Consider the following 72,089-nt stretch of genomic DNA (forward strand, 5'->3'; position numbering starts at 1 on the left):
CACGCCACCGTTGACCCTGGCCATTGACCGAGCAACCCAACGTTCCTACCAGCTCCCTTCGCAGGAATGTGTTTAACAGATTGTTGGGGCAGGTGCTGTTAGCGAACACCTATGACCGCCAGCACCGCATACGAGGAGGTGGGTGGCCAGCGCCTTGCCCGGTCGCCTTTGTCTCCCCTGTGGCGATGTTTACACACCACACCAGGTACTCATTTCAGGCTGAGTAGACCTAGCGGGGGGCCCAGGACCGGTTCATATAATCATCACCGGTGTTAGCCGTGAGCGGGAATCGAACTCGGGGACCGCCGGGGTTCGTAGCGCATCGAGCTCACGGCTACACCACCGCTCCCCATCCTCCCCCACACACACACGCACGCACACGACACGCATTCAAAACACGGGGAAACACGCAATGAAATCGGGCGCAACGTTGTCATTGGACGCAAACGCATTCGCGCCTGTGGCGTGCGATGTCGTCCTGATGGATCCGAATCGGACATAAACCACACGCGGCGACTCACGACGTCATAACACGCGGGAAATCGGCACGGGGCTAATGCTGGGGTGGGACTCCGTTGGTGCTGAATGCGGCGTTTCCACGACCACAGGGGAGCGAGCTCGGTTCCACCACGAACCGCGGCACAAACCGATTGAGTCTGAGTTCGATGCCGATCCTGACGAGGCCTGCTGCATATTTGGAGTTTGCACGTCTCTTTCCACGTGGTCGCGTGTTTATTTTTTTTTATCGGGGTCATCCGTCTTTTCACTCCACGTAAAATCAAAACCGTGCGTTTGGAGCAGTGGTTCTTCTTAACCTGGGGGTGCACCCACACACTGGGGGTGCGAGATGCCCTTTCTGGGGGTGCGAGACGTGTCCAGGTTTTTATAGAAGGTAAATAATCGAAACACAGACTAAGCACTACTACTTTGTTTCATCAAATCCAATATATTTGTTAAAATTATAAACGTTTTAACGATTGAAAAACAAAGGGGTGCTCGTGAGTTGAAGGGGTGGGCATACCTTCCAGAGAAAGACCCACAATAGCTGACAAATTGAAATATTTACAGTTATTTGTAATTAATGTGTATAATTGAATGGTCTTGGCGGTTAACATCGTTGCTGATTGTAAGCAGTTACATGAAGATGTCTCTGCAATGGCACAGTCCTCGAATTCATGGAGGCTGGCCCCGAGAGAATGTGGATTGCAGTCACGAACACACCACGCACACACCACACACACACCACACACACTACGCACTCAAACGACACAAACATCTTCCGTATGAGGCTGCTATAGTCATTATCGCGCTGCGCTACGAACCCGACGACGCGGGTTCGATTTCCGCTCACGGCCAACAGCAGTGACGATTATCTAAATCGGTCCTGTGCCTCGCCTAGGTCGACTCAGCATCAAATGAGTACCGGGTGCGATGTGTAAACATCGCCACTGGGGAGACAAAGGCGGCCGGACGTGTTTCTTACCACCCGCGTCCTCGTGTGCCGTGCCGGCACTCGTAGGTGCTACTCACTAACAGAGCATTTTCCTCTATATTCAAAAGACACACAAAGACAAAGATCAAAGATCTTCCATATAGCCTTAATGGACTGCTGTGGCAAGTGCTGTTAGCGAGCACCTATGAAGGCTAGTACGGCACACGAGGGGGTGGGGTGGCCAGCACCACGCCCGGCCGCCTTTGTTTCCCTAGTGGTGATGTTTTTACGCATCGCACCAGGTACTCATTTGAGGCTGAGTCGACCTAGCGGAGGCCCAGAACCGGTTCAGACAATCGTAACCGATTTCGGCCGTGAGCGGGAATCGATCCCGGGCCACCAGGTTAGTAGCGTAGCGCGCCAACCGCTACGCTTCCCCTCCACAAACACACACACGGAGGGAGACACGCGCGCGCACACACACACAGAGTGGCACGCGCGGCGATTGCGAGCAAGCAAGGGGCGAGAGATGGATTCGTGCGCTCCGGGTAGGGGACCCCTCGCGTGATGAAGAGTCGGCGGCGGCAAATTGCCACCGCACCTTGCCTCGTACGACGCCTCCCTAATGAGCGCGCGGCGCATTTGCATCGCCGAGCTCCGCGCAACTCACGAGCGGACGCTCCATCCACAGCCGGCAGAGAGAGAGAGAGCATCATTATCTCTCGCCAGCCCTAGTGTTGTGGGGGGGGGGGGTTCTGTATATCACCTGGTGAGCCAATGAACCCAGACTTATGAAGGCCCATATCACTCACAGTCGCGAGATCTCCTTGCGAGATTCTCCGCGACACGCGCGCGTCTCTCTGGCAAATGAGCTCGCGCGCAGAGGGCGCAAACTCAACCGAGTTGATTCCCACGCTCACCCAGCCGCGCGCTCACCCAGCCGCGCGCTCACCCAGCCGCGCGCTCACCCAGCCGCGCGCTCACCCAGCCGCGCGCTCACCCAGCCGCGCGCTCACCCAGCCGCGCGCTCACCCAGCCGCGCGCTCACCCAGCCGCGCGCTCACCCAGCCGCGCGCTCACCCAGCCGCGCGCTCACCCAGCCGCGCGCTCACCCAGCCGCGCGCTCACTCACTCACTCACGCACGCGCTCAGCCACATATTCACCGCCCCACCCGCTCACTCCGCCACTCTTCCACCCACGCATGTACTCACACACTCAGTCAGTGGAGGAGGATGAGATAGTGGTGATGGTGGAGGGATGGATAGGAGATGGTGGTGGTGGTGGTGGAAGAGGATGGATAGAGGATGGTGGTGGTAGTGGTTGTGGTGGAAGAAGATGGATAGGAGATGATGGTGGTGTTGGAAGAGGATGGATAGAGGATGGTGGTGGTGGAGGATGGATAGGAGATGATGGCGGTGTTGGAAGAGGATGGATGAGGATGCTGGTGGTAGTGGTTGTGGTGGAAGAAGATGGATAGGAGATGATGGTGGTGTTGGAAGAGGATGGATACAGGATGGTGGTGGTGGTAGTGGAGGAGGAATGAGACGGCCCCGCGCTGAGAAGAGCGCAGGGCGCGCGTCACGAGTCACGCTTCGGCGCTTTCGCAGGAGCGCGCCCGCGCGCGTGCGCGTTCACCTCCAATTACCACAGCCGCGCACCGCAGTGGCGCAGCTGTCGAGTGCGCAGGCGGTGCGACTGCGCTCGGAACCCACCGCTCCGTCGTAGAGGCCCGGGCGGGGGAGGAGGGGGGGGTGAGGATGTATATACCGTGTATGCCGAACTTCTTTTGCACCGTACGTGGCCAACCGTGCAAATCGGTAGGATAAATATTACAGGAGGGACCCTTGCGTTGCATTCCTTGCATCAGGAACCATGCCAACCACGACTACGCCGCTGGCTCCTTACGTGAGTTTGTGGGTAGGGGGGGGGCAGTCTCTACATGAGTCTGGGGGGCTCTTCGTGAATCTGACCCCCCACCCGCCATGCCCCTTCCAGTTTAGATATCGGTTTAGATCTCACTCGCCACTGATGTTGTTCCTCGGGTAGCTCTCAACGTTCGATGAGCTCCAAGTTCGCTTGGTTTTTTCACGCAGTGCGCTAACCACCCGCACCACCGCTCCTCTTCGCTGTATAGTACAGAGGCAAAGATCCCCCGTATAGGCTTTGTAACAGACTGGTTGGGCGCTAAGTGCCGTTAGCGAGCACCTATGAAGGCCGGCACGGCACACGAGGGCAGTGGGCGGCCAACAACCACGACCGGCAGCCTTCGTTTCTGCAGGTACTCATTTGAGGCCGAGTGGACCTACGGCAGGCTCAGCACCGGTTCGGAATCGAACTCGGGGACGGCGGGTTCGTAGCGCAGCGTAGCGCTACCGCTATTCACATCCGTGCAAGGTTAAGTCTTTGTACACATACACGCGTAGTCTTTGTACACATACATGGTTTGTCTTTGTATACATACGTGCATACGCACACATGCATATACATGAGCGCCCTACTCGGAGGTAATGCAATTAGGAGTGTCCCTGTCTCGTGGAACCCCCCGCGTCGCCGGGTGTTGGATGACCGCTCGGAGCCATCAATGAAATGAATGGCCCTGAAGGAGGCAAAGACTGCCACCCTCCTCGTTAATGACCACACGCGATCGTCTGGCCCTGCGTTTTATACATATATAAATAAATAATAAGTCTCATCTGCGTCTCCCATTAACATTTGCTTCACAGCATGGGACGCAGGAAGCTAAAAGTCAAGTCTTCTGCTCGGGCCTCCGTGTTTTTTTTTCTCTCCCTTCTCTCGCTCGCTCGCTCTCTCTCTCTCTTGCCCGCCCTTTGCATGTTAAATAGCTGCGTTCCATCACTCGCTGCCGCGGCGGCGGTGGTGGCGGGGTTAAGCCCATTGTGTTCTGTTGTTGTGCGACTGTTTCGTCTCGTGCGTGCTATGTGTTCACTTCACGCACTCACCGCGCCGCGGGTGAAAACTGCACGCACGCACACTCATTTACAGCAGTCGCTCACTCTGCCATCCATTCGCTCACTCACCCACCCACTTACTCACCCACTAATTAGCTCAGACATACACTCACCCACTCACTCAGTAATTCATTCACCCACTCATTCACTCACCCCCCCCACTCACCCATTTACGCACTCGCTCGCTCGCCCACCCACTCGCTCACTCACTCACCCACCCACTTACTCACCCACTAATTAACTCAGACATACACTCACCCACTCACTCACTAATTCATTCACCCACCCACGCATTCACTCACCCACCCACTCATCCACAAACTCACCCATTTACGCACTCGCTCGCTCGCCTATCCATTCGCTCGCTCACCCACCCACCCACCCACCCACTTACTCACCCACCCACCCACTTACTCACCCACCAATTAACTCAGACATACACTCACCCACTCATTCACGAATTCACTCACCCACCCACTCATTAACCCAACCACTCACCCACAAACTCACCCATTTACGCACTCGCTCGCCCACCCACTCGCTCGCTCACCCACCCATTTACTCACCCACTAATTAACTCATACATGCATTCACCCAATCATTAATTCACTGACCCAATGATTAATTCACTCATACACTCACCCTCTCATTCACTCACTAATTCACTCATTCACCCACCAATTCACTCGTTCACTCACTCACTCACCCACTCACTCACCCACGCACTTATCCACTCATCCACTAATTCACTAATGTACTCACCCACCCACAAATTCACTCACCCACTCATCCACCACTCATTCTCCCACCCACTCACTCTCCCACTAATTAACTAATGCACTCACCAACCCACTCACTCACCCTCTCATTCACCCACTCACTCACCCACTAATTCACTCACCCACCTATCAACTAATTCACTCACCCACTCACCGCGCTGCAGGTCACAGAAATACACTCATCCACTTACTTCCTCAACCACTCACTCACTCACCTACTAATGAACTCACCCAACCACTAATTCACTCGTCCGCTCACCCACCTACCCACTAATTTACTCACATATCAGCACGCTGCAGGTCACAACGCTGGGCGTCTTTCCCACACACTGCTGCTTTGCTGCTATCATTCTACCCATCGCTACCACCTCCATCTGTGACTGTTCCCATGAACTTCACTCGATTCATCCTCATCCATCCAAGTTAAGCACTCGGACGACCAGACTATCTCATCTCATCCACGCTATGTTCAACCACAACCACACTGCAGCTCACGTCAATAACACCGACTCACTCACTCGCTCACCCACTCGCTCACTCATTCACTTACCAAATCTACTCAATCGCTCACCCACTCACGCACCCACCCACACGCCCACAAATTCGCTCACCCACTCACTTACCCAGTCGCACACCCACCCATTCCCTCCCTCACTCACCCACTCAATCAATTATCAACTCGCTCACCCACTCATTCAACTTTCCCGCTCGCTCACCCACTCACACACGGACTCACCCACTCACCCACTCACTCACCCACTCACCACCCTGCAGGTCTCCTCACTTCTCACTTGGAAAATCATTACTCCCATCATCGTCAGCGTCATCGTGATCATCAACACCATCACCATCGTCTCTGTTTCGAAAGCCTTTTAAATAATAACATTGCTCAGTACAAGAAACGCGTTACACTTCACAAAATCTCTTACATACGTACACCAACTCAAAATATATATAAAAACGTGCTTTCCTGCTAAAGCGACATTCGCGGTATAGGTTTGCTTATCTGCTGCTCACAACCCCGCAGAGCCAGCGGTGGAAACTCCACATTATTATGGCGGGGAGGGGGTGGTTATTTATAGGACAACCACTGTTGATTTCTCCACAAAGTGGTACTCATTTTACTGACCCCGGAGGGATGATGGGCCGAGTCAACAGCTCTCAATCCGCTCGCTCTGCCGTTTAGCCAACCTAGATTTTGGATGAACATTTGTTACAAACACGTAAACATAGAATCCCCACGTGAACTTCACACTCTGGGAGGGGGAGTCTCTTTTACACTTCAGGGACACAATCTTCGTGTTATTAACTCCTGGAATGCATCGAGCTGATGTGGTTTTCCCCCCTCTTCTTCGAATTCTAAGAACGCGTGACAACTTCGGCGAGACTGACATAAACATCCCACGCAATGCGCATAACATCACCCTCCACTTTGCCGATTGGTTCTGCATCACGCTCACCGGACCACACCCACCCTGTCCAATATTACTAAACATTATCTTTCTCTCTCACTCACCCTTGCTCTCTCTCTCTCTCTCCTGTGTGTAAACATCAGCATTTCCTTGAAAAAAAGGCCAGTCGGCCGAAACGTCGCGTCGATGTCTCTCGCCTCGACGAAATGCCCGCCAGGTGCTTATGCCAAGCAGCGTTGTAACCCCATCACACCGCCGCTGTACACATTGCGAATTCTTTGTTCGGCACCTTTGTGAAGACCCCACATAAGTTACGATAGGATAGGAAGTGAGCCTCAGGCATGTGTCGTATATATGTGCAGGTTTCATTTGGTTTATGCGGATTCGGTTTGTGTTAATTCGCGCTGTATTTGAGGCTAACCGATTAAAACAAAAATTCGCCATGTGCAGTTTGAGTTCACTCGGCACGCATCTATGCGACCGGACGTGGGACAGCGACATTGCGAGTGTGTACTGCGTGTGTACTGCGTGTGTACTGTGTGTGTACTGCGTGTGTGTACTGCGTGTGTGTACTGCGTGTGTGTACTGCGTGTGTACTGTGTGTGTGTGCTGTGTGTGTACTGTGTGTGTGCTGTGTGTGCTGCGTGTGTGCTGTGTGTGTACTGCGTGTGTACTGCGTGTGTGTGCTGTGTGTGTACTGTGTGTGTGCTGCGTGTGTACTGTGTGTACTGTGTGTGTGTGTGTGCTGTGTGTGTGCTGTGTGTACTGTGTGTGTACTGTGTGTGCTGTGCATACTGCGTGTGTACTGTGTGTATATACTGCGTGTGTGCTGTGTGTACTGTATTTGTACTGTGTGTTTTGTGTGTGTGCTGTGTGCGTACTGCATGTGCTGTATGTGTATTGTGTGTGTGTGCCGTGTGTGCTGTGTGTGTACCGTGTGTTTACTGTGTGTGCGCTACTACGACCGCACGAAGCAAGGGACCACCTGCATACTGTGAACATCATCACTCGACACTGAGGTCGGCCGTGCTCAGGCATCCAACTCAGGTGGCCGGCTTAACCATATTAATCACGCAGTACCTGCAACAGCGCTGATTACTTCTGGCCGTTTCTTGTTTTTGTTTTGCTTTTGTGTCTTTGCTCAGCAAGAGTGTATGCGTTCTACAATTGCTCTAATCACTGCGCCACCGCTCCCCTGCGCGCAGAGGTTGTTGAAGCAATTGTTGCTGCCTGTTGTTGTTGTTGTGAGCGATCACCTCTTCACGCGTGGTCAACACCTCATCCCGAGTCGCTCCACGACTTCGTTATTTGCACACGGCTAACCGGTTTTAAGGCCGAGTGGACCTAGGTGGAGGCCCAGGACCGTTCGAAAAATTGTCAATGATGTTGGACCGCGATTCGTTTTGTATTCACGCGCTCACCACTGCGCCACCGCTCCCCAGAACGATTCCACGCGTTGCCCTCGAGCAGACTGCTGGGGCAAGTGCTGCTCGCGAGCTCCTGCACGGCGCACAAGGCGGTGGTGTGTCCTGACAAAAACAACCCACGCCCGGCCGCCTTCCTCGCAGCCAACGCTGTCTATTTAAACGCAACCGCGCGCCGGGTACCAATTCCTCACGGCTGAGTCGACCTAGGGGGCAGGGCCCAGGACTCGGGCGCGGTCATTCGCCACCGTCATTTAAGTCGTGAGCGCGAATAGAACCCAGTCTCGGCGGGAGAGGATGGAGGCAGGGGCGGAGAGCAAAGCAGCGCTAACCGACGGCGCCAGATCGCACCCCGCCGCACTGGATAGAGACACTCACGGACACAGACGCGCTGGGGAGGGTGGTGGGGGTGGCGTGAGAGCATAAGGGCCGCGTGGAGTGGCAGATGCTGCTTCTCGCCTCATCATTACCCCCGGTACCCCCCAAGTGTATCCGCGTCATTAACCCGCCCCCCCCCGCGCCAGCGTCCCGTGTTCTCGCGCCCTCCGCGAGTTCTAAGCGCCCCCTCTAAGCGTGATCTCTAAGCGCACGCCTCTTGCAGGGTGCATCGCTTGCCAACGACGTTAGACCTGGGCGGGAATTGAACTCGGCTCAGCGGTTGGAGGGAGCAGGCCCGCAAAACCGGCGGATTTTTTTTGCGAGGTCAAATTCCGGTCGGGGGTGAACTCAGCCCATCATGCATCCGGGGGTCGATACAGTATTATAAATGGCGAACCACTTTGTAAGGGAAGTCAACAGCGGTTGCCCTATGGATAGACTCGCCCCCGCCATATGAATATGGAATTCCCACCACTGGTTACAGCAGGGCTGTAATCAGTAAATGAGCAGGAAATCACTGACGATATTTTTTGGTTTGTTTAATTTGAAAGTTTTAAACGAAGACTCAACTGTCAGGCACGAGCAGGCCTTCGTCAAATCACTTCCCACACCGTGTCGGTCATGACGTTTGCTTCGCCATACTTCACCACGCTGGCCAGCGCGCGTTGGTGAACACGGGTTGGTTTGGGTGGGTGGGTGGGTGGTCGGAGGGCAGCAGGGCCGTGTTCAGATAATCGCTCGCCACGAAATCCTCGCCGCGGCTGTGAATGAAACTCGGGTCACCGCGTTCAGAGGACAGGGCACCAGGCGACGACGCGGCTATGGTGCTGTCGTGCGTGCGCTCATTCTGCAAGGTAATTTTAATTAACATCAAAGGTCTACCCCGTCTCGAAAGGGCTTGATGGGCAGTGAACCCCACCGCTCAAAGAAAGGAAAATGTGTTAACTCGCAACCTTGCAATTGCGAGCCGCTCGCTTCCTCTGAGCGCCGAGCCACCTGGACCCGTCCAGAACAAAATTGGGGGGCGGAGTTGGAGGAAGGGGAGGAGGAGGGGGGGAGGATTGAGGGGGGGGTAGCAGTAAAGGTCTCAACCACGCCTTATGCACGGGGCTCCTGTTCCTAACATCGGCTGTCAAAACTGGCGGCAGGTCCCATTCATCAGGGCTTCCCCTCTCCCGCAAAGGATGTCCGTATCAGAAATCTAATATTGATCCCTTGAAAGTACGGCTATAATTTATGTTGGCGTGCAGAGTGGGACGGCGGGACGCACGTGGGACACGCGATGCGCAGCCGTCTTTGTTTCTCCTTCCTAACCCTCCCCCCCCCACCGCCCCCACCCACCCTCTCCTCCTCGTCCCCCCCCACCCCGCCAGCCTATCTCGTTCTCCCAACACCCTGCATCTCCTTCCCCGCACCTTCACTCCCCCCCGAACCACTCTAACATAGATTGTGCGTGCATAGCCCTCCTCGTTACATCCACTGCTGAACGAGGAGGGCCTCCCAATCTCCGTGGCAGTTGACTGACCATACTTCACCACCAAGTGCACGCTGATGAATGGGCGTGCGAGCGTAGAAGTACAGTGCAACGACGACTAGCCCTGTCTCGTTAGCTGGCGTGGTGGGATACCACTGATTCGTTGACTTATGCCGATTATTGAGGCTCGCGTGATCTTTGCATCCAATCACGTTTCGGAACCGTCTGTCTAAATCAGCTCAAGCCTCCCGTATATCACGTGACTTTTGTGCGTGGTCACCCCCCCCCACCCAATTCTGGATCCGTCCCCTCTCATCTATGCATCTCTATCTCTCGAACTAATGAACTGAAACCTCCCGTAAACCACGTGACGTATGTTCGTGGTCACGCCCACTCTAAGCCCCTCCCCTCTCCCCGCCCACTGTGAAAACAGACGCCGCGACACCTCCGTGTAGCAGCAGCAGCAGGGCGGAGGCCCTGGACGCAGCCTCTCCCGTCTCTCCTCGGCTCCTCTGACCCGCCGTGCTCCCGCTTCGCTGCTCCGTCTCCATCATTCGCCTCTCATCTCCCATTCCCTCTCATCTTCTTATCTCTCTCTCTCTCCCCTCTCGCCTTCCACTATCTTTCCCTTCACGCCAACAAGTGAGCAGAGTCCTCGTTTCTGTCTCTACAGTGGAAAGAGAGGCTCATCGTCGTCACCGTCTGCCAATGGGCTATCAACTGTTTGACGACGGACTTCACGCGCAATAACCATCGGTGCCACAATCCATTACTTGACGTCTCCAATATGAACACACAATCTCTCTTGCGCGTGTTGAAACTCAGCACGGCGACGGCAACACGCGATCTCCTCGCGGTGGTTAACGTCTATATTACAAGGAAATACATCGCGTTAACGGTAACCGCACGAAGACTAAAAAAAAACCGGTTCGCGGTCAGCCTCACACGTGAACACCGTCGACGTAGCTGAGCCACGAGGGCAAACGTCATCGTACCGCGCTGTGACGTAGGCCGCAGTTGCGTCATTCTGCGCGAGTGTGCTGCCAGCCAATCGGCGACTCGGCACGTGGCTGGGTTACCGTGTACCGGTTATTGACTTTCGGAAGTCGTTTTTGTCGTTGTTTTAGGGGGGTAGTGGGGTAGTATTTTGAAAACGGTTACCGGTTTATCGTTGAAGAAATCATTATTTCCCGCCACGGTCGGGGGTCGTGCGTTTCGGGCAAAAGGTGTGAGCGCCGAAATGTCACCTCCGTTCACACCTTCGCCACCTGATCCTGTCGCGTGCACGCAACGCGAAGCAATGCGAGGGCAAAGATCCCCCGGTGTGTGTAGCCTTCGGCGGGATGTTGGGGCAAGTGCCCGAAGGGGCGCAGCGTGGCAAGAACTACGCCCGACCGCCGCCTTTGTGTCTCCGACAACGCGGACGACGTTTAACACACTCCGCATTTTATAAGGCTGAGTGGACCTAGGGGCGCTCCAGGAACGGTTCAAATATTGGCCACCGTTAATCGATCGTGAGCGCGAGTCGAACTCGGATGGCCGGGATTTGTAGCACGCCGCACGCTAACCACCAACACCACCGCTCCCCACACCCCAACAACAACAACGGCCGCCGTTGAGACGTCACCACGGCGCTTGTGCCAGGCTAGGTGCGCCTCCGAGGCTATCGCGTGAAGTGTCGGAGATCTCGCTGACGCTCACCACCAACACGCACACGCTCGCGCATTACCAGCGTGACCGCATTACAGACTTTTTAAAATAGATTATTATTAATAATAATTATTATAAATAAATATACTCACCTCGTGTTCGTATGCGAAATCAAGGCACGTGTTGTTGCTGTTGTTGTGTGCAATAACGCCAAGCAGCAGGCTACCGAATGAAGTGCCCGGTACTAAGGTGGCTATTGATCAGAGCGAGCAGCAGCAGAAGCAGCGGCGTCCAAACGTTTGAGTTTAATTAGCGGATGACACGAGCAGGCGAGTGAGTGGGGATGAGAAGCGACCCCTGAATGCCGCTACTGGATGCTGCTGCTGCTGGTCCGGTCTGCCACCGTGTGGAGGAAACAGGAGGTGGGCTTTGCTGAGTGGCTGTGAGTGACTGTCTCTGTGTGTGTCTGTGAGTGTGCCTGTGTGTGTCTGTGTGTGTGTGTGGGGAGCGGTAATGTAGTGGTTAACGCGCTGGGCTTTGAACCCGGCGACCCGGGTTCGATTCCCGCTCACGGCCAACACCAGTGACGATTATCTGAACCGGTCCTGGGCTTCCCCTAGGTCGACTCAGCCTCAAATGAGTATCTGGTGCGATGTGTAAACATCGCCAAGATGGAGACAAAGGCGGCCGGGCGTGGTACTGGCCACCCACCCCCTCGTGTGTCGTGTCGGCCTTCGCAGGTGCTTGCTAACAGCACTTGCCCCTACAGTTTGTTAAGGCTTTACGGGGGATCTTTGTTTTTGTTGTTGTTTTTGTGTGAGGAGCGGTTAGCGCTATGCTGCGCTACGAATCCAATAACCCGAGTTTGATTCCTGCTCAAGACCAATACCGGTGACGATTATCTGAACCCTCGGTCGACTCAACAGTGCGCGCACGTGTGTGTGTGTGTGTACGTACATTTGTTTGTTGTGTCTGTCTGTATCTGATGTGCAAGTCTGCGTGTGTCTCTCTGTGGCGGGAGTGGAAGTAGAGGAACGACGTTCTAATCAACGAGCGGATCTCGGTGGCGGCTACAACGAAGCAATTTGACACAGTAAAGAGGGCGGGTGGTGCATCTGCCAGTCAGTCATCTCAGTCAGTCATCTCAGTCAGTCGTCTCAGTCAGTCGTCTCAGTCAGTCGTCTCAGTCAGTCATCTCAGTCAGTCATCTCAGTCAGTCAACACATGGCACCTGTGTCTTCTTGCCAGCAGCTAGCCTTCCCAAACTTGCCTCAAAGTGCACCTAGCCTGGTACAAGCGCCGTGTTGACGTCACCGCCACGTCGTGGCCGCTGTGAGTGAGTCGTGTGTCCGGAGGAACGCTGCCGATGAACGACGCGAACGTCCAGAATGTCCTCCTCATTCGAGACGCACGCATCATCACACCTCCTCCTGGCTTCCATAATCCTCATTCTCCTCCTCCTCGAAGATACGGCTGGTGTGACCGTCAACCGCGTCATCAGAACAACATCAGCGGCAGGCCGATACGCGCATCGCCTTTCCAAATGTTAAAGCCGCAAGGGCTTTGCGACTGTGGCGCATGCAACCCGAATTACGGATCGCGTAGTAAACCAACTGCGTTCTGCGCTCCTTCAACAGAGAAACAGCGAAACTCCACGAACTCTTTCGATTTAAAGCTTTCGTGACTGCAGGGATTCATGTTCTTGGTTCTTTCGGTAAAGTCACGTAAAATGGAAATAATAAAATAATAATGAAAAACATAATAAAATAATTCTCACGATGTTTCGGCCACAACGCAAGCAGCCGTCCTCAGGTGAAGAACAGGTCTGTCGACAGAGTCAGACTCTGTCTTCTCGAAAAACGCCGTGATATTACTTTATTATGTTTTATTTTTATTATTTTATTATTTCCATTCTACGTGACTTTACCGAAATAACCAAGAAGATGAATCCACGAACTCTCTCTCTCTCGACATTGGCATCCACGCAGCTCCTGAACAATATTGGCGCCATAGGCAAGAGTTGAATAGTACAGTACAACAAGCGATAGTTCTCGAGTGTTCTCTGTTGCCCGAACGACGCTAGCCCGACTCAGTGAATGTGCACGGGGCTGTTTGCTGGTGTGATCAAGCGAAGCGTGCGGATTCTCTCTGCTCCGACGCACCGCGAAGCCGAGCACAGGTAACGTGAAGTGTGATTAATTTAGCGCGTGTGCGGAACGCTAATTGCTAATTACCCGCCGCTTCGAGCGCTACATAGAAGGTTGTGGGTTCGATCCCGACTCGGACGCCTGTTGTATATTTGGAACTTTGTATGTCTCTCTCCCAGTGGTCGGGCGGATTGTTGTTTTGCTCCGGGTCCTCCGGGTTTTCTCTCCACATTTAGAATGAACGTCCGTTCATATTATTCGGCTGCTGCTATAAATGTCCACGTGATAAGCCACTTCGTTGAGCTATCATCTGTTGCCAGGTCGCTTCTGAAAAATAGCTATACAGCCCAGTGAGTCTTACCAATTAAAACAAAAATAGTTTTAGTCTGAAACAGAGACAGTTGCGACTGAACAACCACAACCCCGCGACCCCTGTAACGGATACAAAGGCAAATGTTCCCCGTATAGCCTTCAGCAGAATGTTGGGGCAAGGGCTGTTAGCGAGCACCTATTTGTGAAATCAGGAACGGTGCACCTGCGGGTGGGCGTGGGGTGGCCAGGACCATGCACGGCCGCCTTTGTCTTTAGCTAAATACTGACAATTAATACACGACGCGCACCCGGCACTCATTTATTTAAGGCTGCGTCGATCTAGGTGAGGCCCAGGTGCGGTTCAGATAATCGTCACTGGTATTGGCCGTGAGCGGGAATCGAACTCGGGTCGCCAGAATCGTAGCGCATTACGTTAACCGCGACTACACGACCACTCCCCCTCACATTGTCCATTCTCGCCAGCATTACGAGCGACGCGGAGACAGAGAGATATAGATAGAGGGATGGGGAGATACAAAGACGGACGATGAATGGGCGCCGCGTGGCTGAAGCTCCGCTTGAACACAAAGCCGCAGTTGACGAAGAAGTCTGTGAAGATTTCGAGTCTGCTCATGATGACGATGTTAATGATCTCCCTGTTCCCGCCCCCTCCACCCATCCCTGTCCCTCCCCTGCCCTTCTAGTGACCCCGCGAGTAGCCTTCAAGCGCTGTCGCTCATCCTTCCGTACTCGTGTCACGCCCCCGTCAACTCCAACATTCCTTTCTGCGTCGCCGTTTTCTAAGCTTTATAAATATAGAATTATATTGGATCACGGATAATTACGCTACGTTTTTGCTTTTTTTTTTCATTCAACCAGGTAAGGCCCACTGAGCTGTATAGCTTCTCTTTCAGAAGCGACGTGGCTATCACAAATGACAGCACAACGAAGAGGCTTATCATCGTGTGGAAATGTATAGTAGCCAAATACTCTGAACGCGTGATGTTGCTTCGAAATGTGTAGGCAAAAAACCGGACGACCCGGAGAAAAATCCACGCGACCACGGGGAGACAGGAGATACAAACTCCAAATATAGAGCAGGCGTCAGGGTCGGGATCGAACCGACGATCTCCTGCATGCCGAGAGAGAGAGAGACAAAGAGGGACGAGGAGCCGCAATGAATGGGCGAGGGGCGATGGTGGTGGGCAAGGTTGGCACGAGCGAGGCAGGGCGTGCCGTCACAGCGACAGAGAGAGAGGGAGAGACACTCGAGCCGAGTCAGCACGAAGACTCGATTCATAAACTATTCATGATCATTCCTGCTTAATGCGATACAATCCGAGATGCATTCAAAAACTCATTTTTGATTAATCACCATCATCAGACCTCTCCATCTCCGCGCTTAGCGCTTCGTATGGAATTAAATAACTAAATAATATTTTCTTAAACGTTCAAAACGTTGTGCTTATTATTGCCCCTTCTTCTTTAATGGGGCTGGGGGCGGGCTGGTGGGGGGGGGGTAATTCAGTTTACGAAAAGAGTAATTCGAGATGGCACGGACGTTCGCAAGGGGATTGTATTGTTCGCTCTCCCTATAAAATGCTGTAATCTCTGAGAGCCATGCTTTTGTCGCGTGAAATATTTAAAATATATATAAATACACGTGTTTTTTCATATACACAACAATTTTTACGTGTTCATACAGGGCATCGCGTTTGTTGTTGCCAGGTCAAACTGCCGCAGCGACCGGTGCAGCACCTCGTGGTGCAACAACGCTGATCCATGTTTAGGCAGAAGCGTCCTGGTGGACTCAGCGGTTCGGATCCGCTGTGGCCGGCACCGCTCAGATTCTGGGTTCGATTCCGTGTCTCAGCCTCTTGCCTGTGATGTTAAAGCTGGTTAGCAAGTGCAGTGAGTTGATGGTCTCAGCGAGGTCACCAGTGACTTACACAGAGACCCATAGACGCACATAGAGAGCCATCGACTCACATCGAGACCCATAGAGCCACATTGACTAAGTCGTGTTTAAACCGGTTTCTTAAGTGGAGTGAGTTGGTGGTATCGGCAAGGTCACCAATCACTTACACAGAGACCCAGCGACGTACATAGAGACCCATGGACTCATCTAAAGACCCATAGAGTCACATAGGCTAAGTTGCAATTAAACTTGAGTGAGTTGATGGTGCGCACACTGAAATGCTACATCTGGTCAATTTTGCTGTACTGAGTAGAGACGTGGACACTGACAACAACAGCAACAAAAAGGCTCGAAGCTTTCGAGATGTGGCTGTATCGAAGAATGCTGAAAATCCCATGGACAGCCAAAACCACCAATACACAAGTTCTGCAAGATATGGGCACTGACAGGCAACTGCTGAAGACCGTCATTAGCAGGAAGTGTTACTACCTAGGCCACATTGCCCGAAACGACCACAAATACCAGCTATTAAAGCAAATCCTGGAAGGAAAAATCGAAGGGAAAAAACGACCAGGACGGCCGAAAACGGCATGGCTCAGTAACATCAAAACATGGCTACAATTAACAACAGCAGCACAAACTCTACACGCCGTGCTAGACCGGGACCAATATCATCGTGAAGTCGCACACGCCGTTAGGCAGCACTAAAGAAGAAGAGTTGATGGTATGGGCCAGGTCACCAATCACATACATAGATACCCACAGGAGCATATAGAAACTACTCATAAAATCGCATAGAGACTCATAGACTCACATATACCGAGTTGTAATTAAACCGGGTTCTTGAGTGGAGTGAGTTGATGGTATCGGCCGTGTCTCCGATGACTGTCTGGTTTGTCACTTAAATTGAACTGAATTCCTCCAGTTCTGAGAATTTCAAAAAAATATATCTGCTCGACTGTCACGGCACGAACATTACTCTCACTGGCAGAGCGGACGGGAAAATAAAGGGTCGCTACTTTGTAGACCAGAGGCTATCCTTAAAGGCGTCTCAGCAGTAGGTCTATAATATCCCGTTCCATATACCGCTCTTTCTCCATGTTAAACTATTTTATTTTACCATTGTTTTCTTCTCTCTCTTTAATCTTTATGTTCCACGAGATGATTGACCGTTCATTTTTTCAGGTTCTCCTTTAGGTCCTCTCAGCCTAAAAAACGAGTGCCTGGTGCATTGAACAAAAAATTCAGCAGCACCGAGGGAGACAAATACGGCCGAGCGTGGTGACGTCTAAACGCCACGACTTCCTCCTGTGTCGTAGCGACCTCGACCGGTGCTCGCTGACAGCACTCGCGACCAGAGACCACGTCAGAAGGCTACACGGGGCGGCTTTGCCTCTATACGTACTGCGTATGTGTCATATTCTGATCGTGAGCCCGCTTTCCGGTATCGCTTCTTTCAAATTGAATTGCGCTGCGTGCCACGGGGCAGAGGTCGCAAACGGGTTTTGATTCCATACCCGTACCCGGCCGCACCAGGGTCGCAAACGGGTAACCGTACCCGGCCGGGTACCCGTACGCTACCCGTACCCTACCCGAAATGAGTGACAAACGGTTACTCACCGGTGACTCACGGCCTACCCGTACCCGGCCGGACCAGGGTCGCAAACGGGTACCCGTACCCGGCCGGGTACGGGTATCCGGGTATCGGGTAGGGTACGGGTATCGGGTACCCGTTTGCGACCTCTGCTACGGGGTGATTCGCGGCTAGCGACGACTCTCGCGGTTCCCTGCCACGGTTGCTTTCGTGACTGCAGGGATTCATTTTCTTGGTTCTTTCGCTAAAGTCACGTAGAAGGGAAATAATAAAATAATAAAAGTAAAACATAATAACATACAATTCTCACGACGTTTCGGCCACAACGCAAGCAGCCGTCCTCAGGTGAAGAACAGGTCTGTCGGAAAGACAGCGTCTGAATGAACACCACCAAGCTTGGCAGCGTATATTTAAGCTGGGTTAGGGGAGGAAGGGCGCCTTGACAAAGCAATTTGTATATCAACAGAGGAATTTAGCATATTTATGGAAAATTCAGATATGGGATTAGTCACTACTTGTGGAATGCGTAGGAGGGGAGGGGGGGTTCTCAAAGTCATATTATGCCCGTACATTATGTAGGATTAGCAGCAACAACCCGCAACGCTTTACGCACATGACCGCGTCTCGAAATCCAAACCGCGTTCCGCCTGGGCAGTGGTCGGATCGCTGCGTGCGGTTTAAATTCACTCGACAAGCGGCCGTGCGGTCAGACGTGGGACAACAATGTGCGTATCCTGTGTGTGTGTCTGTCTGTACTGCGTGACTCAGCCTCAAGTGAGTAACTGGTGCGATGTGTAAGCATCGCCACTAGGGAGACAAAGGCTGCCGGGCGTGGTGTTGGCCACCCATCACCTCGTGTGCCGTGCCGGCCTTCATAGGTGCTCGCTAACAACACTTGCCCCTACAGTCCGTTAAGGCTATACGGGGGATCTTTGTCTTTGTACTGCGTGAGCTACTCGGCAGGTAGCCGTCTCACACACAGAGATACGTACGCACGTAAACACGTACACAGATATACATACTCGTAGAAATACAGCTATATATATACAGAGATGCAACACTGTTTGTGTGATGTGCGCGTACTGCGTGTGGGCTGCGTGCGTACTGTTTGGGCTGCGCCTGCGTGCTGTGTGCGTACTGTGCATACTGCATGTATACTGCGTGTGTACTGTGTGTGTACTGTGTGTGTGCTGTGTGTGTGCTGTGCATACTGCATGTGTACTGTGTGTGTGTTTTGTGTGTGTATTGTGTGTGCTTTGTGTGCACTACGTGTGCACTGTGTGTGTGCTGTGTATACTGCATGGGTACTGTGTGTGTGTTCTGTTTGTGTACTGTGTGTGTACTGCGTGTGTACTGTGTGTGCTGTGTGTGCACTGTGTTCTGTGTGTGTACTGTGTGTGTACTGTGTGTGCTGTGTATACTGCGTGTGTACTGTGTGTGTGCTGTGTATACTGCGTGTGTGCTGTGTGTGTACTGTGTCCTGTGTGTACTGTGTGTGTGTGCTGTGTGTACTGTGTGTGTACTGCGTGCACTACTCGCGAGGCCGCTGTCTCCTCGTGTAGTTTCGCTTCGTGCGATATTTCTTTGCAACGCATCTCCGACTGCTACTACTCCTACCGCGCGCAGCCAGGTGAACATGCAATCCGTTCACATGGTTGAGACGGAGTGATGGTGAGACCAGCTCGTGGATGATCACATCACAGGCTCGTCGTGAGAGGGGGCTTGGGGAGGAGGTCACAAAGCCTTCATCCAACAGTCGATTGACCATACTTGTTGTTGACGATGATGACGACGATGATCATGATGATCGTGAATCTCTCAACTCGCCCACTTCAATTGAATACATGCAGGTACCCGAGCCAAGGGGTCGGATACCTGCGGCTCTGGAGATGCACGCGGCTCTTGAAGGACTGCTGCTTTACGAAGTTACGCGACATGTATTGGCGGCTCTTGAAATATAGATATATTTTTGTTACCAAATTTGACAAAAAAATGTGCCCCTCCTTATTGTCTTCGTTTTGCCGACCCTCTGCCCGAGCCGATCGAGGAATAAAGCATCCTCCGGCTTGTTAATCTCGCGTGAGTCGGGGGGGGGGGCGTGATGGAAGCACGCAGTTGCCCGGACTGACCATCAGGGCGGCAGTCTCCGTGTGGGGGGGGGGGGGGGAATTGTAAATGTGATCAGAGTAGAACAATCTATATTATTACATATTATATTAGTATAATAAAATATCTACGTATTTTTTTTATTCGCATGTTTTATTGCCTCTAACGTGTTCTCTTCATCGCTTGCTGACGCTCTACGGTTATCATCAAGTCCCAAAATTCGTCAGGCCCGAAACGAAACTGCCTCTCACCGGCCCCATCTGTTGTGTTGTTGTTGTTGTTAGCAGCCCAACGGGTCAACGAGATAGCACGGCAAGATCAAGGTTCAATAAACACATACATACATACATAAATGAACAAATAGTCAAAGGGTTATATTAATAAACTAATAAAGTCGTCACATCACAACGCGAAGGGAACTCCACACTCGCCCCAAACTTCGCGGACCGGTGTTGTTTTCCAAAATGCCTGGGCCGATTTCTGTTGTTGTTGTTGGTTTGTAGTTCCCAGTCCGTCTCTGAGTCGAGTATTGCGAAAGGCGAGTACCGTGAGTCGGAAACGTGACCCCCCCCCCCCCTCTGCCCTTCTCCCTCGCTGCCTGCCCGGCACGCATCACGGGTAATTGCTTTCAAGCACTTACCCTACCACCTGTCGCCATTCATTGCGTGTCCGCTCCCCATTACCGCTCCATAAACTTTTACATTAGCACCCGGGCAATATATAGAGAAAGATACAGTGTGTGTGTGTGTAAAGGGATGCTGTAACGGCCGCCGCACCCGTCGTTGTTATAGTTAGCACGTTGGGACTCTAGCAAAGCAGAGATCTCCGGTGAAAATTCGATTTGCCGGAGCAACTCTGCGGCAGTTACAATAAGAGAGCAAGCATCTTAAACACGTGGCTCTGGGTATCTCTGTGAGTGTATGGGTCTCTCTGTGAGTGTATGGGTCTCTCTGTGATAGTATGGGTATCTCTGTGAGTGTATGGGTCTCTCTGTGAGTGTATGGGTATCTCTGTGAGTGTATGGTTCTCTCTGTGATAGTATGGGTCTCTCTGTGATAGTATGGGTCTCTCTGTGAGTGTATGGGTCTCTCTGTGAGTGTATGGGTCTCTCTGTAAGTGTATGGGTCTCTCTGTGAGTGTATGGGTCTCTCTGTGAGTGTATGGGTCTCTTTGTGATAGTATGGGTCTCTCTGTGATAGTATGGGTCTCTCTGTGAGTGTATGGGTCTCTCTGTGAGTGTATGGGTCTCTCTGTGAGTGTATGGGTCTCTCTGTGAGTGTATGGGTCTCTCTGTGAGTGTATGGGTCTCTCTGTGATAGTATGGGTCTCTCTGTGATAGTATGGGGCTCTCTGTGAGTGTATGGGTCTATCTGTGAGTGTATGGGTCTCTTTGTGAGTGTATGGGTATCTCTGTGAGTGTATGGGTCTCTCTGTGAGTGTATGGGTCTTTCTGTGAGTGTATGGGTCTCTCTGTGAGTGTATGGGTATCTCTGTGATAATATGGGTCTTTCTGTGAGTGTATGGGTCTATGTTTGATTCTATAAATTGCTGTGAGTCGATGGGCCTCGGTGTAGATCTGTGATTCTATAGGTGTCTGTGATTCTATGGGTCTCCGCAATTATATGGGTCTCTCTGCAATCATATTGGTTTCGCTGTGAGTCGAAGGGTCTCTGTAATTATATTGGCCACTGTGAGTCTATGGGGCTCTCTGTGAGCCTGTGGGTCTCTCTTATTCTTATTCATTGATGTCATCGTCAAATCGCTTCACTTGAACTCCCCGTGCAATCACATGACGGCTGATAACCGGATTCTAACACGCGGTATCACGACACTGATGCCTCAAATGTCTCTCTGTCACGGCCATTATCAACCCTCCGAGCATCCTCAGTTACAGTTTCATCCGTTTGTGTGTGTTTGTGGAGGTTTCTTTCACGTTTCATTGACGTTCTCAGCGGGCGAATCGCACGCCACGAGGAAGAATAGAATATTCGCTCAAGATCGGTGGCTAAGAGATGTTAACTACCTCGCCTGGTATACAGGAGGTCGTGGGTTTGATCCCGACCCTGCGTGTCTGTCTCTCTGGCCGTGATCGCGTGGAATTTTCACCGGGTTCCTCCGGTTTTTCCCTCCATATTTAGAATCAGCATCACGCGTTTAGAGCCGTTGGCTGCGATACATTTCCACACGATGATGATGATGATGAACCGCTTCGTTGGACTATCACTTGTGATAGTTAGGTCGCTTCTGGAAAAGAAATATGTAGCTCAGTGGGCCTTACCTGGGGAAAAAAATATGTAGTTTTTAGTTGAGTTTAATAGATCGGCCCACGTTTACCCCAAGTGCCTCCTCCTCCACCTCCTCCACCTCCTCTTCCTCTACCTCCTCCACCTCCTCCTGCTACTGCTGCTGCTGCTCAAATCCATCGCTGACGCTGACAGCTGTGGCATCATCGCTTCGCTCCTCCACCCTGTCCCCAAGTACATTTGATGAATGGCAACTTCATTGAAGTGGACACAGTCGAATACTCGCCCAGCGTTTCCAGTGCGAGTGCCATTTGAATGTTCCTCGCGGTAACAACAACAACAACAAAATTGTAGATTTCGCTGGGGTGGGGGGTAGCGGGTAGAGGTGGGGCGACCCGAGTTCGATTCCCGCTCACGGCTACCAACACCATAGACGATTATCTATACCAGTCCTGGGCCTCCCACTATGTCGACTCAAATGAATACCTGCTTCTTGTTTTCTGTTTCGTTTATTAACTTTCCCCCCGCACCTCTGATTATCACGGTTGGCTACGTACGGTGCGAAAGAAGTTCAACGTGCCTACATCGCCACTGGGTAGACGAAGGCGGCTAGGTGTGGTGCTGGCCGCCTCCACCTCGACACCCCCCTCACCTCCACGTGCACCGTGACGGCCTTCGCAGGTGCCACTCGCGAACAGCACTTGCCCCAACCGGTCTGCCGAAGGCTACACGGGTGATCTTTGTATTCGTAGGCTGCGAGAGATGAGGAGGGTTATTGTCGGGAGTGAAGGATCTACTTAATTATCGAGCCGCCCTTACTGCGCGCGAAGAGCCAGGGCTTCGTGTGTAAAAATTGATTCAGACGCGCGGCTCTGGGAGGGTCAGGAACTCAGGGGAGAGGTTTTTTTTCAACACCCCCCTCCTCCTCGTCTCCCTTCCACACACACACACGCACCAGAAAAATTAGCCGGGAGCTCTCTCCTCCCGTGTGTGTGTGTGCGTGCAGGCGTGTGTGTGTGTGCGTGCAAGCTTGTGTGTGCGTGCAGGCTTGTGTGTGTGTGTGTGTGCGTGCAGGCTTGTGTGTGTATGTGGCACAGTTGGGAGCCATCCCGGTCAGTCAACACACGGCACCTGGGACTGTCCCGTGACCTCCTGCCAGCAGCGAGCCTTCAACACTTCACGTGATAGCCTCAGAGTCCACCTAGCCTGGCACAAGCGCCGTGGTGACGTCACCGCCACTGAGTGGGGGACAGCGATTCACGTTTACGGCCAACACCAATGACGATTGTCTGAACCAGTCCTGGGCTTCTCCTAGGACGACTCAGCCTGAGACGTGTACCTGGTCCGATGTACCTTCGTGGTGCCGGCCACGCACATCCTCGTGTGCCGTACCGATCTTCATAGGTGTTCGCTAACAGCACTTGCCCCAACATTCTGTTAAAGGCTATAGGGGAATCTTTGTCTTTGGAATTACATCACCTGCCCTTCTCACACAGTTTTCCTCTGGGCGTGAGGTTCACACCTCGGTCACCCCACGGGCCCTTCCCCTGCCTACCTCAATGACTTCTCGTGACCGTGATGGATGGTGTGAGCCAATTGATATGTTCTCTGCGAGAAGAAAATCGTGGCTGGCGAGCGTCCATCTCAAACGTTTCGCCCTATAGAGTCGCCTGCCTGCCTGCCTCAGGGTCACTGCATTAGAGGCGACAGTGAGCATGTAATACAATAATTAGATTAATGCCGAACATAGCACCGACATCCACTGTGGGTGTATAGCCTTAGCGTGTCTCCCTCTCTCTCTCTCTCTCATCAGCATCATCAGCCATGGTCAATCCGCTGCTGGCCTGCGCAGTCGGTCACCATCTCTCACGGGGGTCCTGCGGTGTAACAATCCATCCAACAGCTACCATACGAGTTGATCTCATCGCTCCATCTCCGCGGTGGACGCGCTCTCGGGCGCGTTCCCTCCTTTGGCTTCCACTCCGTCGTTAGTCTCGACCACCGGACATCGTCGCTTCGAGCGACGAGTCCGGTCCGGACCTACTTCAACGTCAAGGTCGTTTTATTTCACCTGCTCCCAATGTAAGTGCACAGCACGCCGGTTGGCAGCCTCCTCCACCTTGGCCCGGCCTGCCGATCAGCCAGAGTGAGGCCCATGCAGTCCATCACGTGAGTCGTCCTGCCGAGGGAACCTCGTTGTTCCATGCAACACCTGTAACCAGAGCCACCCCCATATAGAGCGGGGGTCTCCAACCACCGGGCCGCGGACCGGTCACGTGGCCTGTTAGGAACCGGGCCGCGCAGCAGCAGCAGCAGGTGAGAGAGCGGTGAGTCCGCGCGTGGCCCGCCCCCATTGTTTTATTATTGACCACTTCCGTCCGCGCCTCTTTCCCGCACTTGTCACAGTCACAGTGTTGGTAAGCCCACAAGCTGCTAATCCCTGGCCACAATGAGTAAAAAACTAACGTCGCTGGAGAGCTTCTTTGAAAAGAGGAAAAGAGCCAATGATGAACCCCCCCGCCCCCCGGTCCGTGAAAAAAGATTGTCTTCCACAAAACCGGTGCCTGGTGCCAAAAAGGTTGGGGACGGCTGCCCTAGAGGACGGCGAATCGGAGCGAGCCCCCCGGGCCCCGCACTTTGGAGGGGAGTGGGCGCACACTGTGAGTTGCCCCGGAACCCGCTTGAGATCGTCCTGGCTGTAACGCACCAACACGGCTGTTTACGACCTTCTGCCTTGCCACCCCATCACCACGTCTCCCCTCCGCCTCATCGTGACATGGGCGTGGCCACTCGCCCTCTCAGTGACCCCCACACTCAATACCCCCCCCCCACACACAGACCACCACGAACTCGACAGGCAGACCTCGCTTAGCGCTCAGGATGCGTTCCTGGCGAGGTGAGCGCTAATCGAATCGGTGCTAAAAGAGAGTCGGTTATGCCGTTGAACCGTGCGACGTATTTAACAATGTTAACGACATTCTCCGGAATATAAGACGCACTCTCTCCTCCGTGTTTCAAAGTCGATAGGTTTTTTTTTTTATTGGGGGCGGTGGGGGGGGATTGTGAGTCTCATCATCCGGTACGTGTATTCGTCTATGTCAACCTGTTGATGTTTCGAGACCAGGAGGATACGTCTCGTTCGCAGCAGGGACTTGGGGGTTCGACCAAAAACAACCGAGGGCAGTTGTGCCACGAGAGTGACACGTCTGTGTCACTTCATTGACACCCGCCACAAGTTAAATTTCGATTTAAAGCTTTCGTGACTGCAGGGATTCATCTTCTTGGTTCTTTCGGTGAAGTCTGAATGGTCTCTGTCTTCTCGACAGACCTGTTCTCCACCTGAGGACGGCTGCTTGCGTTGTGGCCGAAACGTCGTGATAATTATTTTATTATATTTTATTTTTATTATTTTATTACTTCCATTCTACGTGACTTTACCGAAAGAACCAAGAAGACCGCCACAATTTGTTTTTTTTTCGTGCGGGGGGGGGGGCAGGGTCGCGTCTTACTCTCCGGCAGCAGCTGATGATTCTGGACGACAACGGCGGTCGGCTGTGAGCAGTGCGTGGCGCGCGATGGACAACAGCGGGAGGGGAAACTTTCGGATTGCGACCGACGCGAGCGCACGGGGTTCGTGGTGGAAAAAAAACCCCGCCAACTAATTACTCTAACGCGGGACTAATGAAGACTAATTAAGGCCGGGCGAGCTCCCAGCAGCTGTAATTAACGCGTTCTGGTACCTCTCCCCCCCCAGCCTCCACACCCCTCCTCCTCCTACTACGACCCCCCCCACACACACCGCCCCCGCCTCTCTCCCATCCTCGACATCAGCCACTGTCCCTGCGACTGAATCATTGTTATCGAGATGTCGCGGTGATCGGACGAAGATAGGCGGACAGCAACCTGCGGCTCCTGAGCCGCATGCGGCTCTTTAAGGACCGCTGCTTCGTGACGTTATAAACACGCATTTGCGACTCTTGAACTATTGAGAATTCGAAAAAAATGTCTCTCTTATTTTTAGATCTTTCGGTAAAGTCACGTATAAGGGAAATAATAAAATAATATATTGTTTTATATTAATATTATTTTATTATTTCCCTTCTACGTGACTTTACCGAAAGAACCAAGAATATGAATCCCTGCAGTCACGAAAGCTTTAAATCAAAAATGTCTCTCTTCTTGTTTTTTTTGGCTGCCAAGCCCTGTTTAGAGTATTTGGCTGCTGTTGATTTCCACACGATGATGAGCCACTTCGTTGAGCTGCCATTTGTGGCCAGGTCGCTTCTGCAACAACAAAAAACCTACATAGCTCAGTGGGCCTTACCTAGTAAAATAAAAAAAATAAAAATATGGCGGTAATAGTATAAGTAGCGATGGCCGTGGGCGTAGAATCGGGAATCGAACTCGGGTCGCCGGGTTCACCGAAACACAAGAATAGCGAAACCTGCCACTCTCTACGCCCTTCACACCCCACTCCCTGTCCCCCCTGCTTCTTACCCCCCTCCCCCACGCACACCCCCCGTGTTGCCTTGTTACCTATTTAACCGGCCGGCCGGGCCACGGCTTCATTAAGGTGTTACTGGACTCATTACAGTGCATTTCTTCTGACCGGGATAATTGCTCTCACGACGATGTCCTTGCCAATTAAGGGTCGGGCCGCGCTGATTGGTGACCCCCCCCCCCCCCGGAGGGACCTCCACACACACGCGGAGCCTCGGCGTTGGTTCCCCGGAGGGGTCGGGGTGGGGGGTGGGGGAAGAGAGGGACGTGCGGGGGGGGGGGGTAAAGGGAGAGGGGGAAGGAGGTGATGAGGTGGATGCGTGAAGCTTAAGAGGAGATGAGGGATGAGAGAGGGGGATTGGGGGGGGGGGGGGCGTGTTTGAAAGTATTATTACATCTCTTGTGTAGAGGTGTGACCACTGCCCGTGATATTGTGCCCTACAGCACAGGTGTGAATTTGCAGGTACATGCACGTATATGCCACAGAGCGCTCTGCGCAGGTGTTAATGGACACACAGGTGAGCGGGTGAAAGTGTCACAGGTAGAACGCGACATCGCCATGCGTTTGGCTTTAAACTATTTTTGGTCTTTCCCCCCCCCACCCCCCAGTGCTAACCCCGCTCGTGCCATTGGTGAAAAGTGTCGTCACGCAACAAAGCGTACGTTCGAGAACGGCCCGCGGATGTGGATATCACAGAACTACCACTTCAATGCATTTTTTAAGTGACCTCTATTCCGCACGGTAGTTGTCTTACATATAGACTCGCCCCGTCATAGAAACGAGGAATTTCCACCTCTGCCTCTGTAGGGCTGTAAATAAACGGAAGATGAGCACCAACGCCTCAATGCTCATTTGGGTAGCAGGAAATTATATTTATTCCACACCTCCGATTTTCACGGTGGGCTACGTACGGTGCGAAAGACGTTCAACATACACTCCATAACAACCGAAACACCGGGAGAAAACCCATGCGTGCTACAATGGAGCGCCGATCCAATTGAATGATTATAATGATTATTTTATAATAATTATGCTAAATATATGCAGTGGAACTTACAATTTACGAGTGTATGTTGACTTTTTTTCGCACCGTACGTAGCCAACCGTGCAAATTGGATGTGCTTGGGAAGAACAACAAACTCAACACAAAAAAGCAGTTCTAACGAAATTTGTTTTCAATCTAGATGATTTAAAAGTGCGTATAGCTCCAGTGGCTTACTAATAGGGCCTCGTCATTGTCACAACGTTGAATGTTGTTAAATTCTTAACGTTCATTTATTCATGTGTATACTGTATTTATACTAATTGGGGAAGCGATGATGGGGTGTCGTGATGGCGAGATGTTAACTCCATCGCCTGGTGTACAGGAGATCGTAGGTTCGATGTTGACCATGGCGCCTGTATATTTTGAGTTTGCATGTCTCTTTCCCCGTGGTCGCGTGTATTTTTTTTTTCTCCGAGTCCTCGGGCTTTTCCCTCCACATTTAGAAACACGCGTTTAGACTCTACAAATTAGAACGTTTGCCTGCTATGCATTTCCACATGGCAAGCCACTTCGTTGAGCTATAATTTGTGGGCAGGTGGCTTCTGATTTTTTTTATAGCTCAGTGGTCCTTACCTGGTAAAATGAATTTAAAAAAATTAGTTATTAATAAGTCATTACTTTTTTTACGAGGGATGAGGATGTAGAAGGGGACTGCTCCGAGGGTTCATAATTATAATCGTTATAATGATTATAATAACTGAGGCCGAGACATGGAGCTGGCACAGCTGATATCCTGGGTTCGAATTCGCGGGTCAGACGCCCCAAGGGCAGCGACGTGATGGTCTCAGCCCGGTTACCCAACGACCGAATGACCTCGAAAAAACAAAGCCATCAACAGACGTTATTTAGCAGGAGGGTGCGGTGGGGTGGGGGTAATGTTGGAGAGGTAGGAGAGGCGGAGGGTGGAGGACGTGATGCGGGCAGGCGGGAGGGAGAACATGGGAGTAGAGAGATGATGTTGTGGGTGGGGGTGATTGTGTAAGGGATGGGCTCCGCGTTCTACCGTCTGTCCTTCTGCACGATGTCCGACGTTTCGCTGCATACGTGGCGAATCCAGTTCCTGAGCAATCTCCCACTACTTAGGTGCGAACATTCGTGCCGAACAACGCGCGGCACCACCCGAAAACGCACCGAAACTCATCCTTAAGAGGGTGTGGGAGGTGGTGGTGGGGGGGTGTAGGTGTGAATCCAGGGGGACAATCAGTTTCACCTGCGTGGAGACCCCACGCGCTCATCCCCCGGACCTCCACAGCACGCCTCCGTGTGCCCCCTGGGGTCCCCAACTGTCACGCCGGCTGGCCGGGATTCTCGTTAGCTTCATTAGCCCAGTGACAAGTCCGGATTCACAGTTCGCTTGCTTATTAATCTAATTTAAATACCAGACAGCTGATTAGGACGACCCTGTTTTCCAGAACCGTCATCGTCGTCTTCGGCCCTGTGCGGTAGTGCGCAGACTGCGAATGTGGAGTGGCAATCGCCATCATCGTGATTATCATCGAACGTGTTAGTTCTTACGTGAGCTATAATCGTCGTCGTGATCATCATCATGATTATTATTTAAGCATAGTAATCATCATCACGTTCACATCCATTAATATCATCATTGCCATATCCTCATTGTATCTGTCGTCATTATTGTGGGTCGCCGCGGTGGCGAGATGTTATCTCCCTCGACTGGTATGCAGGAGGTCGTGGATTCGATCCCGATCTTGACACCTGGATATTTGGAGTCTGCACGTTCTCCCCGTGGTCGCGTTGATTTTTCTCCGCGTCCTCCGGGTTTTCCCTCCACATTTAGAATCAACATGCGTTTAAAGTATTTGTCTGCTGTCCATTCCCACGTAACGAGCCACTTTGTTGAGCTATCCTTTGTGGGCAGGTCGCTTCTGAAAAAACGAGCTATAAAGTAGGTGGCCTTAACAGGTAAAATAAAATAGTTTAGTTTGAAATATAACAATTATTGTCATCATGTTGTCTTCATTATCGTTATCGTCTATTCATTCACGTACTCTTTATTGAAATCAACACTCATCATCATCACCAGCACCATCATTGCTATTATCAATACGTTAATCGTATCGTGAGTATTATCAACACCGTGCCCAACATCGTAACCAACCCGCACTGATCAGCGTGCTGAAGTCTGGTCAAACAACCGTCAATGCGTTGGAATACCATCAACCAGCAGTGGATTGACAAAGGGGTGTACATTCGTGTTATTGTTATAATATCACGACACGGCTCGTGTGGCCAGGAGCACGCACGCTCCACAGCCTCTCTCTCTCTCTCTGCCACTCCGCTGAACTCCTGCGACGTTCACACCTGTTGACAGGTGATCGGTGTCTCTGCAGGCGTTTGCCGCCCCCTATCGCCCGCTCTCCACCGAGACCCAATGCCGACTTGTGATGCAGCAGTGACTGTGGTAATGTTGCCCGCGTCATGGTTCATTTCTTTTTTTTTGTTTGTTTACCACCATTGAAAAATGGCATCGCCGATTTGCTCAGTTGGTATTACACTACCATGCACAGCGATCATCGCCCCGTAGCGCCAAACATCGGCAGCACCCTCTTGGAAGAAGAAGTCGAGACGAAGAGGAAGTCGAGACTGCGATGATTTCCTGGGCAAACACGCGGAATGGAAAGTGCCGTACGTCAGTGCCGGATGAAGCTAGTGCGGGACCTGTAGCATGATGTTATAAAGGGGTCCAAAAAAAACCGTTTATAAAAAAAACAAAATTGTAACTTGCATAGTAAAGTAATTGTACTTTTTTTCATTATACAGCCAGATAATACGACAAATCGCTAAACTTAAACACCCATTATAGACTGCCAGTACGCTCACTCAGGTTAAGCACCATTCCTACAGTCTACATTAAGGCCGTAATTATAATAATTATTATATTTATAATATAATATATATTGGGGGGGACACATCCCCCCCCCCAATATTCAAATATGCTCAAAATGTCCCCCCCCCCCCCCAATATATTGCTATAAAAAATATTTGCTATGCTATATAAATAAAAACAACAATTTGCTAAACCTTGGCCACACTATCTGGACTTGTCTTCGTATAAATCAATGCATAGATTTCTGTTTATATGATTGTGGTTATGGTTGTACTTTATAAATCCCTAATCCATGCCATTACATACAATGAAACAAGAAATGGTAAAAAAGTGAAGACAGAGCAATGCAATACAATACACTACTATTAGACATTATTGTAAAAAATAAATGAAAATTCTATCCCATGTGTTAGTGAGTTTTTAATATTTTAGGCAGGAAATGAGTTTTCAAATTTAGATATTTTTCTGGGTTGGGACCCCCAGACACCCTGGAAGATTTGGTCCCCCCAATGTTGACTCCATGGCTACGGCCTTGGTCTACATTATAGACTGCCAATACGCTCATCAAGCTTAAAAACCAGGCTACAGTCTACATTATAGACTACATTATCAAGCTGGGTGAGTGTACTGGCAGTCTATAATTTAGACTGTAGCCTGGTTTTAAACCTCGGTGAGCGTACTGGCAGTCTATAATGTAGACTGTAGCCTGGTTCTTAACCTCGGTGAGCGTACTGGCAGTCTATAATGTAGACTGTAGCCTGGTTCTTAACCTCGGTGAGCGTACTGGCAGTATATAATGTAGACTGTAGCCTGGTTTTTAACCTTGATGAGCGTATTGGCAGTCTATAGTGTAGACTGTAGCAATGGCTACTAAACTGAGTGAACGTACTGGCAGTCTATAATCTAGGCTGTAGCCTGATTCTTAACCTGAGTGAGCTTTATAGCTCTTCGGATTCCACCTGCAGTTTCGATACTGATTTTGAATCTGACACACAGCCCCGCCCCTCACACAAGACCCCCGCCCCCTCCCACTGTCGCCCCGCCCCCTGCCCTCGCCCCGCCCCCTCACCCAGAGCCCCCCCCTCACCCAGAGCCCCGCCCCTTTCACGCGTCTTCGTCACGTGACGCGCGTTGCCGGCCGCCATCTCACAGGCTCGTTTGAGGCCTACAGTTGTGAGGCCTTTAATGCCCTTTCAGTTTTCGCTTTTAGATGTCCTTTATTTTATATACATACACGTATATAGTATCATCTAATAAGTTGTGTTTTCTGTATCGTTTCGCCCACGAAAGAGGATCAAAAGGAGTTTTATTTTCTTGCCCCGGAGCGGCTTGTGCCGGGTACGGCTGAGCCCTGTTTCCGTACACCACCACTTCGCGACAACTTGCGATGCCATTTGGCATCGTTATTAAGCTTATTATTACTATAATTAATGCGTCATGCCCTTTTACAACGTGATATTTTCTTATTATTATTTGTTTTCTATCTACGCGGCTATATTGTTCATAATGAATGCGTCGAATTTATGTATCGCGTTCCTGTTCACGGAGATGCATGGCACTGTATTTAACCGAGCCGCTGATTCGGGACTCCCATCGCGTTTCGTTACCTTTATTTAACCAGCGTAACAGCACCGGGGTACTGTATCGTGCACTTGCATTTAACCACGACGCCGTTGAGATTACTCTGACTTTGTGACAACGGCACAGGCCCAAACTGAATGAGGTCGTGAGTTAATCCGCCCCCCCCTCCCCACACGTCTCGTCCCATGTTGTTGCAGACTTTCGCGGTTCGAATCGGACGGCCGCCTCTGACTCGCTGCGGGCGTTTGAAGCGGAATGCTCTGAAAGCGTCCGCTGCACGGTGGACGTTAAAGGTCACGCGACGTCCTTCGCAAGAGTGTGGGCCCACTGCCTGCGTAAGGTCAACATCTGTTCAAACCACCCCCCACTTCCTCCTCCATCCCCCCAAACAAATACAACACCCAAAACGTTGCTGTCCCTTGCCACTTTCATGAGTTCTCGCCAGGATAAACGAAGTCAAATTAACTGTTTACCATTATCGCGGCTCATTTAAGAGGTAGACTAAATCTTGACTTCAAAGCTTTCGTAACTGCAGAAATTCATATTCTGTGGTCTTTCGGTAAAGCCACGTAGATAGAAACAATTATCAAAAAATATCACGTTTCGATCACAACGCAAGCAATCGTCATCATGATCGAAACGTGATATTTTAAAATTATTTTTTCTATCTACGTGGCTTTACCGAAACACCCAAAGAATATGAATAGGTCGACTAAATGTTTTAAGTGCTCTATCAATCACCGTCAATTACGATGCATTTCACTGTGACCCAAGTGACAACTGTTGAGGTGTAATGCATGTTACGACCCGCCCTTTATTTGACCATGTGACGTTATATAATTTATATAATGCGGTATCATGTAATGTAACACATATGCATCACCGGCCATTGACAATCGCTGTCCTGCATGTAACCGGGTAACAGCCGATGATTGAGTTTCATTGCTCCCCTCTTCATCGTGGCGACATATCTGTCACTTCGCTCCCGAGGGGTTAATCGAGCAAACGAATTGCGATCGTAATCCTGGTGCACGTCGAGCGTTTTGAGTGGCGCGGCTCAGAAAGCCACTGGAGCTTTGCCCATTGTAAATGTAGGTTGAAAACCCATTTCTTTTAACCTGTTTTTTACATATAATTTTGTTAGTTCCTTCCCCCGCACCTTCGATTAGTACGGCTAGCCTACGTACGGTGCGAAAAATAAGTTCACACGCGCACCCTGTGTCTGCGTGCAATGATGTTTACGCTTGCCAGTCGGGCGAGGAGGTGAACCCGGGGAAGGACTTGGCCCGGCTAGCGTCCACCACCATGCAGCGGTTGTACTCCCCCTTCGACGAGGAAGACCTGCGGGCAAGCCGCAGCCGCAGTCGTAGCGGCTCGCGCAGCCGCGGCGGCCGTCGGCGTCGCGACCGCTCAAAGGACAGCGGTGCACGTGGCATCAACGGCGCCGTTGCTGTCGACGTGGCGAAGAGAAGCATCTGGGTGCGGAACACCAGGGACGTTTCTCCCACGAGCTTGCGCAAGGCGTTCGACCGCTTCGGCAAGATTGAGTGTGAGTAGCGTAAACTAACTACAACGATTTTGAATTTTAGCAGGTAAAGGTCCACTGAGCTGTGTTAGCTCTTTTTACACGCTTTCATTTAACTCGCGGTCTGTTGTTGTCATTGTTGTATCCTCAAATCTTGTAACTCAATTTTAACCCACTTCCCAATCTGGTGTCGACTGCAAACTTGGTATACTTATGTCATACTGATGACAATACTATATTCTATCATAAAAAAAAATAGATATTTTTTAACATTCTTTTTGATATGTTATGTTTCGGCTTGGGTCTAATTGTCCACGGTCAACTGACGTTGGCTGTAATTGGCCACGGTCCCTTACGTTATAGCAAGCTTCGGGGCTACTTCCTGGAGTCCTGGAGTTCTTCCATTACTAGTGCATTTCATAAAAGCGTGTTTTTAAAAAGATTTTTAAATATCACTTCTTTCAGAAGTGCTCTGGCCACAAATGGATAGCTCAACAGAGTGGCTTATCGTGCAGAAAGTTATAGCAGCCAAATACTCTAAATGCACGTTTATAAATGTGGAGGGAAAAACCAGAGGACATGCAGACTCCAAATATACAGCAGACATCAGGGTCGTGATCAAACCCACGACCTCCTGCATACCAGGTGAGTTAGTTAACGTCTCACCACCATGGCACCCCATATCTGACAGTGGTGGTCGTTGTTGTTGACAGGGCTGGAGGTCTTCAAGGATGGTTTATTAATTCAGTTCAAACGTACACGGGATGCGGATGCCGCTGTCAAGGCTGCAAACAAGCAAACAATTTGTGGGAGACATCTCGGTACGTGGATGCCCTCACTTTAAAACATTCTCACCTTTCCACCCCCCCACCGCAATTTTATCCCGATGGTGCTTTTGACATCTCATCATGGGATAAACTGACTTCGGGTCTCTTGCAAAGCAGTGCATGGAAGCAGATATCAGAGTTAGCCCTAATATCCCCTTCAAGTGACCTCCGGTTTAAACCGTAGAGAACAGCACATTGCCACATTCCGCATGAGAGAAATGTTCGTTGCATGACAGTCCAAGCGATGTTTTAATTTTAAGCGCTGAAATTTGGATAAATGAAGCGGAGGAACCACTCATTGCTCCCTTACCACTCCCAATACAGTTCAGACACAAAAATGTAATTTGCCAGCATGTGTAGCTGTGTTTATGATTCGTATTTTTATCTTGTGTTTTGCAGATGTTATTTTTACATCAAGCAATGCCGTTGAGTACCAAACAAAGTAAGAGTTTGCTAACACAAGCGATGGGGCCTAGGATATGAACACTCATGATGATTATATCTTCGTAAATGCTTTGATTAGACTGTTTAATGATGTTTGTCTGCCTTCAGCCAGTTTATATTTTATTACATCTACAATTTTCTCCTTTGCCTAATCCAGTCACTTTTTTTCCAAAAATGGTATTCTTTGTATATTTCAAGTTATAAAGTGCGGTTCACCTTTTCTTAGGATTATTGTTATGTATACTCTTTGGTTCTTTCGGTAAAGTCACGTAGTGAGAAATAAAATAAAACAAAATTAAACATAAATAAAACAAAAAGAGAATGGATTCCTGCAGTCACAAAAGCTTCAAATCAAGATTATTGTTACGATTAACTTTTTGGGTTTAAAGGCACGTTTGATTGGTAATTTTCGTACAGTTTTGTTACCACTGGGCGATGAAAAGGGCGCTGCATAGCTCAATGGGCTTTATTCGGTGAGAAAACTTCTGACAGGCGTCTGACCTAATTTAAACATGGGTTTTTTTTCATATTGTTAAATTTAGGCTAGATTTGTTACATTCAAAATATTCTGTGCATTCAAAACGAGTTGATGTAACCCAAGTCGCCCTTGCAAAATAGGCAATGTGGTTCCACGCGTCTCATTGGGTTTATTTTATCACATGGGTTAAATAAAGGGTTACTGAATGACGATGTCTTTGGGCAGTGTATATTTTCAATAAATGATGTATTTCTCAGACCGTGAATGGGATCGTAGCGTTCGTCAGTCTGACTGTTGAAGACTGATTCGTTTTCTGTAGTGGCAACATAAATAAGCAAGGTGGTACACCTCCGTTCGCATATCTAGCCCTCGGCATGAGAAATTAAACGGTGTCTTTTCACATCACATCAACCACCCAGCCCTGTGGGAGTGTTTAATCATAGCAGCATTGGTACAACACAAGCAAACTCAGGACTAACCTCTATATTCAGTGTCATCAACAGTCAGGCTTGCTTGAACCGATGCTGGTGAACTGCAAGATGTTTGTGGGAAAATACCCTTTATGTTAGAAAATAGATCCCTAGTTCGACATGAAACTATACAGAATAATCGTTCATGTTTTTTTGTGGAGAACATAAGTAGTCAAATAGATAAGGCCCCTTCACATATTTGTTCACGTTAAAATAAAAGTATTTGTTACACATCCTATCAGCCACATGCCGCCCCTCCTGAACCACTAACAGGGACCATGAATTCAAGCGGGAAGGTTTAAAATACTAGCTAAAGATGAAAGAAAAATATCACATGGTGCACAACCCAATTAACACATAATTCTGGGATCTTGGGGTATGGGTGAGGTGAGCTGTGTGTAATAGACCTTGTGTATTAAGTGCACTGCAATACCCCGATGTGGTTTATACTTTAAATGCACTGGAATGTTATGAAGTATGTAATGTAAAATGCAAGATAATTCATTGTGAAATATATAATGTATATTAAATTGAATATAATACATTGTGTAGTATATAATGTATATTAAATGCAATCAAATACATTGTGTGTGTAGTATATAGTGTATATTAAATGCAATGGAATACACTGCAATATTTAATGTGTAGTAAAAATAATTCTAATAGAGGAAGGCAACGCAGTATCTTTTTGCAAATTCCCGCATGGGTTTCAGTCTGCTCGATACAAACATGTGTACAATAGAACCCCCTCCATTTACCCCCCTCCTTCGATTGTGATCTCTGCTCAGGAGTCAAGGCTCACGATGGGAAGAGAGAGAGCCTGGCCCCTCCGCTGGTGTAAAAATCCCAGAAACTCTGAAACTCAGACAACCAGACGCACAGCGCTCCATCAGCCGAGGAAGCGGAGGAGGAGGAGGAGGAGGGGATGATCGGCGCATAGATGTCAGGTACTTTGTTTTTCATCGTTCCTAAGCATATGTACATAATGTATATTTAATGCAATCAAATACATTGTGCGTATAGCATATAGTGTATATAAAGGCAATGGTATACGCTGTGCAATATCTAGTGTATAGTAAAAATAATTCTAATAGAGGAAGGCAACACAGTACAGTAAAACCTTGGATTGCGAGCATAATTCGTTCCGGAAACGTGTTTGTAATCCAAGCACTCTTATATCAGTTGTGATCACGTGACGCTCGGCAGACAAAGCGTATACGTACTACTCGTATTGCAAGACCTCGCTCGTTTATCAAATTCATATGTATTTAAAAAAATTGCTCGTCTTGCAAAACACTCGCAGACCAAGTTACTCGCAATCCAAGGTTTTACTGTATCTTCTTTCTGCACATTCCAGCATGGGTTTCAGTCTGCTCGATACAAACATGTGTACAATGATGGAACCCCCTCCATACCCCCCCCCTTCGATTGTGATCTCTGCTCAGGAGTCAAGGCTCACGATGGGAAGGGAGAGAGCCTGGCCCCTCCGCTGGTGTCAAAATCCCAGAAACTTTGGAACACAGACAATCAGACGCACAGCGCTCCATCAGCCGAGGAAGCGGAGGAGGAGGAGGGGATGATCGGCACATAGATGTCGGGTATATTGTTTATCATAGTTGCTAAGCACATGTAAAGCGGTCGGCAACAAACGGCACGATAAGCACATAGTGCTATATCAATCCCAAATAGAATAGATGTTTTTTTTCTAGGCAGTATTGTGATCCACAATTGTTTTGGGATGCTGGCTGGCCATGTGATTTTATGGTGAAACAATTCTATTGATGAATTGAATTATGTTTGGTTTTCGAGGGCGGTGGAGGGTCTTACAACACAGGTATAACCCAAATATCAATTGTTAATTGTAATGTTGGCTGCGGGGAACCTGCTTTGCATTTAAAATATCAATCAATTCTGAATATAGGTGTGTAATGACTCGCCGGTCTTATAACAATGCATGTTATTTGGCGAAGAAGCGATGTTTATTCGGAATGTAACGTCATTACTTGTTGATTAACACAAAGTTTTACCAGTTTTGTTTGGACAATTTTCATCATTGTGCTTATGTTATAATTATTCTTATCTCGAGAAGTAATTTTCATAAATCTACAATTAATAATTCTAATCATGACTGACTGTTTAGCAAAATGGGTGATACTAATGGTTGGTAATGTGGGCATATTGGTAACACTCATGCTTTGTAGCAAAAAAAGCCTAGGTTTGAATCCAGACTCGGGGCTGGAGTTTGTACATTCTCTCCCCTGTTGTGCACGGGTTTCCTCTGGGTTCTCACATTTCCTCTCATCGGCGAAAGCGCAAACCATATGCTATAACCGGTATTGACGAATCATCCCAACGCTGAACATTTTTTTCTGCACATTCCTCTCCTGCGATGACACTGAGCAATACATGCTCCAGTACCGCAACGCCTTGCCGAGAGACCGTCCTGGGAAATGATTTTGACACTCAACGAGGCTCTTTCATGGATGAGCAAGCGAGAATAATAACAAGTACAATCTGACGATATTTGCAAAAGAAACGGACGATATTTACTCTGGAAGTTTACTTTTGTCCGATATATCTTCGAATCGACAGACTGCGGCAACGTCACCAGTGTTTGCACACAGTTTGGCGCACGGTGCGGTGAGCGTAAAGGATGGGTGTCGTATGCGAAGCCTTTATTAAGTTGTTAAACACGTCGCACACTGCGCTCGGAAAATTTTTGCGTGAAGCGCAGGTTATTAACATGCATTCTGTTGATACGTGATTTCCGTTTATTAACAGCCATTACTCCACGAAGGGACCCCTTGGGAGCAGTAGAAATAATTGCTCGCTTGCACTTTACTCCTGGCTCATGCTGGTTTTCGTAGGTTTGTGCGTGTGTCATGTTCAAAGGTATTAAAAATATATTTTCGTTAACTTTACGAGCAATCAAAAGTGTGGCCCTTTGCTTAAGTTGCAGAACAACACGATCGTTTTGCATTTTATCCTGTTACTGTGGAATTCTGCCGAGTTAGGAAGAATTCAGTTACGCGGATGAACCTCTTGTTTTTAACCAAATGGCCGGCAGGTCGTGTGTGGTGGGGGTAATTCAGAATCTTTATTTAGACTGGAGGGAGGAATTCGATGTCCATTAGGGGCACATGGTCAGCGAGTTACAACAGCAAACAATACAATCAACGATAGTGAAAATGAGAGAGAAGGTAAGCAAGTCACTGAGAATGAATTAAAAAAAGTAAAATATATAAGTACACATTGCACAAGTGCATAAAATCCTGCAGATTTTTCACCAAGGCGTTCTCGCCATCGTGAGTGTTTGGCTCTTAATTTTGTTTTGCGATTGCAGGAGAGCTGAGAGGAGCGAACTCCCTTCTTACGATGGCTACTTTAAGAGCCGTGGCGACCCTCTGTTCGAGAGATACGAAGACTCCCGAGAGCTGAGTAAGTGACCCTTCTGTGTCTAAAATCCGGCGTCCAATGATGGCCACGCACGGGGCTTTATTTCTCGCTCGGTATTTTCCGGTAGCACGTGATTCGTAGCCACGCAGCCACAGTGGGAGGTACACTGGGTGTGGTGTGCCAAACCAGACAAAAGCCAGGCTGATGCATAGCCCTGACTATAGCTACGAGGGATGTTGAGGATACAATGTTGGAATACTTATTGGGATCAATATCCACTTCAAAGCACTTGGTCCGATTTGCAATCGATGTCAATGTAATTGTTTGGCACGTTTTCAAGGCTTTTTACACGTGGCGATTTAATGTTGCTTGGCCGCGTCGGTTGGTCGAGGGTTTTAACGACACAACATTTCGGCCAAGTCGTGACGTGGCCCAATCCAAAAATCAGTTAACGAAAAAAAAGTTAGGAAAAATCACGCGTCTACATTTTTTGGTCCTTGGCCCTCAGATCTGGAACGCTTTGCCTGAAGAACTGCGGCCTGACCGCCGAGATTCTCCCATTTAGATATAAACTAAAACCTTACAGATTTTCTGCGTATGGTGCTCTGAAGTGCTTTGTTAGGCCTGCTGCATCTTATAAAAAAACGTAAATAAATATGCACGGATTGTGCAATGTTTACTTATCAGTACGGAAGCAGACTGGTGGTAGCTGTCTCGGCAGAATGTGTTTGTGTATATGCAAACATTTCTGTGTGCTTTGGTTTGTATCTCTTGCGTTTTGGGGTAACTGATTGTATTATTAGAAATTTTGCCAGTTTCCCAATACAGTAGGTTAATAGTTATAACATACCCACCTTTATACTGCAGATTGTTTGGTGATGCTACGTTGGCACTGTTGCACAATCACACGGCAATAACAATAAAAACTCAACTCGTTTAGTTGATTAAACTGTGGTGTTTAAAAGGAGCAAAAATATCACAGGGAACGTTTCGGGAAAGGACCCATTATAGCACGTTTATGTACTTGTACATTTATGTGCTATAAGGAATGGCGATTGTTCAAACTAATATAATGTTCTTACCCACCTCTACTGGACATCAGATTCCTCCAGAATAAATACGTATTTGGATTCTGAATGTGCTGACCTTTATATCGCCGTTTGGTTGATATTGGATCATGCTGGATCATCAGTGCCTGCACCGCTATGGGCATACAGAGGAGCTCATACACAAACACTTTCAACTCTTATTTTCGAGAGAGCGATATAAATTGCAATGTACAGTGCGATACGAGATTTGGATTTTGTAATGCCACTTATTGTGACCGCATCTCAGTGCGTTGTACAAATATGGTGAACGTGTATCTAGATAATTTGAAGAAGTGTAAATCTTGACTTAAAGCTTTCGTGACTGCAGGAATTCATATTCTTTGGGTGTGTTCGTGTTTTTTTTAGAGCAGAGAATGAGGTAGAATGTGAGAGATGTGCGAATGAAGACGTGTCGCAGAGAGAGAGATGGTTATGTAGTGGAACGTGGATTTATATAGCAATTAAATGTGACTGCATGTCAAGACGCCTTGCAGAAACCGTGGGCATCTTGGTTTTATAAAGAGGCAATCGGGTCATAGGTAGATGAGAGGAGGAAGATTTTGAGCCTGGACTTTAAATTCCACTTATGGAAGGCGGAATGTGGGCTTCCGTAGATAATTCTGTTGATGACAATCTACGTAATACCATCTGGATATATTTAAACATATACATATAGTACCCATTAGCGACCAGATGTAATGGGTACTATATGTATATGTGGTGAGATGATTACTCCCTCACCTGGTATGCAAGGATTTCGTGGATTCGATCCTGACCCTGACGCCTGTATATTTGGAGTCTGCACGTTTTCCCCGCGGTCGCTTTGATTTTTCTCCGCGTCCTCCGGGTGTTCCCTCCACATTTAGAATCAACATGCGTTTAAAGTATTTGTCTGCTGTCCATTCCCACGTAACGAGCCACTTTGTTGAGCTATCCTTTGTGGGCAGGTCGCTTCTGAAAAAACGAGCTATAATGTAGGTGGCCTTAACAGGTAAAATTAAATAAAATAGTTTAGTTTAAAATTTTACAATTATTGTTATCATGTTGTCTTCATCATCGTTATACACAAATAGAGAGGCCAAAGAGGTGAGAGTTAATAATGCTTGGAGATTGCCCTCAACACCATGGGGCCTGACAAGAATTCATAGTTAAATAACGTGTTTTGATTATCAGTTTTTAAATCGGCATATGAACAGTTACTCGATAGTAGCTTTTGAGTAAGAGGCAAAGCCCCTTAAAGAACCAAGAGAGTATCCTACGAAATGAACACATTTAAATATAAAAATTATAACATATTTGAAATGTTGCTATGTGCAACCCATATGGTAAGTCCTCGCTTAATGCGCGGTGTTCACACGGCGGGTTTTCGGTGGGCTTTCGCAGTAATGCAGTACCTGAGCGGTCGACGACGAACTACTTTCTCGATGATGCGCTAATGCGGAGGTGGCATACTCTCGATTATTCGTCCCGCCATCTAACTGCGCTGCGTGTGCGTACACCGTATCTCGCCAAGCTTTACCGCCGCGTTACAAACGGGGAATTATTTTTCCGCTCGATGCGTTTTTCACTTCCTTGACGCAGAAACTTGTTCAGGAACGTAATAGTCTCCTACTATTTTGACCGCGTTGAAAAGGGGGACCCGCTGCGCCTTTTGTTTTTGCCTGCGCCGTGCAGAGGATGCGCTGACGAAGGAGAAGCGGAGGAGGCAGGAGCTCTTCTCGTGCTTCTACGACGAGCTGCAGTTCAAGCTGGAGCGCGAGCGTCCCGTCGATTGCGTGGTCGTCGTCACCAACAAGATGCTCAAGTACGCCGCCGGCGTCTTGCCTCCTGACTCGAGGGGCTGGGGGGTCAGGGGTCGGTCCGAGTTCGGTTTCATTAGATGTCCTGTATGTATGTTGAACTTTATTCGCACTCTACCTAGTCAACCGTGCTAATTGGAGGTGCGGATCGGAAGTGTGAATACAAACCTGCATACCGCTCTCATCCTCACGAGGACTCATCAGTGCAGTCGTCAATGATCGCTTGCTGCCACATCATGCCTCTGGGAGCCTTGGTTATGGAGAGGAGCCTCTTTTATACTGCAGGGGGTGTTGGCAGGGGGGGCCCATTAGCGTTTGCCTAGATTGTGGGCCCTGTCATGTGGAAGCTCAAGAGGAGACGCCTCGGGAGTCGAACCACTTGGGGAATGAGCTGATTACGCAAGGCGGCAGGGTGGTGCGTTTGTCACACCCATGTGTCTGATAATGATACACGCGCACACACACGCTCTCACAGGGCGTATGCAGAGAGTCTGGGCTGCCAAGTCCAGGGGCTGGGCCTCTCTGTTGACCTCATCTTCCTGAAGACGGAAAAGTCACTCGTGGAGGCCATGGAGGACGTTCGCAAGAGCGGCACGCCGTTCATCATCACCGTCTCCCAGCAGCACGAGCTCTACAAGTCATGCACCGTCATCATCCTGCACGGCCGCAAGCAAGGTGCGGGCGTGTTAGTGTCACCCTTTGCTCGCTCGGTTGTTGTTGAGAGAAAAGGGAAGCTGTGGGGAGGAGGAGAAGTTGCAGTGGAAGAGGGGAAATATAGGGCACCACGGTGGAGAGATGTTAACTCCCTCGCCTGGTATACAGTAGGTCGTGTGGGTTTGATCCTGACCCTGACGCCTGTTGTATATTTGGAGTTTCCATGTCTCTCCCTGTGGTCGTGTGAATTTTTCTCCTGGTCCTCTGGTTTTTCCCTCCATTTAGAATGAACATCATGCGTTTAGAGTATTTGGTTGCTATAAATGTCCACGTGATAAGCCACTTAAATGAGCTATTACTGAGCTACATATCTCAGTGGGCCTTACCTGGTAAAATAAATAATAGGTTTAGTTTTTCCGCACTATTTGTTTGTTTTGAAATCCCCAACGTCGCAAAACCCACAGAGCACCGCAACATGAAGGAGTACGCTGCCATCGAACTCATCGGTGAGCGGTACGAGCAGTATGTGTTGGCCCGGCGCGAGTCGGAGCACGCGGAGGCCTCGAGGGGGGCGACCGAAGCGGCGGAGAAGTCTCTGGCGCGCGAGATGGCCCTCCGTCGCGCCTACGAGGACAGCCTGATCCCGCCGGCCTCCATCGCGGCCTTGCTCTACCTACTGGTGGACAGCCGCCACTTGGCGGCCGAGGAGATCGACCAAGTGGTCCGCTATCTGCAACGGCGCAAGGAGGCCCTGATGAACCTCGATGGAGGTGGCGGCATTGGCAATGGCGAGCTCGCTGGTGGTAGCGCTGCTGGCGCCGTTCTTCCTGCAGAAGGTAAGGTGGACACTGGCTTCTCGTCGAGGTGGGTGGGGTGGGTGGATGTGATGGGGATTGTGTGCACGACAATGATGATGACAATGATAATAACAACAATGAGAATTTTGGATTTGTTTCCCCCCTCTCCCACCCCCCTCCCTCATAAATATACTGCTTTTGATCGTTACCCCTACCGCGGTCGGGCAGTGAGCTCAGACCGCACTGGTCCGGTCCCTCATTTTGAGGGTGAATCGCTCCAAGTTTGGTTCCACACCTATTTGCTGTTCTGAAATTAGAATTTGTAATGCGTGCAGTCTTCGCTTGATCTCGAGAGAGAAGGGAGAATGATTCAGAGGCGCGGTAAACCACAGTCGGGCAGGACGGCAGCCGGAACCGGCTTGCCAGTGACGACGGTTGGCGAGGCATGGGTCACGATTGTAGCCACTGAACGAAAATCGCGTCGCAGGGCTCGGCCACAATCGCGATGGTTAGCACACTGCAGGGTTCTTAGATATCCCATCTGCCCGCCTGCTCGATTGCGCTGGGCGGCGCGCGGTAGTTGAGACGTCGTGCAGCCACCTCCTTACGCTCGTGGGGGTGGTTTCTGTGTGAATTGAAGTCGCCCTAGCAACCTTGCCCCTCTCCTTCATTTTTTCCGTTGCAAGGCACCGTTAACGATGAATGGGGTGAGTGATATTTTTATTAAACGGATCGTGCCTACCATTAAAAGGGGACGCTATCTATGGAACCCTTTTTTGCCTGATGTCAAGATGACGAAGAGAGAAAAGGTTTTACCCTTTCTGCCAGTAATACAGGAGGTGTTAAGATGTTCAAACACCAAACAGACATCTATTTCAATGCATCAGGTCTGCATTTAACCACACATGCTTGTTGTAAAACATGCAAACAAATGTGCCTCGATAATAATGCACGTCTTGTCTTTGAAACTGCCGCGGTGTAACGGTTAGCACCACTGCGCTTGCATTGCAGAGGTGGCGGCCTTTCAATCTTCCGGCGTGGCACTTGAGACGATGCACAGAATCCTGACATACATTGAGATTCCTACTTGAATCCAAACATGACTTTGTTTGATAGCCACACAGGGTGACCTTGTCAGGGAAGGGTAGTGCATCAAAATCCATTGTCCACTGATATGCTTCAACGTCTGTGCTGTCCACCCTCGTTACAAGGCTAAATATAATAGTTACACATTTGTCTAAAAAGGAAAACCATATGGGTTTGGTTCAATGCGTTAAAATGTGTCTAAAATGTAACCTCTCAATTTCTCTCAAACAATGCAATGTTTGGTGTTACATTTTTAGTTTTTATGTGCCAGTGTGGCATTGTATACTATGATGATGCTCATTGTGATGAAATGTAACAGATGTAGATGATGATAATTTTCAGGATAATGGCCTGTTTACACTATGTAAAAAAAAGGCTTTTAAATAATTTAACATTTTCGCCAAAAAATAACTGCGTATAAAATCGCGTCAAGTGTAATTATTTTTCAAGTGCGCTATATAAATAATCTTGGGCCCACGTTCGCTCATTGTCAGTGGACGTGAGACATTGGAATGGGTACATATGTCACCATAACCGATGTCACATTCTTCGTTCAATTTAAAACCCTTTCAAGAAAATAATGTGCAACTTTTTAGTTTGATTTTTCTTTTAGCTTTTAACAACGGACAAAGCCTCTCGGTTTTATTTCAAATTGAACGCACGCGCTCACTTAGAAATCGTTCCATATTTGAATAAAGTTTTCAAGAGATAGAAAAAACAACAGCCGTTTCACGTTCGGTCGCGTGAACACGACTGCTGCTTGCTTCGTGGGCGAGTTTCTCATTTTCGCCTATGCCCTTTGCATACCTTCGATCATTAAAACCACATGCCAAGAGGCCTTGATGGCTCGAGAAGTCGGAGCGTTTTTAAGTCGGCACCGCTGAAATCCTGGGTTTTCGAATCCAGGATTCAACCAACCGCCCGCAATTAAAACCAGTTTCTCAGAACTTGGGCCTCAGTTGAAGGTCTCGGCCGTGGCGCATGCTGATAATGGCGGTTGTGAAAACCCATCGTGTTAAATACAGCCTGACAAAGTGATCTATCCCATGCTGCGTCTCCAACACAAGGTGGTGCACTGATAGCCAGGTGAAAGCTCTCCTTCGTCTCGTTTGTCGCACGCATTGGAATAAAATTCGGGGGATTTTTATTATTATAAAAATATATATATATATTAAAATACGACCAAAATAAATCCTGCCCACTGTCCGTTTGACTCGGTGCCAAGTTCTCATCCCAGACGTGACGTTGAGAAAAGCGGGGAGCCGGGTGGCAAGTGGCCATCTGGCCATTTGTTTTCCTAAGCGCAGTGCCTTTTTGTTGTTGGAATTCAACTTCCAATCCCTACTCATTCTTTCTCCCTGTTCGCTTTCCCTCACTCCGTCCCTTCAAAGTAAGATTGATGGATTCCTCAGCACCGCGCTTGTTTTAGGACGTGTTCCTATGCCGCGTATCCGGTGGCGTTTAAAGCCCGCCCGGCGGATTCCTTCCCGTGGGCGAATTTGCGAAGGCAAACCCCCCAGCGATCCATCCGCCCCGTCAATTCGCACAAATCGCTGTCAAACACTTCGCCGGTCCCAACGTATTTAAAGGGTGCCTGCGGGAACCCTCTGTGGACTGCGGCGAGCGCCGCTTCTATGATTGATATTCGGGTCTCAGAAGGTCATTGGCCAAATGTTCGCAGAACCCGAGTTTCCCCGCCCCGCAACACTTAAAGCGCTTAAGCGATCCGTGCGGCGTCTTGAAGGATTGTCTGCCACTCTGATATATTGTCGCGGGGTGGCTTAAAGGATGAAGAGGTCAAAACTCATTGTCGTTTCTACAACTATAAGTCTAAAAATGTTTCTGGAGGCTTATCGCTGTTTGATAACTCGTGCTGTCATGTGTGCTTTATGTGTCTGTGTGTGTCGTATGAGGGGAGTGGTAGTGTAACGATAAGCGCGTTGTGCTACGATCCAGGCGACCCAAGTTCGATTCCCATCCACGGCCAACACTAGTGACGATTATCTGAACTGGCCTTCGGCCTTCCCTAGGTCGACTCAGCCTCAAATTACTATGTGGTGCAGTGTGACAAAGGTGGTCCAGTAACCAAGACTTTCTGTCCAGGCCCCTGGTCAGCTTTTGCTCTATGATTCGTCACTCATTTTCTTTAACTTCCCCCACAATCCGAAACTTTCTTCCCACAGCCGTTCGTGTTGTCGACTCCTTTTTACAAGTCCAGGTTCGAGAGCTTAATTTGTTCCCTCCGCCTATGACCGTCTTCCTCTCTCATCTAAATATATCTACAACGTCTGTATAAATCCACATTGCGTTATGTTGTTAAAGCAAATGAACACGCTGGGAAACCGGCCTGTTTAAGGAGAAGTTGAGTTCAAACATGTATAGATAGGTATTTTATTTGTTTTTGTGTAAATGGCCCAAAGAGATGCTATTTCATGGGTGTCCTGCAACGGTGCAGATGTTATACAGATCATATCTTGTGATGTTCGTAGATGTGACAACCTTTGGATGTAAGTATCCTTTGTATATAATGACAATGTGAGATATGCCCAAGAATATCCTTACGAAGAAATGTGTGCACACACACGTATACACACATAAATGAATGTATACTGATATGTAAGAAAGACAAAGATCCCCCACATAACATTAACATGCTGATGGGGCAATTGTTGTTCGCGTGTGTTCTGCCATATTGATGCATGCTACAACTGTTATGATTGTACACAGTGTATGCCATGTACATTGAATTGAGCATTTGTACATAGGCAAGATTTCACCTTTGTCTGTTCTTGCACACACATGCTTACACCCACACATATGCATATTAACTCACACATGCTAACATCACCTGGTATGTAGCTTAATGTATAAAATAAACTTTTTCTTAAATAAAGAAAGTTTATGACATATTGCCCAACAAAACTATACATCTTTGGGCCATGACTAAACTGTGGTCCATTCCAAGATATCGGTTGAAGGGGTCTTGTAGTTTACGTAAGGAGATATCTTTAGATGGATATAAAAAATATACTTTCCAAACATAACAATAATTAGCCTATCAGCTATCGAATAAACTAAAAGAAAATGTGGCTGGTTGGTTGAAATGTCGGAGATGCTGAACCAGTAGCGCGCAGGCGCTGGGTTTAAAACCAGGTATCGGCTGCCCAGGGTTAAACTGGATTCTTAAGTGAGTGTGTTCATGGTTTCGGCCCTGCTCAGCAAAGACTCAAAAAGAGCCCCGTCGACTTTAATAGCAGATCCATAGACCCGCATAGGCACCCAATCGACTCCCAGACCCACAGACTTGTTTAGAGACCCACAGACTCGCACAGATTAAGGCGGGTTCTCAAATTTCAGCGAGTTAAAAGGTCTCAGGCCAGCCACTGCTGACTGCACTAAAAAAAATCCCTCTGTATAATGTTGCTGTTTGTCACAACTGGGTGAATTCTAGCGCTGCCATAATCCATCTCACTCCTACACCTGAGCTGGCCTCATCTCTCCATCCCTTCCTCTTGGGCACGATCGCTCCTTTGACTGCCCTTCTGTCACCAGTCTCATCCATCAGCCTTTTATCCTCTCCTGGCACGATGTGTCCTTGCTCAAACCCACTCGGTATTCCCTAACGGTGAATACGATGTCTGCGATTTGCACTCGTTACCTGATCCACGCGTTCTTTCCTCCTGTGTCTCAGTGGGATTCCAAGTGGTATGCGTCTCATCATGCTTCTCTGTGGACTTTTCAGCTTTTGCTTCTCGTTGTCTGTTATCAAATCAAAATGAAAATCGTCACGTACCGGTGCCATGTGCCCATCGAGGGGAAGTTTTCAATCCGTGCACGTTAGGTGCTGTGACGTGCGGATCCGAATCGCAGACACTTGACTAATACATTTAAAAACAGGCTTCCGAAATCACCATTGTGTAACTTTATAACGCCTGATTAAATTTGCAAGATTGGTAACTTACACAGTGTACAATATAAACAGAAAGAACACATTCGTAAAAAAATATATTTAAAACAAAAATAGTTGACCTTGTTAGGGAACTCGCCAAGATATCTGCTGTACGTTGGATATTATTGGAAAGGTGAAGTTGAGGCCGTTACTGTTGCACTGTAGGGCTACCATGACACACACGGGTGGCTCTTGTTTAATGATCTCGTGGTGCGTGCCGTGTGAAATATTGTTCACGCCGAAATTCGATTTCGTTCATTGAAAAGTGTGCATAATTTGTAAATTTGCGTCAACGCAAAATTACGTCAACCGAACGTACGTAAATCGAGGGGTAACCCTGTACCTAATATCTAAATCATTCCCTTATGACTGCCGGTCTCCCTCGGCAATCTGCATTATATTAAACGTTTCATTTATCCCATCCGTCTGCGAGTCGGTCACAGTGTTCGCCTCGAGTGGCAAGCTTTAGAGAGAACCCCCCCCCTCCTTAAGAGGGTTTCTAGCCTACTCCGCGCTAAAGAAAATCGATACAACGACACGTGCAATTATCACCGTTGTCGATATTAAAGCTCTGGAATGCTCGTAATTGTTATTGACTGTTTTGTTTTCTCCAAACCAGGCGTTGTGCTGTCTCCCCAAATTCCTGTGGCTCTTCGACCCACGTCAGTGGCGGCGGTAGCCACGGCTAGCCCCTCCTCTTTGCCTTCAGCGACGAGCCAGCCTGAATTTCAACAGCGCATAGACCACCAGCAGCAACAGCAGCAACAGCAGCAGCAACAGCAGCAGCAACAGCAGCAACAGCAGCAGCAGTCGGACCTGTCGGAGCTTCAGAAGCTGCAACTGCTGTCTCAACAGCTGTTACTCGTGAAGCAGCAACAGGAGCAACCGATGCAGCTGAGCCAGCCGTCCCTGCAACAACAGCAGCAACAAGAGCAACAGCTACAGCAGCAGCAACAAGAGCAACAGCTACAGCAGCAGCAGCAACAGAAGCTACAGCAGCAGCTACAGCAGCAACAGCAGCAGCAACAGCAGCAGCAACAAGAGCAGCAACAAGAGCAGCAGCAAAAGCAGCAGAACATTTCATTGATACGGCTTCTGAAGCAATGTCAGCAGCAACAGCAAGAGGAACGAGATAAAAAGCTTCTAGCTCAACAACAGCAGCAGCAGGAGCTGCAGGCTAAAATCCATAAGCTCTTTAACATCGGAGGTGCCAAGGTGGTCGTCCCTTCTACTTTAGAATGGCAAGTGACCCCAGCAGTTTCTCCAATGAATTTGACTCAAGTCCCGTTGACCTCGGCTCCAAAACAAACGGTGAATCCGGCTCCGACCCCGACTCCGGCAACGACCCCAGCAACGACCTCTGCAACGACCCAACCTTACAACCGAGTTTCAGTAATGTCCCTGAAGCAGCAGGGCAAACCCGAAGTTCCAGCCAAACCGCCCGTGAGGATCATACCACTGATGCCGGTTGGGCAGCCGGTGATGAGGCCGTCCCTGGGACCATACTCGCGAATACAGAACCCTCCAGGCGGTTCTGGGGACAACCAGAGCGTCGCCGACGGCAATTGGCGTGGGCCAGAGGTGCCGTGGAAGGGAGAAGCCAAGTCGTCGTTTGCAGGAAACGGCGGGCGCTGAGAGGAGGGAGGAGGCTTCCTGGGCCACTGCATTTTACCGGGACATCGCACCGGAGTGGCAGTGCGTGCGCGGTTACCAGCGATGCTGACCCGTGGTTTGGCCGTTGGTGTCGTGAGAAGAAAGATGCTTTGGACGTCTAGGTGCTGGCGTCGGGCAGGGAGAAGGACACATCGACACAATCTTGTTGCTCTGGATTTTTGTTTTCACCCCCTGCACACGCCCCGGTGTAAAGTAAACATTCTTCATGAAAGAGGAAACCCAAATGAGGAAGACACTTTCACGAGTAGCCGTGGGATTCTGTGATGCTCCTCAATGAACGTTTGTCGGGGGAAGTTTTTGATTGGTGAAAATTGAAGTCACCCTCCGAGCCGCGAAGCAAAACGCCACGTAGCGTCTAACTTAACTCGCAGGTTTTCACAGAAAATACGATTTTTAATGGATTAATTGATTAGGCCCACGTAATGATCTGCCCAAATTTGTGTCATTAATACCCTCCTCCACCTAACCGACACTGAATTAGATTTATTTGAGCCTACCATTCTCACAAGCAAATATGTATCCATGAAAGTTTCGCTTGAAACTACATCAAGCAACTTTGGGGAAAAAATCTAGGAAACCAGGATTAATTCCAGGAGGCCAGAATGACTGTGATGAAACGAGACGGCGACATCTGCACGGGGTGAATCCTTGAAACGGTTCTGTGTTGTATCGCCAAATTTTGGGTAACCCTCCGATCAATCTGCTCGACATCTGTGAAAGAGAGCCTAAATAAAGGTTCTGATTATTAATTTGGCCAATTTTCCCAATAGGAACACAACATGATATAAAAAATAATGAATTTTTGATCATCTGTACAAGTTTTATCATACCCCCCCACCCACCCACTCGAGTTACGGACAAACAGAGCTGACACTTTCACGCACTCAACCTAAGTTGTAAAGCGGTGAGAACCATTCGGCTCTTATTCGTGTGGCTCATTGCGAGGCATGGTTACTCCTCGATGATTGAGTGACGAGAAATCGTTCCAAGTCCTTGTTCTGAGGGCAGCAGCAGAGCATGCTGCACCATCACGGAAGTAGAGCGAGAATGAACCTGCTCTGGTTTTGAACTGTCACGCCTTCCGTCCACTGGTTGACATTTATTCGTTTGAGGGGCTCGGAAAAGTTTTTGTAAATATTGTATATACCCAAGCTGAAAAGAGCCACTGATATAAATATGATCAGGCGCAACGCCAGGATATATGCCGAGATGGCAGGAAGAGTAAAACTTGTGGGATTTGAGAATACACGCAAGTTAGAGAGACAACCATTGACTGTCAAGATGAGTTAAAGTGAGCGTGGGTGGGATACATAGCTCGACGGGGGGATGGTGATGATGCTGACAGTGGTGGCGGCCAATAGTCGAGACGTGCGATGGTTTGGCAGGCGGAGGAAGGAACGCCCGCCTGAGCCGAGCAGATGGAGTGATGAAATCTGCTCTCGTGACGGAGCCAGATGCATCGATGCATTTTGATGTAATAGGACACGGTGACTGTTTTGGAGGGAGTCATCGTGCAGTGAACAGATCGTGGTTGATGATCATTTAAACGACCATGAGCTGCGTATCTGGCTGTCCGCTGTCACGTTTTGAGCTTAGTGGCTTTCACGAGTTTGAGACGGTGGGGGGGGCGGTTAGGCTATGTTTAAAATGCTGCACGTGCGGCGAAACATTAGACATCCTGCCGAGGTACATGCGGTGAAAAAACCTTCGCAGTCATAAATGATTAACGTTTTTTTGCTCTCGGGATATTGACGCTTCGTGTTGTAGTTTGGCGAAGAGACGCAGCCGTCGGCGGCCCACACCAGATTGCAGTGTTTTATTGCCACAGGAAATAGGCAAAGTTATTTCTGAGACTGGTGATTTTGGCACCTTGTCACGTCGCGGCGAAAGAGACCCATCCCTTCCCCGCCCCCCCCCTTCCACCACATGGGTGTGCGCTTGCGATGTTTGTGATCGTTTCATCGAATTGTTTGTTAATATTAATTATTGTGAATCGCCACGGTGCATGCATCGAACCGTACGTGTGGGAGGAATCGATCATTTTCCATTTTTTACGCGTCCCACGCCGCTTTGCTGTAGCTCTTGCTGAAGTTCGTGTGAAATGGCGGTTTTGTGTTTTCATGCTCCTCCGTCGTGACCCTTCTCCCCCGTGAAGTCTGGCACCCCCAGCAGCAGGTCGTCAAGCAGGGCCTGACCTGCTGATGAGACCGGCAAAGTCAAAACCGGTTCCTGATTCGCTTGCATAAACAAAAACTTGGCATTGGTCAATCCGGAAGGCCCGTCTGTAGGTTGTGGATTGCCAAAAGAGGAATCTGCATTCAGTTACACGCTTATCAGTTATTTTTTATGTTTTGCAGATTATTACGACTACATAGATTCCAAATCCTTCGCGTTGGCAAAACAAAATTGGTTTGTCAACAATTCTTTATGCTGGGTTGTGATGGTTTTGGTGAGCGGTGAGAGTGGCGGATCTCTCGCACATGGACCTCTGGGCATCCGCAGCCTTGAGGCAGCTTCGTGGAATCGATTTACTAAAAACCAGCGAAGGATGTAGCTTGTCATTGCCGTTGGGTTATAAAACAACTTAGGAAGAATTTATAATTATGAAAAAAATTGTCGCGAATCTTTCGAAATAAAAATCTTGTGTATTATCTGCCGTCTTGTTGTTTTCTGTGTTTCATTTAATCGCCAATGGTGTTTGAGGTGCTAAATTATTCGTGCTCCGTGTGTATATGTGCATGCGTATGGAGACAGGTGTTGCAGTGGTAAGCGCACTCCGCTACGAACCCGTGGCCCACGTTAGATTTTCGCTCACGCTTGATGACAGTGGTGAATATCTGAACCAGTCGTGGGTTCTCCCCTACGTCGACTCAGCCTGAAATGCGTAAACAGCACTGGGGAGACAGGTGGCTGAGCGTGTTACTGGCCACCCACCCGCTCGCCCTGCCGTGCTTGCCTCAATAGCTGCTCGCTAACAGCACTTTCCCCCCCAACAGTCTGTTAAAATGCTACTTCGGGGGTGTCTACATGAATGTATGTATGTTGACTTTTCACACCATATGTAGCCAAGCGTGTACAGCGGAGGTGCGAGAGAAGGACAACAAACTATATGTAAGCATGCACATGCGCATACTACATAAATGAGCACACGGACACATACATCAACATGTATGCACACAACCTCAACATTTCCTGCATAGTTCACGTCACAAGCATTCTGCCACACTCGCACGGACATTTTTGGGAGGGGGGGGGTGGTGACTCAATGGATCGCGCACTGCACTATAAACCCGACCACTCGAGTTCGACTCCTTTCCCACGTCTTTCGAGTGAACTCGGAACCGTACCTGTACCATCATCCTCTCCACCAATCCCCTGTTGACCAGCGTGGTGAAGCATGGTCAAACAAACTCAACGCGTAGCTGCTAATCTCAGGTCTCAACCTCTGCGCCGATATTCAATGTCTCATAAAAAAAAAATGCATGTCGCTGATAAGCTTCTTCGGGAATAATTCACCTGCTGAAGAAGCGCCCAGCACGTGGAACGAAACGTCGCTCGTCGATTCCCCCCCCCACCACGTTTTGTGAGCTTGAAATGAAGTACGGTAATGATGTCCGGCGTTTCACCCCACGTGACTTGCAGAAGAAGTTCCCCCCGGCACGTGTTTTGTCACGTGGGTGGGTTCACCCCAAACTCCCGCTTCAAGAGAGCCAGAGTGTAACGCCTCGCTGACGTGGCCTCCGCTCGCCCCCGTGGATGTTTTGCATCTTGTAGCCTCGGCGACGCTGCCTTGTTTCCCACGGGTTAGATTGCCCGCGACTGCCGTTTAATCCGAGTCGGCGTTGAGTCCCTGAATCCCCGTCTCGCGATAACTTGCCAAGCCACGAGCCAGACTCCCCTTCGGGTTAGGGCTACGACTGAGTCTTCTTGCGTTTTCGTTGGTGGCGCGTGCGGCTTCGGTGGACACCAACTCGTTACGGAATGCGCAATCGCGCTCAAAGTGGCAAAGTGTTGGGACGAGTATCGTGTGTTCTTCTTGAATCGAATTTGTCTGCCAAACGTGACGAAGCCCGTTTAACTTTGCGGCGTTATACGGTCCGTCGAAAGGGTGGATGGATTCAAGAAGTGTTCGTTTAAGAACGGCTTTCAAAGTAGTTTGGGATTTTATTAATTTACGTCAACTCGTTGAGAATGACTAATCTTGTCTCCGTAAATATTTTTGTTTCAGGAAGTGTTGTTACAGTCACAAAACACTTGCGGATCGTGGTTGTCGCTCGATTGATTCGGTTATTGACTATCAATTATTCTTATTGATTATCAGTCATCGCCACTGATGTGACAGCGCTCGCTGTGAGTGTTGTTCATATCTTCACAACACCTTTCACACCCTGAGTTTTCAAGTTTTCTTTTTGTTTTGCCAAGTTGAGGGCTCAAGGGACCAGGGTAGTCTCATTCTTAGCTGTGATCTGGCTCACCCAAAGACAGAAGCAAGAGTCCAAAAACACGGAACAACGCTGCGGAAAATAGAAGTTGGAGCCAAAACAACCCAAGTGAATACGAGGGCAAACGCAATCGCGGTACAGAAGGAACTGAATCATCATCGATATTAACTCGATGCGTTACAGGTGAACCAGCAAGATTTCTGAAGGGACGCTGTCGTGATGAAAAAAATCTCATTCTAATGAGTATCGGTGGATAGTAGACATTGATACTCCGTGAGTCTTTCTCAGACACGAGCATTGCGGCATCGGTGCTCATCTCCTGGCTAAAGCATTGCAATAGCCTTGTTGGGGGTGGGGCGAGTTTCTCCAAATGGAAACTGCTGTTGAATATCCCCACAACGTGGTGCCCGTTTTAAAAGACCCCCAGAGGGATATGATGGTTTGAGTCAACCCCCCGACCAGCATGTGAACCTTCAACCTTGCGATTCCTATGCCGCTCGCTCGCTCTGCCACTGAACCACCTGACGCTGAGTCGACATTGAGCAGAAGAGCATTGAGAAGAAGATGATGAACGCCTCATTCAGCTGCGGGTCTGCCGATCTCTACGCCGTCCGTCTCTGTCTGCTCTGAACAAGGCCCACTGCCCAGAAACGTCAGCCTACCTTGGTATAATTTTTGAAAGGTGCTCTGGTTTCAAAACGTGGCAGCGCTTACCGCCAAACCCCCCCACACCCAACGTCGGCCAAACCGACCCCAGCGAATTGGCAGTAGAAAAAATAAAAATCAAACTTTCCAATCTGTGTGGGTGGTCGCTCTTTATTATTCGCTGCCCCCGGCTGTCTGGGATCTCCTCCCCCCGGGCTGTCCGCGCGGCTCGCCCCAAGTGCGTCGGGTTTCTTTCGCCACCGCCACTGCCGTCGTCTCCTCTGGCGTGTGTGTGTGGTTCTTTTAAGGTCATCCCCCCCCCCCCTCTCTCCTGCCTGCACCCCCGGCGTGCGTGGTCGTTGTGGCACGACGGCCAAACATTTTGGGCTCCAGGTTGCCGGCACAGTGTCGGCGGCCGCATTCGTCAACGGAAACCCGCGACCGCGGGCGCGCAACATCGGGACGAGCGGCACGCGGTGCGCGTGCCCCTCCGGGTGCGCTGGGGAGAGCTGCCCAGTTGCCGATTCTCTGGCAGCGTTTGTATTCCGAACTGACGGGAGCTTTCGTCTGTTATGTGACACTGAACAGTTTAACGTCCTTTGAAAGTGCCCTCTCCCGAGCTATCGCAAAGGGTTTAATCGGCAGGCGCAGACTAATTATTTCATTCTGAATTACAGTCCTCTAATTGCTTGACGTGCTGTGTCCAGAATATTTATACTGGAGAAATCCTATGAGCTATAAAGCTCTTTCACAGTGGTTAAATGGTTAGCGGGTTGTACTTGCAATCCAGAGGTCGCGGTTTGAATGAGGCAGGCTTTTTATAATCCCCCACCCCCTCCACGTGTGGTGGGGTAAAGTGTGGGTACTGCCGTTGACTTACATACATCTGGCCAGTGTGGAAGAGTAGGCCAAACCCCTTGCAGAGGAGGGGAGAGCGGACGGGGGATCTCCGGCGCTCCGGTCAATGCCCCTTTCTACCAGCAGTGACGTAAGTTTGATATTGCAGAGCTGCACCGTTACCTTTGCTGTGTCCAAATCCACTTATTTGATTATCCTCACGATTGCCCACATCTCGCAAGTGTCTGGAACGTCCGTCCACTATCGCGAAACTACTTCGCCGGCGACTTCAATAATAATGTTAACAATACAATATATATGTTTATATTGTTTTACTCATCGGCGCATCGTTGCCTGCTCTGCGAGCGCCACACGCCCAGCTGTCAGACGCCCACCAAGCGCGAACGCGATGACTCCGGAGATATTAAAAATAGGCGAGCGTGCCTCCACACCCGAAACGAGGGGCCTGTCGAATCGGCCTTGGCGTGTACAACTTCCTCTGATTTCAAATTCAATTTGCATCTAGGCGGGTGGCGGTCGCGGTGGCTACTCAACTGTGTATGTCCAATTCTCGGTAGGGTGCCACAGTGGCGAGATGTTAACTACTACCCCTCGTCTGGTATGCAGGAGGTCGTGGGTTCAATCTTAACCCTGATGACGCTTGTATATTTGGAGTTTGCATGTCTCTCTCCCCCTGGTCTCATGGATTTTTCTACAGGTCCTCCACTTTTTCCCTCCACATTTAGAATCAATGTGCGTATTTGGCTGCTATATATTTCTGCGTGATAAGCCATTTGTTGAGCTGTCATCTGTGTCCAGGTCATTTCTGAAAAAGAGCGAGATGGCTCACTGGGCCTTACCTGGTAAAATAAAAAATAGTTCGTAGTTTTAGTCTCGTACTGTTGCAGAGGCAGCAGTGAGGGTTGCTGGACCGCCGCACGAATGCTGTGAAATTCCCTTCTTCCCGTGGGTAGGCGTTGAGGAGGTCGCCGTACCCTGGCTCAACCAGGATACAGCGATACGACCGATACGACGGCAAATGCCGACGCCGTCTGTACGGGATAGAGCGTTGTCCCCTCGCGCGCGTGGGATTTCTCCGGTTGGTCCGGTGTACTCCGACGTGTATAAACGCTCGCTAATTAGCTGATAATGCTCTAATATATATAGGGTTGCAGAGCTTGGGGAGGCATTTAGCGCCAGCTCACCGTCTTGGCTGCTGTTGCTTTTCCGCTTGCCTGTGGTTCCTCCTCGCTCCTCTCGAGTTTTCCTCTCAGAGAATGAGCCAGCACCGCCGTTACGAGTTGAAATGTGTTTATCGTTTACAACGAATAAATGAAAACACAATCAGGATGTGAAGTGCCGAAAATAAGTAAGCAGACAAAATACGCCTGCTTACCAAAGCTGTCCCTAAAACATGACGGTATATTTTTTTTTTACAAATACCATCAGCAACACGGTGGCTTCGGGAGTAGATTTTTTTTTTATCAGAGGAATAGATTTAATGCTAGGAAACTGTACCGGGTTCAACATTCTGCATCTTCCCGTCAGCCTTAATCCAACGCAGGCGAACCTCCACAGATTTATAGGCAAGGGCCCTCTCTGTTAGACGCGGGTCCTACCGAGTTCAACACAAATCCTACACGATTCGTAACAAAATAATAATTGACGGCGTTGTGGAGACTATCGAAACAGGGTGGCCACCCTCGTCTGGTTTAGACGGATGGAGAAGGGATGACCGGTTCGGATACCACTCGCTAAGGGGTCAACCAACCAAAATATCAGTGGCATTACGTCTCGAATCAGTCCATGAAGAGCCGCGTGCGACTCGATCTACAGGTTGCCGACCCCTGTATTAGCCGCTGATGTTAGCCGTGGCCTGTCATCCGTACAACTGAAGAAGAACCTCGTCATGTCAACACAATCAGTGTTGCACGATTCTTGTTCACCGATAACACTCGTTAAGAAACAATTCTGAGCCGCAATTCCGAAGCAAATGGACCCTCAAAAGAGAGCTTAAATGGAAGGCGTGCTCCTCGCGCATACTGAATTAGCACGCGTGATTAACCGCTGCCGAGACCCATCAAGGGACGCGTTGGTGTGTTGGGCCACCGCGTACCGAAGCGACTCGCAATTAGCAGCGCAAATGCGCGGTGCGCGCGCACAACGCGGAGGAAGAAGCGTTGTTGAGAGATGCCAGAGGAGTATGAAGTTTGACGGGTGCCGTCCGTTGCATTTTGCCAGCGATAAATCATCCCAATTACACGTAAACCTGTTGAGTGCCCTGGGCGCGATTGGGATTTACAATATTTTAAGTGCTGGAGTTAAGCGGCTGATTAATTGAAATTGTTTTTGATGCACTTCACAATGTTGTTTTTTCTCTATCCATAATCCGGGAGGGATGTCTTCTTCAGCTTACAAGTTCCATCTCTATCCAAGACGACTCCGATACAGGGGCTCCTAGCCCATTACATCTTGCAGTTCACCGAGCGGTTGGCTCATGCAAGGCTGCCACTGCTGATGAGGCAATGTATGGCGTCACCGCTGGTGAGATGTTAACTACCTCGCCTGGTATACAGGGTTTTATCAGGACCCTGAAGTTTGCATGTTCACCCCGTGGTCACGTGGATTTTTCTCCGGGTCCTACGGGTTTTCCATCCAGATTTAGAAGCAACGTGCATTCAAAGTATTTGGCTGCTATAAATTTTCCACACGACATATAAGCCACTTCATTGAGCTATCATTTGTGATAGCCAGGTCGCATCTGAAAAAGAGCTACTCAGTGGACCTTACCCCTGGTTAGATAAAAAAAATAGATGTTTCATTAGTTTATAGGCGCTGTTTGACTACCGCTACTCGCTAACAGCACTTGCCCCAACAGCCTGATGAAGCTATACTGTGTTGGGGTGGTAGGGCCTTTGCCTTTGTGCGGTGGCTTCCCACGCGCTCGGCTCATCATGACGCACGGTGCCTGGAGACCATCTCGGTGTGAAGGGGACAGGAACGTTGCAACGAACAAACGAAGCCAAACGAGCGACGGGGAGTCGTTTGCGGCCACCACCGCCCCCGTGCTGCGCAGCGCAATTAGCGGTGTGATTCGACCGTCCTTCGCGAATGTTCGTCTGCAAGGGCGACGCTCGTCCTTGGCGGTGTAGGGGAAAATAAAAAAAACAATGCATGCATGCCGTTATATGAACAAAAATTTTATTCGAAACGTCTCATCGGGACCGCTGTTAAGGCAATGTCTTATTAGATGAGTAGCGACGTTTTGGGCAATGTCCTTTTTTCAGAGTGCTATATATATAGATGCCGGAGAGATGGAGTGAACAATGAGGGTTGGGGAAGGCACTAATAATACATACCATGGCGCCTGATGATAATTGCATTAGATAATTTTTTCTCACGAACATTTTCTTCCGATGTTATATGAATAGTTATCGAATCTTAATATTTCCTTTTGTTCCTTTCTCAGTCTGCTTGTCCTGGTGAGGGTCGTGGCGGCAGCATGTTGAGTAGGGCGGTCCAGACCTCCCTTTCCCTGGCGACAGACTCCAGCTCTTCCTGGAGAATTCCCGGGCGTTCCCAGGCCAGCCGAGCGACATCGTCCCGCCAGCGTGTCCTGGACCGGCCCCGAGATCTTCGCCCAATGGGATGCGCTGCCCGGTAGAGTTCCAGGGGGAGTCTTCCGGGGGGCATCCTTACCGGGTGCCCGAACCACCTCAACTGGCTCTTCTCGATCCGGACGAGCAGCGGCTCGACTCTGAGGCTCTCCCGGATTACTGAGTTCCTTGCCCGATCACGGAGAGTGAGGCCCGGCAACCCTGCGTAGAAACCTCATTTCGGCCCCCTCTACCCAGTATCTCATCCTTTCGGTCATTACCCAAAGCTCATGACCATAGGTGAGGGTGGGAACGTAGATCGACCTGTAAACCGCGAGCTTTGGTCGAGAACTCCGCTCCCGCTTAACTACGGACGCCGCACCGATCCACCGGCCGATCTCCCGCTCCCACTTACCATCACTCGCGAAAGAGACCCCGAGGTACTTAAACTCCTCCACTAAGGGCAGCTGTGCCCCCTCACCTGGAGAGAACGATCCACCGGGTCCTAGGGTTGCCTCCATGACAGGCACCAACTGCCTTCAGGCTCCAGCTTTTCACAGCTGTTTCCACAATCGAGATCCTGAACATTGTCCACTCAAACGCAATGTCCACGACCTCCCCTGGAGTGCAGGGGAAGTTTTTCCGGAGGTGCAAGTTGAAATCTGTTTGCATTGGGTCTTCCACCAGGTGTTTACAGAAAACCTGCACTTCGTTTGGGCCTTCCACGTCTATCTGGTCGGTGCCCCAAGTGTCGGATCCATCTTACCACCAGGTGGTGATCAGTTGACCGCTCTGCCCATCTCATCATCCGAGTGTCCAGAATATACGGCCTTAGTTCGGATGATAACGACTATAAAGTCAATCGTTGATCTTCGGCCCAAAGTGCTCTGAACTCTGATACCAAGTACTCTTATGAGCATGCTTGTGTTCGAACATGGTATTTGTTATTGACATTCCGTGACTAGTGCAGAATTCCAATAACATCTCACCGTTCGGGTTCATATCAGGGGGGCATTCCTCCCAATCACGACTCTCCAGGTATCTCCATCGTTTACCACGTGAGCATTGAAGTCGCCAAGTAAGACTTGAGTCTGCAGGCTTCATAGCACTGCACCGACCATCTCCGAGAAGGGCAAATACTCTGAACTGATGTTTGGTGCATAAGCACCGACAACAGTCAGAGTTTTCCTTTCTGAGAATCCAAGTCTCATTGAGGCAACCCTCTCATCCACTGGGACAAACTCCAACTGAACCGCTCCCAGGCAGGGCCTTGTGAGTATCCCCATAGCCTCTCACCAGGGGTTACTCCGGAATAGAAGAGACCACCCCCGACGAGAAGTTTAGTTTCATTGCCAATACTGTGTGTGGAGGTGAGATGATGTCAAGTCGATATCTTTCCACCTCCACCAGCTCCAGCTCCTACCCCCCCAGTGACGTGACATTCCACGTCCCGATACCTAGGTGTCCATCGCCAAGGTCCAGTCGGTCCGAGACCATCCCTCTCCCTGGCACGCTGGCATCGCTCCCCGCCCCTCACCCTTCATCTTGCTGGTGCCGGGCCCACAGGACAGCGCCACGTAGCCATTTCTTGCTGGGCCCGACCAGGTCACGTGGATCACCAGCAGCATGCCGGCATACACCACCACCCACATGCCTGGCTCCGGGGGTGTATCCCGGTATCCCTTGTCTGGGCGAAGTTCCCTGGTTTTTGTATTTTTGAACCATTCATAAAGGGATTACAATTATATGTGTATATATATTGTTTTGTACTATTTTAAGGCCACAGTGTGGTTGATGAATGTCTTTGTGCACCACTCCAACGCAGCAGCAGCAGCAGCAGCAGCGTCGCCAAATAATCTGTTTACGGTTAACCTGGGGGTCTTTCTCTGTTTACGTCTTCAGCTGTGACAGGCTGATTCAACCCTGTGAAGAGACTGCCGCCCTCACATGAAGTTGCCTGGTCACTTTGCGCTGGTGAAGCCTGATTGCAATTCCTCATCGGTGAGTCTCTATATGTATGTATATCTGTAGTGGTTCAACTCGGAGGCAGTCATTCTTGGAGGCACTTTTATTATACACACAATCTCTCTTCACACACCCTACAGTTGCCTAGGCTACACACACCCGAGCCTACACACAACACAAGCCGTCTAACACCGATGGCGCTGACCGATACAGCCAACAACCGTATCACAGTTCAATAGCAAGCGACAACAACTGCAGCGACTAAGAGAAGAATGGTGACGACGACGACGATGGACTTGAGCAGCACGACGGGGATCCCACTCCTTGTCGACAGCCCGGAGGTCCCCTAAAGGGGCCCCTCTTATACTGTCAACGTGGCCTGGCTCCGGCCACGCCCCCTTTCTAGAAGCTACCAGTGGGTTCTTGGTGTGCCCCTGCTGTGACCTTTCCCCTAGATCTCCCGCAAGTCTATCACGTGGCCTGCTGACGTCACGGCTGCCGTAAGCCGCAGATCCCCTTCCCCGCCAGAAGCCAGCGCTGTGCTGCTCCATTACTTATTCCATGCCACTACATATGCGTGTGTATGTGTACGTATGTATGTGTGTCTGTATGTGTGTGTCTGTGAAAAAAATGTGTCGGTTAGTGGGCCTTACCTGGTTAAAATAAAAAAAAATACTTTAGTTTGAGTATAACTTCACTTCGATGTTAATTACAACGATGATTGCGATGACGATGACGACCATAGGGACAGTGCTGCTGATGACGACGATGACTGATGAAGCCGCTGATGACAACGGCGACGACGCTTAACGACGGGAGATGACGAGCATGATAATGATTGTGCGGTGCATCGGGAGTTGGAACAGCATGAGTCGTCACGCCTCGTCGTGTAGCTCGTGTCCCTCGTCTCGCTGGTGTCTCTCGTGTTTCTCGTCTCCCTCACGTCGCTCGTGTCTCTTGTTTTGTCCGCAGACGACTCTCTACCCCGACAGCGCCGGCAGCGTGAGCACGGCGTGCTCGCAGAGCGGAGCTGCGAGCGTCGTTGGCGGGCGAGGAGGATGCTTGTGAGATGCGCACGCCGCTGCAGCTAATTAGAACCACAGCGGGGGCAGCCAACCGGGTCCCGATGATTCACCGTTCACACTCGATGCTCGCGTGCAGAATTGTGCACGTGAAAACTGGTATTTTTAGTTTTTGTTGCTAATGAATCGGTGCCCGCCGATTCGCGGCAACCGCTCGCTCGCCCCCCCCGTCGGTGGTCAGTCACCTCCTCGTCACTGCTATCGCTACTACCCGCCACGGTTGCCGTGTCCCGTGATCTACTATCGTCGGGTTCCTCCTCCTGCATCACGCGTGTGTCGAGGACCCGGGTCGACCAGACACTGACTCGTCATCTGTGCTGTGTTCAAGGGCAAAACCAACACACTCACTCACCCGTTCAATCAGAGATTCATCCGCCCAACCCACTCACCAACTCACAAGCCCACTCACTAACCAGCCCACAATAATCCCCCGTGTAGCCTTAACAGACTGTTGAGGCAAGTGCTGTTAGCGAGTAGCACCTATGAAGGCCGGCACAGCACACTATTATAGGGGGTGGATGGCCAACACCACGCCCCGCCGTCTTTGTCTCCTGCATGTCCGATGTTTGCACACCGTACCAGGTACTTGTTTGAGGCTGAGTCAACCTAGGAGAGGCCCAAGACCCGTTCAGATAATAGTCACTGGTGTTGGCCGTGAGCAGGAAAAGAACCTGGATCAGCGGGTTTGTAGCGCAGCGCGCTAACCGCTTCACTTCCGCTCCCCACCCCACTCACCCTCTCACTCACCCTCTCACCCGCTCACCCACCCACTCACCCACCCACTCACCCTCTCACCCACCCACTCACCCACCCACTCACCACAATGCAGCTCACCTCACTTCTCTCTCCGCTACTCCCCTCGCACCAATGCTCCACTTTGCAATTCCTTCCTCCCATCATCGTCTCCTTTCCCCCAAGCTCTTTATAACAACAACAATAATAACAATAACGTTGCTTGAGATAAAAAAAAAACGACACTCTTCATCTGTTACAACTGTGACGATAGTGCTGATTGTTGCTGGCCTCAAATGAAAGCTCAACCAAGTGGCTTATCACGTGGAAATGTAAAGCAGCCAAATACTCTGAAGACATACATCTGTATGTACGTGTGGTATTCAACACGTGTATCTGTGCATGTGTGTGTTGTGTGTCTATGTCTGTCTGTCTCTCCATCTCTCTCCGTGTGTCGTTCTGTCTGTATGTGTCTGTGCGTTGGTCTGAACATCTGCCAAGTGCATTGGACTGCCCTGTATGCCCATCTGCCCATCTAAGACAATGTATAACCCTAGTGCGCTCTTTCGATTCACTAGACTCTTCAACATTTTATTTTATTTTACTAGGTCCACTGAGCTATGTAGCTCTTTTCAGAAGCGACCTTGCCACAAATGATAGCTCAACGAAGTGGCTTAGCGTGTGGCAATTTATAGCAACAGCCAAACACTCTAAGCGCGTGATATCGATGCTAAATGTGGAGGGAAAACCCGGAGGACCCGGAGAAAAATCCACGCGACCACGGGGAGAGAGAGAGAGAGAGACATGCAAACTCCAAATATACGACCTCCTGCATACCAGGCGAAGTAGCTAACATCTCCATTCACTTTCATTTGTCAGACCTCGCGTAGTGGGGGACGGTGGGGGGGGTGTGCGGCAGTCTGCCGCAGGGGGTCTAGGAAAGTCTATCGTCCTGCCCGGAGCGACGTGAAGAGTGGCACATGGTGCGGGGGTGCGGTGGTCTGCGGGGGCGACCCCCTCCCCCGCTCCCTCTGCCCCCCCCCCCACCCTTCGAGACCGTTTCTGTCTTGAGAGGCGCTGCCAACAGCTGCTAATTACAAAGCAGGGCCCCCCCTCTGCCGAGCAATATCGCTTTAATTCTCGAAGTGTCACCCTGGACACGGAGCTAGGCTTCACATGTTCTTGCTGGTGATGCGAGCGTGTGCGTGTGTGCACGTATTGGTGGTGCGTGTGTGCGCGCGTACTGGTGATGCGTGTGTGCACGTACTGGTGGTGCGTGTGTGTGCGTGTGTGCGCGTACTGGTGATGCGTGTGTGCACGTACTGGTGGTGCGTGTGTGTGCGTGTGTGCACGTACTGGTGGTGCGTGTGTGTGCGTGTACTGGTGATGTGTGTGTGCACGTACTGGTGGTGCGTGTGTGTGCGTGTGTGCACGTGCTGGTGATGCGTGTGTGTGCGTGTGTGCACGTGCTGGTGATGCGTGTGTGTGCGTGCGTGCGTGCACGTGCTGGTGATGCGTGCGTGTGTGCACGTGCTGGTGATGCGTGCGTGTGTGCACGTGCTGCTGATGCGTGTGTGTGCGTGTCTGTGCGTCCCCGTGTCTTGCGTGTACGCGAGGGGACCGCCGGTCGCGCAGCTGTTGGCACGCTTGCGCTACGAACCCGGCGACCCGAGTTCGATCGCCGCTCTTGGCCCGCCAACACGGGTGACGATTATCTGAACTGGTCATGGGCCTTCGCCTAGGTCGACTCGGCCTCAAATAAGTAGCTGGTGCGGTGTGTAGTGAGCAGGCAGCCGGGCGTGGTACTGGCAACCCACGCACCTCCTGTGTCGTGCCGGCCTCCATAGGTGCTACTCGCCAACAGCGCTTGCTCCTACAGTCTGTTGAGGCTATATTGGTGGGGGGTTATTGTCTTCACAGTAGCAATGTTTTCATATTGCACCGGGTACTTGTACCTCCGATGTTCACGGCTGGCCGCGTGTGGTGCAATACAGGTTGAACATACATACTCATTGGAGGCTGATTCGACCTCGGGGAGGCCCAGAACCGGTTCAGATAATCTGCACTGGTGTCAGTGGCCGTGAGCGGGAATCGAACTGGTTTTCGTAGGCGGGATCGTAGCGTAATGCGCTTACTGCTGCATGCACAATGCACATGCACGTACAAACATCCCCCCCGTATAGCCTGAACAGACTGTTGGGGCAAGTGCTGATTGCAAGCACCACACGCGCACACACGCGTGCACACATGCACGCGCACGCGCCAATTTAAAGTGTGCGTCTGAAGAAGTGAAAGAATGTAGTAGTAGTAGTGGTGGTGGTGGTGTTACATATTGCGAAAGTGCAACTGGGCTGCGAGTGGCATCTCAGTTTTAAATTGAAATCACCGGGAGGCCACAGCAGGTGGCGGGCAGAGCGGGCGGCGGAGCAGGCAGCCATGGCGTGCCGTCACGTCGGGGAGAGGGCCACGAGCGTGAGAGAGGAAAGGGAGAGCGAGCGAGAGATGAGATGAAAATAGAGACGAGAAGAGGGGTGTGTGGAGGGAGGAGACAGACAGGGAGAGAGAATCTTTCGGGTAGATAATTATCCCTTTTGCGATTTTTTTTTCTTTCTTTGAATCATGCTTGCCGAGTGTGTGGATCAGTGAGTGAGTGAGTTCGTGGGTGGGTGAGCGAGTGTCTGGGTGAGTGAGTGCGTGGGTGGGTGAGCGAGTGTCTGGGTGAGTGAGTGCGTGGGTGGGTGAGCGAGTGTCTGGGTGAGTGAGTGCGTGGGTGGGTGAGCGAGTGTCTGGGTGAGTGAGTGCGTGGGTGGGTGAGCGAGTGTCTGGGTGAGTGAATGTGTGGGTGGGTCGGTGAGCGAGTGCATGGGCGGGTGAGCGAGTGCGTGGGCGGGTGAGCGAGTGTCTGGGTGAGTGAATGTGTGGGTGGGTCGGTGAGCGAGTGCATGGGCGGGTGAGCGAGTGCGTGGGCGGGTGAGCGAGTGCGTGGGCGGGTGAGTGAATGTGTGGGTGGGTGGGCGAGTCAGTGGAGTGAATTGGTGAGTGCCGCATCGTCAGTCACCCAGATTGCTACTTCCCTCTGAATTATATCTGTTTAATTGGTTAGTGGGTGGCTGGGTGAGTGAGAGGGTGCTGTGGGTGGATGAGTGAGTGGGTGAGTGATTGGGTGGGTGGGTGAGTGGCTGGTGGGTGGGTTGGTGGGTGAGTGAGCGGGTGAGTGAGTGAGTGATTGGGTGGGTGAGTGAGTGACTGGTGGGTGAGCGAGTGAGTGAGTGACTGGATGGATGAGGGGGTGAGCAGAGAGCGAGGAACGGGCCACTCCACCCCAGATGTGACAGCTGTGCCACGGCGTACCATGCGCATTACGGCTTCCGCCCCACTTGTGCGCTCATTCCATCACCAAGGCGTTGGCAGCAACAACGCCTTGGTCATCTTCTTTGCGGCTAAACCCTCCTTCACTCCATCTGCACTGAAGGTGGGGGGGGCGGGTCTTGTGCATTTTTATTTTACCACGTTCAGGCCCACTGAGCTATATTGCTCTTTTTCACAAGCGACTTGGTCACAAATGATAGCTCAACGAATTGGCTTATCACATGGAAATGTATTGCAGCCAAATACTCTAAGCACACGTTGTTTCTAAATCTGGAGGGAAAAACCGGAGGTCCCGGAGAAAAATCCACGCGATCACAGGGAGAGAGACACGCGAACTCCAAATATACAGCAGCAGGCGTCGGGATCAGGATCGAACCCACGACCTCCTGTACACCAGGCGAGGGAGTTAACATCTTGCCACTACTGCACCCCAAACCGTTCCGGTTACTTTACGATGGGGGGGGCAAGTAATTGTCTCGCTCTGTGGATGATGATGAAGAGTGAGATGATAGGAGGAGGGGTGAGGCGAGTCAAGAGAGAGGAGAGATTGTGAAGCCGTGCAATGTTTTCTTGACGGGTAATCTCAATCTATACCCGTGAGTGAATTCGTCCTCTTGCGATGAATTTAATCCCTGCTGAGAGTTTGAGTCATTGGGAGCAGCGGGAGGTGGGGGGTGAGAAGGAGAGAAGGGAGAACACTTTCTGTGATAGGATTTAAAGGTTTTTCTTTTTTTGGGTTCGTGTTTCTCTTCGCTGCGGTTCATGTAATTATTCCAGTTTAATTTGCAGTTGATGTGGCATTTTAACGATTAATTAGGAAGATACATTTTTTGTTGCACAGCGAGAGCGAGGCAGGAGGCTCGGCTTGTGCGATCGATCGCAGTGCGTCCGACTAAACCATTGAGTTGTATTGCATGGACACAATTGCTCTCATGTGGTTTGTCTACTGTGTACCTCTGCGTATCTCTATGGGCCTCCTTGGGTATCTGTGTGTCTCTGGGTTTGCTATACAGACCATAGTATGGGTTGTGTGGCCACAACTGTGTCTTTTACAAAGGAGATGCGCGCATCATCCTGCTGACCATGTCCTGATTGTGCAGTTGATGGTCACACCAGCAGTGTCTTCGAGGACGAGGAATGTCGAAGCCAGGAGGAGGTGCAACGACGTTTTATTCTCGAACGAGGAGTTCATCTGGAGGGGCCCGCGGTGTTCCACTCCGTTGGCCGATGGCAGCAGCAGCAGCAGCGGTAGCAGCAGCCTTCCTCCTGTCCTGGGTGAGCCTCTGGGATGATGACAGTGGCAGCAGCAGCAGCGTGATCCCAGCAAGGGGGGTGGGGGTCTGAGTCTGCGACGACGTATCCATGTTGAGGTCTCGGTTGTCATTAGCCTGTGATGACCAGTTGTGCAATATTTGAGATTTACTGTCCCTACAACAGCCCGTCATAAACAGGGGAATGGTCAGTAAGCGAAAACACTGGGCTCTGAGACCCCCCTACTATATACACTACACTATACACTACACTACTATACACTACACTATACACTACACTACATTATACACTACACTATACACTACATTATACACTACACTATACACTACTATACACTACACTACTATACACTACTATACTCTACACTATACACTAGTATACACTACACATTGGGCTCTGTGGAGGCCTGTCGTTAAGCGATTAGTCGTGAACAGGGGTGCTCGTTAAGAGGCCTTCTGTTGTCCACAATTTGTCGCACAACCCATTTGAAAAATAAATAATTGCCCATAGCCCGAATTTGGGCCGGAATGTTTACGATTGCCTGGGCCGACTTTTTGTCCCAGGCGGTCACCCATGCAAGACGCCTACCTAGTGTCAATCATCAGCAGCATTATTTGGGCAGGAACCCCCATCTTCTGATCCTCCGTCTGAGTGCGCGTGGCACGGCCGGGCGCGTTGGCGGCTGATCTGGTCATGGGCGCTTTGACGCTGGAGCGACGACGCACGTTGTGTGGTTTTGATTTTTCTCCGCGTGTGTTTAGTTCGCTGTGTTCCCCCCCCCCCACTGCCCGGTGCTTCACCTCCGATTAGCGCAGTGGGCTACGCACGGCGGTGCGAAAGCATGCTAACGCACACATACACGCGCTCACATTGGTGAAGTAAATTGTGAAGTTTTTATTTATTATTACAAAAGAGTGAAGAGACAAGTGGATAAATGTAAATACATGACAGGGCCTGCACGATTCACCCGAAGGGTGAGCCCGACGGTCTGTACACAATGTACAAGGCGTGAGGATCGCACGCACGCACGCACGCACGAGTGAGAGTGAGTGGTGCGCACGAGAATCAATTGACGAAATCGACACTTGTCTTCTCCGAAGGACCTCCCGAAGAATGTTCCCTTTGTTGGGGGGCGGCGGCGGGGGGGGGGTGGCGATGGGGGTTAGGGGGGGCCGCGTCACATTCGTTTGCTCGATTTGTACGGACGTTAAACTTTTTTTGCGCTGCACGTAGCCCACCGGGTTAATTGGACGTGCGGCGTTTCGACCATTTGCCCGCTCGCTCTCCCGGCCCCACCCTGCCCACCTGCCAAAAAAGTTATCGTTAATATATTTTGTCATAAAATTAATGAACGAAGATTACTTTTGACAAGTCCTGCAAAGAGAAGGGGGTTGAGGAGAGGAACGGATTCTGCCAACGATCGCCATCGGCGAAGGGAATTTCAGACGAGGGCGACAGGAATCGGAATAAGTCCGACGTTTTGCTCCACGCGCATTGGCACCTTCTCCAGAGCAACCCGGCAACGGTGGCGAGATGTTAACTTCCTCGCCTGGTATACAGGAAGTCGTGGTTCGATCCCAACCCTGATGCCTGCTGCATATTTGGAGTTTGCGTGTTCTCTCGCTTTCCCGTGGTCGCGTGGATTTCCCTACGGTTTTTTCCCTCCGCATTTAGAATTAACATCACACGTTTTAAGAGTATTTGTCTGCTATAAATGTACACGTGATGACAGGCAACTTCGTTGCGCTCTCATTTACGATAGCCAGGGTCGCTTTTGTAAAAGAGCCGCATAGCTCAGTGGGCCTTTATCTGGTAAAAAAAAAAATGTTTTAATAGATTCAGTTCCCCCTCCGGATATGCGAGACTGTGACGCCGAACGACAACCCGCAGCGTCGTCGTGAGCCGACCGTTACAGGTGGTCATCGAATCGCCATGACCTGTGTGACCCCCCCGGTGAAAACCGTCGATCCGTTTCATCTCTCGCCACCGATCATCGCGCCCGAGCACCCACACGCAAGTTGGGAAACTCCGTTGTATGCCGCTCCCCGCCACCACCACCACCACCTTGCGTTCACGTGGCCCTTCAGAGGGCTGCGAAAGCGCCCGCCGAGATTGAGAGATTCAAAAGAATACCGTCGATGGTAGGAGCCACAACAACGAGCCGGACACACAAGCTGGCTCTTAGCTCAGGAGCGCCTCTATGCACCGCAGTGTTTGGGTCGCAGAGGGCTTCATGCTTTGTTTTGATACACAGAGGAAAGGTTCGGCTCTGAAATTGCCTGCTCACGCTCCTCCCGGAGGAAGCGGCCCTCTGCTAGTGGGCCACCCCTTCCGGAGAGGGTGCGTGCGTCGACTCGTGTATGCTGGCAAGACGTCTTAGGAGAGACGACGGGAGTTGCCCACACTTTACCCCCCAGCGCATGCGACCTGCTGATCCGTCGACTAACTGCTAATTCGACGTGGTTACTTTATACATTTTGAGTTCCGCTGCGAGGTTTGTGCAGCCGCTGTCCGTCATGTTTAAATTTTTCGTTTTACACACGTGTGAGATTAGTTAATTCGCATAACGGCGGTCTGTTACAGGAAGCATTTTCTGGACGACGATGTCCTTCGAGGTTTACACGAGCGGGGGGCGAGTTTTATATTTTTCAAATGAGGATTTCGAAAGATTCAGTTTTAACTTTTTTTTCAAGTGACAATATGGGATCTCTGTTGAGAATACAGCGGCTCGTCTCACGCGACGTCACAATTGGGACGCGTCACGGGGCCAACAAAACGCGACGTCGCTTTTGGCAGGACGCTCACCAGAAGTGAATGTCCTGCCAATGTTGTCCATAATCAAGGGGCGTTTCATTTTGGGTTAGACGGTGTAAATATTAAAGTGTCGTTTTGTTTACATGCTTAAACCTTGCTCATTGGCTGTGTCGGGTGGTGGCGGGTTTCACGACAAAAAAACCTCCCTTTAGTATGGATTTCCTGTGATTGTCATCCTTTCGGGTAAATCGTAAAAAGTAACAACAATGAGAAAACACATCGGCCAGGCGTGTTGCGGCCCCGTAAGTCCCTCCTGGAATTACGACGATCCATTGAATTGTGATCGTCCGGAAATGTGTTTTTTTTACGTTTCAGCCAATCGCGACAACCAACGCAATGCAATGATGACAATTCACGGAGGTGACACTTCAGACGATTGTGTCAATTCAACGGAAATGCGAAAACTTAATAATTCACCAAATGTGACACATGATACGATTGCGTGAATTCACCGGCAACGTGACGATTCATCCAATCTTGACACATCACAGAACATGGCACGCTTCGTCCAATCGGTGACAATTCATCAGAAAGTTTACAGTGTATTGCTTGCGATGGTCCATCGTAACGCGACGATGCGTCCCAAATCGTGGCAATTCGCGCGCACGTGACGATCCCGTACGAATCTCGTAGGGTCGTGAAAGTTCCGTCGTGAAATCAATGCAAACGATGCGATGTGCGACGATTAAATCTTCCAGCAGGTGTTACTCCCAAGCAGCTGGATGGGGCACGGCTCGACCTTTTGGAGCACCAGGGTAAGTGATCTCTGCATGAGGCTCACCCATGATGTCCTCAATGATTATTCAACTCCGGGCCACAATAATTCTGCGTGACAACGATCCAATGTCAACGAAACTTGAGTATCGAGCAAAGCCGCCTTGCCAGTCGGGACTGGACTGTCGAGAAAGCCGGCCACATCGATGGGAAGGGTTGTGTACATTTAAAAAATAATCCCAGCGCAAAAATTCTTGTCCTCTAGTTTTTCCCGGCTAATTAAATACACGGGACGCAATAACGAACGCGTTGGGTGCGAGACCTTTGGGAAGTTGAGTCAATGTGTGCGCAATGGGGTTTTCCTTGCGTCGTGTTTCCTTCCGTTTGCATTAACATCACAAATATTGCAACGTCTATCAGTCCATTACAATTGACTGGAGAGCACCAAAACGTAGTAGTAGTAGTAAATAATAATACCATTGATAACAATAATACAAAAAAAAAGGAAAATACTGTGCAAACGCCATTCTTATGGTACATTTCACATTGGTGAATCTACAACATCCCCATCCAGCACCGGGGGCTCATTGTTGCCCTCTTAAGGAGAGCAGTTACAAGAG

The 72,089-nt window shown here is 50.0% G+C and overlaps 2 protein-coding genes across 3 annotated transcripts in view; one reads left to right on the forward strand and one right to left on the reverse strand.

Moving 5' to 3' along the window:
* The first annotated feature begins 31,340 nt into the window (after positions 1–31,340).
* LOC144936817 (uncharacterized) lies at positions 31,341–53,200 on the forward strand. 2 transcript variants are annotated; one of them, XM_078863982.1, is made up of 12 exons: positions 31,341–31,571; positions 32,012–32,154; positions 33,066–33,363; positions 34,053–34,160; positions 34,566–34,608; positions 36,347–36,505; positions 37,004–37,156; positions 38,902–38,996; positions 41,717–41,846; positions 42,317–42,516; positions 42,960–43,331; positions 48,947–53,200. In XM_078863982.1, exons 3-12 carry the CDS (start codon positions 33,120–33,122, stop codon positions 49,960–49,962), a joined length of 2,520 nt encoding a protein of 839 aa, XP_078720108.1. In that variant the 5' UTR covers positions 31,341–31,571; positions 32,012–32,154; positions 33,066–33,119; the 3' UTR covers positions 49,963–53,200. The 2 variants fall into 2 exon arrangements, with proteins under 2 accessions (XP_078720108.1, XP_078720107.1); XM_078863981.1 differs by having other exon boundaries at positions 32,012–32,149.
* An 18,068-nt stretch (positions 53,201–71,268) lies between these two features.
* LOC144936818 (A disintegrin and metalloproteinase with thrombospondin motifs 16-like) overlaps positions 71,269–72,089 on the reverse strand; it is a 56,574-nt gene continuing 55,753 nt past the window's right edge. Inside the window, exon 22 of the mRNA XM_078863983.1 lies at positions 71,269–72,089. This exon is cut by the window's right edge and continues 1,681 nt beyond it. The gene's annotated coding sequence lies outside the window, so the exon portion shown is untranslated.

This window comes from Lampetra fluviatilis, chromosome 17 (genome assembly GCF_964198595.1).
Source record: "Lampetra fluviatilis chromosome 17, kcLamFluv1.1, whole genome shotgun sequence".
Taxonomy (NCBI): Eukaryota; Metazoa; Chordata; class Hyperoartia; order Petromyzontiformes; family Petromyzontidae; genus Lampetra; species Lampetra fluviatilis.

Excerpts from the sequence above, each read along its gene's own strand:
- LOC144936817 (XM_078863982.1), top strand. The coding sequence starts at position 33,120 with ATGCAGCGGTTGTACTCCCCCTTCGACGAGGAAGACCTGCGGGCAAGC. Across the intron at positions 33,364-34,052 it reads CCGCTTCGGCAAGATTGAGT|GGCTGGAGGTCTTCAAGGAT; the intron begins GTGAGTAGCGTA and ends TGTTGTTGACAG. Across the intron at positions 42,517-42,959 it reads CCTGCACGGCCGCAAGCAAG|AGCACCGCAACATGAAGGAG; the intron begins GTGCGGGCGTGT and ends CAAAACCCACAG.